This window comes from Lemur catta, chromosome 23 (genome assembly GCF_020740605.2).
Source record: "Lemur catta isolate mLemCat1 chromosome 23, mLemCat1.pri, whole genome shotgun sequence".
NCBI lineage: Eukaryota > Metazoa > Chordata > Mammalia > Primates > Lemuridae > Lemur > Lemur catta.
The window spans coordinates 26,602,435-26,674,523 of NC_059150.1; the positions used below are offsets into that span (position 1 = coordinate 26,602,435).

Consider the following 72,089-nt stretch of genomic DNA (forward strand, 5'->3'; position numbering starts at 1 on the left):
CATCTTGCTACTATCCCTGGCACCAATCAAAAAGTAGGGCACGTTTCTGCCACCCTCCACCCTCCAGGACTGGGCTGGGCAGGAAGGGGAAGCGGCCCCCGCTCAGTAACTCACTCTCATTTTCTCAGGAAAGAAGGTTCTTGCTGCTTATCAGACTTTTTTCCTTTCCTCTCTGATACTGAGAACAGAGGTGGAAAAATGTCTACTGGTTCTCAAAATCTATATTCTATATCCTAGTTGAAGCATTTGAACTTCAAAAGCCAATAATTATGTTTCGTTGCTGCTCATTTTGCTCTCTGTATGTTGTGTGTCATCCTTCCCTGAAGCCGGGACTGTTGCAGGCTGGGCTGCCCAGATGTTTGGGATACAGGGGAATGGCAGGGTGTAGAAGGGTAAAGAAATTTCCAAAGAAATGAGATGATTTGCCAATTTGACCTAGAAAGAAAAGACAAGTTTTAGAAGCCAACGAGAGTTGGCTTTAAACATGAGTAAAGATATTAGCTTGAACCACTAAAATTATCAATATGCTACAATTTTTTACCCTATAAAAAGATAATTACATATGGTCCAACCTAATATAAGTATATACATGCTATGAGTAGGTTCATCTTGCTTATTCTCTTTAACGAAAATCAAGGACCATTCTGAATCTATATTTCTTTGTCAAAGAGGTATATAATTTCCTTCATAATGCCATCCTAAGAGATTAGGGTTGTAAACTCTCCATTACCAATGAATTTTTGTATTTCATTAGAATGTAAATGCCATTTGGACAGGTTGTGAGTGCCTAGGAGGTGGTACAGTGTACTTTGGGGTGTAGGAGCATGCACTCAGAGACAGGTGGCCTGTATTCTAATGCGCAATGCACAATCCACTATGGACTAGCTGTGTGACCTTTCTCTGCCTCTGTTTTTCTTACCTATAAAGCAGGGATAACAGATTAGATAAAGATTATAGGTTTGTCATGAGGATTAAGTGATTTAATATTTGCAAGGCTCACAGTTCAGTACTTGGTATTCTATGCCAAGTGAATATTTATTTTTATTATTAGATATTATGGGTTGAATTGTGTCCCCTCCAAATTCATACGATGAAGGCAAATCTATAGAGACAGAAAATAGATTATGGGTTGCCTGGGGCTGAGGTGGGCGGTGACTGGAAATGGGTACAGGGGATCTTTTGAGAGTGATGGGTATGTTCCAGAATTGGATTGTAGTGATGGTTGCAAGATTTACTGAAATCATCAAATTTTACGATCAAAATTAGTTGAATGAATTTTATGGTATGCAAATAACTACTCAAGAAAGCTGCTAAAATAATAACTTATTGATCATTTTTACTAAAAAAAACTATCTATATTATTTGTATTTTCATAGCCAACAACATGGAGCTATAAACGTGAGGAATGGGGAAACTTAACATTGTGAAAAGACCTATTGCCACAGTGCAGCTTATTAACATCCTTAACATCCCATTTTCTTTCTATTAGCAAAGGTACCTCTGTCCTCACCATGGAAACATTTCTAGTGTTTGATTATGTGTGTTACTTTATTACATTTTATAATCTTCACCTAAGGAAGATCCCACAATGGGAATGATTGCCCAATATGCAGACAGCACTCACTGTATTTTACGTTCAGGATATTGCTATTTAAGAAAGCATCATTTACTGTGACAAATCGTAAATGGGAAATGAAGCAAAGTTTAACTGGAAAAACATTTTTCTGTGCCAGAGTTGTATATGCATTGCAAGAAGGAAAAACAAACTTCCCTTTAGAGTGGTTTCAATTATTCACAGTCTCTGACGTGATTTTAATATAATTCAACACAAATGCTGCCTGATTCTTCTTTGCCAATTTTGATGAGTATTACAACAATCCACTCTGCTGTTCAGGGGACAATCCCTTTCCAAATCTCTTGGATTTCTTACTCAAGGCATTCTGACTTCCCATGAAAACTGAGTCACAGAACTGGAATTTACATGAACTGAGGTGGTTTCCTATTAATCTCCGAAAGCCTCTTTGGATCCTTTCTTGGAACAAACGTTGAAGGGCCAGATAAACACAGTCTCAATCCCCAGGCTCATGGGCTGCTGGCCACCTGTATTTAAAGTCTTTACTACTACTCTAGCACAACACAAAGTCCTATATCACCTTCACAGTATTATCTTGCATAATTATTTCTTAATTGCTTTCTCTAGTTTACTGTTCTCTGACCTATTACTCACTCAGTGCTTATTTTTACCAACAAGTCTTGGCTGTTCTTAAGGGCAGAGACCATGTCTTTACCGACCTTCAAATGTCCAGCACATAAAACTGTTAAATCCTCCCATTTTTCAAGGGCCTTCCCAGTGCTTCCCCTTCCATAATATATTTCTGACTTCATCAACCAGATACAATTTCTTATTCCTTTTTTATCCTTTATAGGTTGTACCACTTTTATTACATTTATTGTGTTCTCTTTTGTTATACAGCAATTTGATTACCCTTCTTACTCACCATTACACTGTAAGCTTGTGAAAATAACAGGTGTGTTATACTACCTTGTGTTCTCCATTCTTCCCCAGCCCCAAGCCCACTCAAAATCATTCTCAGAATTAGAAGGTGCTCAGCAATGCCAATTAAATCAGATAGCAATGGTTATGCCATCCTTTACTTACAGTTACAATATCCAAGTACAATATCAATTCAAATGGTAGAAACAATGAACAAACAGGCTTTACCTGCTTTATTTGTTTAAGGAACAAGAAATATTTGTAGTCAATGAAAAGAACTTCTCCGTGAACATTTTGAAAGGGCTACATCCCTTTGCCAATATCCCTTATGCCAATATTTCTACAAACTTCCCCATCTCTCATGTTTTATAAATTCCCATCAGCATCTGGGGTTATTTTTACATAACTCTACTTTCTGATACATTAAGCAGCATGGCATAGAAAATAATAAATGTACTTTAAGGTCACATGGCCCCCATTCCAAATTAGACAGCTCAGCTGAAATTTAGTCAGCATGCTGCTTACCCCGTCTGAAGTCTAGATTTCTTGTGTCTATTATAAAGACCAAAACAAAGAACCTCTTATGATTATTATGAAGATTAAATGTGTTTAAGGCACTCTTTGCAATACTTGGCATACTAAAGGTACTCAAAAATTATATTAAAGGTATTGATTCAATTACACAAATATTTACAGAGTGCCCACGCAGGCCATGCACTAATTTGTTCTGAGGACCCAGTGATAAATAAGACAGACACAGGCCCCACTTCTCAAAGAGGGAAGGAGACAGACAATTCTACATGCAAATGTAGTACCCTGTGATAAGCACAGTAATGCAGAAGTACATACAGAGTGCATTCAGGGCACAAGTGAGGGGTACCTATGAAATCAGAAGACTTTTTTGCTCTCCCAATAACTTCAAATCACAGCCTAAATTCTAAAACTTAGTACCTGCAGAGCACGGTCATTATAACGATAAAATCTATTTGATGGTCTGGTGCTAAGGGCACAGTGCAAGGCAGCAGGTGCCGTATAACCGCATTACAGACTTATGCCTTCTAGGCCAGGCCACATTCTAGAATTCAGCACAGCCTCATGGAGAAACGGGAACCAAATCTACACACAAATATCCCTCCATTGGATATATAGAAGAGCCTCAAGATGGAAACATAATCAATACACATGTCACGTATTTTCATATTTTCTCATTTTGGGTAATAACTTAAAACTTAATAGTTTTAAGGCAAGAGTCAGGGCCTGATGAGTAGCTTCTGCAAAACAGATGCCCTTGTTATGCTTCTAAAGCCTGGGTTTTTTCTTAATTGTCTAAAATAGCATGCTAATTTTAAAAGGCAATAATAAAAGACATACAGGGTTGTGAATGGAAAAGTTTCAAAGCTCACGAGGCCAATTTCTCATTATAAGTGGCCCCTGGGGAGAGATGAGAAACTGGCACTCCACTCGCCAAACAGGAACCCGCGTGCTACTTTACATGCTGCTTTCCTTACGGCAACCTTAGCGGAACTGGAACTTTGTAAGGTAAATGGAGCCTAATGGCTTCACTGCTTAACATGAATGACAGCAGTGACGGGAGGGCCTCGAGTTTATTTCAGGGGCCACGCCCTGTGTCTCTGAATAGGGTTGGCAAAGAGCTGCGGGAGAAAAGGCAGAAAGTCCACAACACCTTCCCCAGACTGGCATCTACCCACACTCCCTTTCATGACACTCTGCTCTTCTCTGCACCCAGCAGGGGGGGTGAATAGGCATGTTCTGACCTTTGTTTCCCGTTAGCCTAAAGTCTAAACATCTCGGGCAAGTGCAACCTAGGAAAACCTTTTATTTTCCTTAGGTGTCCTTGCATTTCCAGTGAGCTCTACTTAAGGTGATTTCAAATATTGTCCCTTCTTATAATCAAAATAATTGGTTTGAGTATGGTCTTCTGGGTGGTTGGCAAATATACATGTCACCATTATATTTCTATAAAAGTGGCACCCTTCCGCTCTTATTCAATCCCATTCTTCTCACTTGGCTTCTTTGTAAGAGTATGCTCTCCAACTGAGAGATTTGATCATGAGGAGTAAATTAAGTTTCTATGTGGTCAACTGGAAAAAAATGAAATGAAATATCATTAATTAATACAAAGAAAATATATCCTTTTAGTTCACTCTTTCCTCCGCTTATTCACAACTAATAACATCATATATATAATTATAAATTTTTTCTGAGGTATCAACATAGGGCAAGCTATGACCCAGCTAAGAAGATAACAAAGACTAAATGCTATAAGATTAATAGCCTTGTAATGAGTGTTCTAGTTCTTGCTCAGTGAGAATAAAATGGAAGAGCTCCCACTCACTCGCTGGAGTCTGCTCAGAGATGAACAGTTGCCAAAAACTGCTGGGTGGTTGAAGAAGTGCCAAAGTCTATCTAATTAAGAGCCATGTGATACTGAGTCTCAATTTCCTCTTCTGAAAAATGAAGATAATAGGATCTGCCTCTCAAGGTTGTTGAAATGCTTAGATGAAGTTCCTAGGTCTCTGTGCCCATTGCATGCTCTATGTAAATGATAATTATTATTTTATTATTACTATAATAATAAATACTCCATAATAACCTTGGGGACATCTGTAACCACAAAGACAAACAGAACTCCTCAAATACACCCATAATGAGCCTGTCTAGAAGACGTGCGTGACATAAGGGCGAAGCCGTAACCCGACAGCTGGCAGACCTGGGCGGGCGATACGGGTCTGCGCACTCGGCGGGGAGACCTGGCTGTTCACTCTCCTTCTCTTTCAGTTTTGTCGTTTGAAAATGTAAGGAGTCAACCAAAATTATTGGTAATGCCCTGAGAGCTCACAGACTGTCATTTTTATGAATCCTCTGGATTAAGTAGGACCCATCTGCAATGTCGGAGAGACCTAATGTCTTGTGTCTGATCCTGCACTTGACTGTGAGGAAGTGTAACCAGGCAGTACCCTGCTGCTTCCGCGGCAAGGAGGGGAGCCATTGCACACGCAGCCCCGGGGAACTGCAAACCGGCACCCGAACTCCCGAACTCCCGAACTCCTGAACCTCCTCAGCCCGGTCTCCCCAGGCCGCTCCACGACACCCCAGCTACATGTATTTCTTGTCAAAGGAACGGGCCGCTGTCCTGACCGACAAAGAGCCTCTCTCTTAGGAACCCAAAGCACCTGACAGGTAGCATCACATTAAAACTGTTAGTTGTTAGTGGGCATCTTGTATGAAAACTCATTTTTTTTGAGACAGAGTCTCGCTCTGTTGCCCGGGCTAGAGTGAGTGCCCTGGCGTCAGCCTCGCTCACAGCAACCTCCAACTCCTGGGCTCAAGCGATCCTCCTGCCCCAGCCTCCCGAGTAGCTGGAACTACAGGCATGTGTCACCATGCCCGGCAATTTTTTCCATATATTTTTAGTTGTCCAGATAATTTCTTTCTATATTGAGTAGAGATGGGGTCCGAGCTCCTGAGCTGAAACGATCCTCCCGCCTCGGCCTCCCGAGTGCCAGGATTGCAGGCGGGAGCCACCGCGCCCGGCCCTGAAAACTCATTTTGATAAGCATCTGAAACACTGAAAATCAAGCGACTTTCTCCTCAGCGCCCGTGAGTCAACTACGGACTGTAAATTCCGCTCACCGGTCCCGCCCCCGTCTGGCGGCAGCCGCTGGGCGACGCGAGGTCGGGGCGGCCGCGCAAACGGACGCGCTGTGCCCGGTCCTCCCCCGCCGCAGGCCAGCCCTGGTCCGCGCATGCGGGCGGGCACTGCAGGTTAGTGCCCGTCCTCTAAACCCTGCAGTAGAGGATAGAATTTTCCACATCCCAAAATTAACATGTACACAAAATTTGCCTTCCGCTGTCTATCTCTTAGCTTTTTGTGTCTCCTTCTGACAAGACCACCTGGATAATTTGTGAATCTCAGTGCAAAATGAGAATAAAGAGTCCTTTGTTGAAAAATTGAGACTTTTAAGATAGTGACACGGAGCACTAAAGCCGACCTCTGGGCCCGGTGAGACTGCGGGACGCGACACAGCACACGACGCCAGCTCAGGGGTGCTGGAAGGTTAGGGGACGCTCCTAGCTCGCTGCGCCCGCCGCATGCTCTACGTAAATGATAATTATCATTTTTATTATTACTCTGAATAATAAAAGTGTCCCTTATTCCTCAGTTCTAAGCGCCTCTAAAGGTATATGGCCTGGTGTGTTCACCGAAGGGTTTCTCCCTCCCCGCAGCCTGCAGCGACGTTGCTGCCGAGCCTGTCGCCGCAGGTCCCTTTCGTGGGCTGGCGACACTGCCCGGGCTCTGTCTCGGCCCCGGAGACCAAGCTGTCGCCCAGTTAGTTCCCTAGACTGATCGTGCCATTTGTCACCTGGGAGCTCTTCTGATCCTCAAGTTCCCGTTTCTAGTATGGCCTCCAAAATCTCGGCTGCGTTTTTATTGCCTAATCCACCGCTAACTGGCCAGGGGAGATGCTCTGTGTGTGAACAATGTGATCTAGTGTCTGTCACAACCTCGCACGGGGTCCACCTGCGAACAGAGCAGGGCCTGGGGTCGAGTCTCCTCGGGAGAGTGACCCTTTCTCTTCTCCAGGATGACAGGGAAAACGTTTAATTTCTCATTCTAGAGAGCCGGTAAAACATCTGCGGGCTAAGAGCAGCCCTGCCACTTAGCAGCGGCTACAGCCTGAACCAATGAACTGGAGCCTAAAAATAAAGCCACGCAGTCCCTTCGGAATACGCTTGACTTAGAACAGACTTAAGTGGAATATTCCTTAATTACCACTGTTTTCGTAATACTTTTCTGACCCCCTTTCTCAGGCATGTTTAATTCTCCAGGCTATTTCTAGGCGTTGCACTTAAGCAATTTAAATGTTTTCAATCTACAGATAGTATCATTCATCCTACCAAACACCCCTGGGCCTTGGCAAAAAGTAAAAATAGAATAATAGGTATATTATTGTTTATATTATTAAATATAACTAGTGCTTTGAGCTTCTAGAGTTTTTTAGAAAAGTTTAGATGCTTTTCACTTGTCATCAAATTCAAACGAATTTTGCTTTACATCATATTATTGAAATACTAGGCATAAAGTAAATTTCAGAAATTTAAGCTAGAAGAATTAACTAAGGGAATCTTCATGGAATTCTTTTGTAAAATAAATCATTATTTTCAATAATAATCACCCCTCAATCTGTATTTTTCTGTCAGATATTTTATTATATTCTGATAGTAGGCAGCATATATTGTGTTTCTTTAAAGAATGATGCCCAAATTGCATCATTTGAGGCAGATAGATTCAGAAGCATAACATTCCATTCGTGCAACTGAATAAAAACCATGTTAATAACACTCCAGGGGAGAGACTATAGTCTCAACATGGAACTAATTAGTTACAATAAATATACCAAGAATGGAGGGGAATTCGTTTAACCACAGCATCTGTGCCATGTGGCTTTCTGATACAGAAAGAAGGGATGGAGGTAGATATATAAACATACATGCCTAAAAACTCTAGACCATTACCTAAATGGAGATGAGAATGTAAGATATAGATGATTCTTCCATTTTTAACCAGAAGTAAACCAGAGAGGGAATCAGAGCCCTTCTATTTATAGTAAAAAGTACACAGAACTTGGCAGTTAGAAGGTCTGGGCTTTAGCCTCAGCTATATCACAGCCCCTATGTGATTCAGTGCAATGCACAAGGGATCAGTTTCTTTTTTCAATTAAATGAAAGCTTCGAACTAGATTATCTAAATTTCCTTTAAATTCTAAATTTCTGTGATAGAACAACTACTTTAAACTGGAGTTGCAGAAGCAGCCTCTCCTATAAGCTCTTCCACTCCCTACCTAGGCAGCCAACATTTAAATATAAAAATACCTCTCTTTTTGTAAAAGTTGCCTTCACAAAGCTATTTGGTAAAGGTTATAAGGAAAGTAAACAATTGATATAAATTTCCCGTTTCTATTTACCTTCCTACTCACACGGAAAAGCAATAAGATGGTATAAATGCTCACTGACCCTAGGGAAAAAAAACAACCAAAATGCCATTTCTCCTAAATTACTGTATTTGGAATTTTTCAATAGCGTTAAAACAAGTTTCAGTGTTTTATTAGATACTATTTTCTATAATGCTTGAAAATGTGTTTGGGAAAGATGGATGCTTGTTTTTAATTTTCTGAAATTTGTGTTCCTTTGCTCAGCTTCATCTATAAAAATCACTCGTATAATCTCTATTAGCCTGATACTGTACATTCAAACTAACTTACATGGTTCTAGGCTTCCAGGATTGTATTTCTTATAACAGTCATTACTCTTCATTTTCCTTTGGATATAATTTTCTTTGGACAAAATTACCTTTTCTTCATGTAATAATGTTTCAAGTATACATTTTCTATATCTGAAAAAAAGCACTTATTTGCTGCATGAGTTCTTAGTTTAGAGTTCTTAAAGCAACTTCCCAAATATTCAAACTTGAGGGGGAAAAAAACTGCAATTTTTTATGGGGGAAAAGTATATCGAAGTAGGTTTCTGAAGCTTCTGGGATTGCAATTTTTTCTAATTCTTTGCTTTTCCTAAAACATTAAACTTGTTTTATCCAACTTTATTTGTACTATCATGTCCTTAAAACCTTTCAAGGTTTTAAGATACAGTTTCATAATGCTATTTTTGGATCCTAAAGACAAACGTTTGCTTTGTGTTCCATTCTAGTTCCTTATTTGCCAGAGTCACAAAGACTCCACTATTCAAATTTCCAGGTTTCATAAAAACATGTATTTGTATAAATTATACTTACAAAGCTTGGCATTTCTACATATATCTATTAATCATTACACTAATTATAGGTTACAAGAAGGTTACAGCAGAGAGGCAGGACTGCCGCTTAAGAAGCTGTGAGACGTGGAAAAACTTACCTGATCCAATCCCTCCCAAAAACTCCACTCCACAGTTTTTATCTAAGTGAAAATTAGTTAAAACAAACTCTAAAGGATAGTTTTTGTTTTGGATGAACTTGTTAAGAATATACTCATTCATTCTTGAAGTGTTTATTGAACAGCTGCTGCTCTGGTCTCAATGCCAAGTGCACAGACGCAGGGGAAGTATAAAGGAGAAGAGTCGGGGGTTCCTTTAGCAAAGGAGGGAGAAAGCCAGCAGGATAATCCTGAGCTCTGAATTTTCTTAGGTCCCACCTTTCAGGTGATGGAGGTACCTTTTTCTTTTCAAATTACCCCAGCTTCTGGTCACTACCGAGCCACCTACTTCCTGAGTCACTGGATACCACGCAAGCTTCGGTGGGATGGGGTATTTATCATCATTCACCATTGTCCTAGGGACAGATTTGTTTCAAGATTAGGTTGATAAGTTTATAAATGGTGATCTGCAGAAAAACCATTTTAATTTCTGTGATGGGGAGAAAACAGGCGATGTGGCACAAGTATGTTTGTTCCGTTCTTCTATGGCAGAAAATGTATATACTTTACACATGGCAGAAAGGGACAGGCTTATATTACAAATAAAGACAGAGAGTTGATTAGGTGATTAGAAACAGACTAGGCAAAGCTTCCCAAATGCACACAGGTGGGCCCCTGTGTGTTCAAGGCATTCCTCATTTAAAGAAGCAAACAATGATGCTTTCATCTGTGATAACGAGGAAATGCTAAAATTCCAGTTTCCTTGATATTTCATTGCATTCAATTTTGTCTAAAAATGAATATATTACTTTATTTCACAAAAAGGAAAATATGGAGCATAGTATGTTTCAGGATGTAGTATGTTTCAGGACATCTTTCAGGACATATCTTCTCTCTACCAGACACTTAGAAATGCTAGCAAAAAATATAACAAATATCCCCCATTTAAATATATAGCCAAGCTTGCAAAAAGTAAGGGAAATCAAAGGGAAAAAACAGAGGAAATCCTAAACCAGAATCATAAACTAGCATTTAAAGTATAGCTGAGTTCAGCATTTGCTAATCTCAGTTAGCTAGAGATCTGGCTTTTAAGAGTCCTTTGAAAGCCAGAAAATGAAATCGAAGGCTGTCCGACATTGAGCCAGGGACTCGCAGACTGCTGCACCTTCTGTGAAAGAGCAGACAGAAAAGACTAGTCACCTGCAAAGAATGATGACAAGGAAACCAGGTCTGTCATACCAGGCCTGTAATTTAAATTTGCCCTACCTGTGTGGTCCAGGAAGCCGAAGTCAAGAAAATAACACAGCAGTCCTGGGTTGGCAATACCTGGGCTGCCTGACAGAGCCAAGGCAAATCTTCAAAGGGAGGCACCCTCAGCCCAGTCCTTGGAGAATTCCACAGACTAAACAACACGAATATACAAAAATGCAAATAGACACATCTCAGTCCACTTTAAACAACCGTAGACAGCCTTATTCATTTCCAGGAAAAGAATATCACTTTTTTAGCTATGTTAACATTGCCTTAATTACATTGGAGGAAACAAGATTCTAACTGATGCCCTGGAAGCTGGTCAGGAAGGACATGATGATCCACTAAGTGTTCAGGGGAAAACAGAAACCAAGAAGGGTTCACACAAACCGGAAGCCAAAGTTAGGTTGTTTCTGGTTGGCAGGAAGTCAGAGGGGACAAGAGCAGGACAGGCCAAGTGTCCGGGATGCAGAGTTTTGGGCCACACTCTCAGCGATGGACACTGAGTCTGCGAAGACAGAGGACGCGATGCAGAGTGGAGATGTGGGAAGGAAACAGGCAGAGGGGACACACGGGGAAGGCTCGGAGGGCCAGGGGCAGCGTCCAAGGAAGGCAGGAGCAGACTCGTCTTCCTCCAAACACTGGCCCACGCTTCGCCCTGCTGGATACATTTCCCTGAAGAATCCACCAGTGTCTAAGAGTTCATCTTGCTTCTAGAATACATTGAAAAGTGCCACCCTGTGAACAAATGGCAGAAACTATATAAATAGGACGCTCTGTGAGTAGTAGGCTTGTGGCTTATTTCTTAAACCACCACCACCGGCATTAACCAAGTAGCTGTATTTCCCCCTTTTTTGCAGAATATATAAATGGCAAATCCTAAAATTTATAATTTCTAATATTTCATCACTCTGTTGTGAAGTTCATTCTGGATTTTAAACATACAAGAATACTAAATATTCTTGAACTGTACACATTTGAACTTGTGTTACTTTGGACTTAATTTGGCTACAATAGGAATAGATTAAAAGTGCTTTAGAGTAAGCAGATTGCAGCTGTCGGAAAGACTCAGCCTTTCAAAGGAAAGGGCATTCCCACGCTGCACCCATGAAAGTGCTGTGACCCCGTTACCCGCCCTGACAGCTCTGAATCACTGTGATCCACCTCAGCTCCACGGACTGCATTGCTCTCACTCCATCAGTTGAACTTGCCCCACCCTTCTTCAGGGAACTAAACATGCTTGGAAATCTGCCGCAAGCATCTACACCTTGTTCTGGAATTCCTCCAGGACCACCTTCTGCCTCCTCATTCTCTGACTGTCCATCCTGCAACTTCTCTACTTCTCAGTCTCTGTTGATGCCCAGTTTTCACTGTGTAGGAAGATGCTTGTGTCTGACCTCGTTAAGCAGGGTTTGAAAGTGGCACTCCTACAGAGTAAGAGGGTAAAAGTGCCTTACAGGGTAGTCCTTCCAGAATCTTCTGGCCAGCTCCCTGTATCCAAACCATGAGAAAAAGGAAACATTCTTGAATCCCAGAAAATGAATTATTCAGGGAAAAAGAGATTTGCCTATGACACTGAATTTCCTGGAGAGATCTGGCATTGCAAATGTCCTGAGGCAGGGAAGGAAACTGGAACCACTAGCAGCCAGTGAAAGCCGGTGCTATCAGCAAACCTGGATCCTTCTGAACCAATGAAACCCCTGCACCTCCTGCATCATTGCTACATCTACTCGGCTTCTGACATTCTGAAGTTTGTTTGCCTATTCTAGTCCCAAACTTACCCTTCAGGTTTGATAAATTCAATTTCTTTGGGTTTGAACCTCAAAAGCATTAAATGAAGGTAAAGATACTCTTCTACCTTATTGGACTCCTCAATATTTCAAGAAGCAATCCATCAGCTGCATTCTGATCTTCTGTTTTGCTATTTTATTACAGCAGTTCTCAACTCCCACCTCTCTGTCCCTCTCTCTCACACACACACACAGTTGGATTAGATCCAGGACAAGGACACTAATAATCTCATCTTATTCTGCATCCATTAGACCTCATTTTAAGCATTGCATTCAATCTAAATTTTAACAGGTATATTAACAAACTGGAAAATGATGGAGAGTTCAAAACTGCCCTAGAGGACCAGTTGAAGAACCTAGAAACGTTTGACTATAAAAGAGTCCTTTTTAGATCCTTCAATTGTGATACGTCACTAGTAATTTAACTCTTCCAAACAGATCAATGTTAATAGTTCTCAACAATTTGATGACATGTGTGCAGTGGTGGCCTACTTATTTGTACTCAATTCTCTGTCTTTTTTAAAAGGGATTTTGCTTTAGGCTATACATTTTTTAAAACCAGAAAAATGAATTATTTTGGAGAAAGGGTTTGACTATTACATTGAAGATTTCATGGAGCTACTGCTTCCAATTATCTGATTGCTTCAGATGGTCTGCTAACGTTAGATAAAACCTCCTTATCAGCAATGCACTGGAATCCCACAGCACTACTTTCCATATTCAACAAAACCTCTCTTTGCATAGATACTTGTGTGTAAAAACAGAACATTCGTACTGAGGCCAGAGTGCCATAGAAGGTAATTATAGAGACAGCAAAATCATTTTATGCTGGGAAAAATAAAATGCTGGGTGTCTCATGAAATTTCAGAACCTGATTTCAAAAGGATCATAATAAAGAGGAGATAAAATTTAGCATGGTGGACTGCTCTCCAGGATATATTTGTAAGTATGAGATTCTATAAAATAGTTGATAAAAACAAGAATGTTGGCTTGATATAAATGACTAGTGGATGCTGATTTCAACAGCAGGACTGCTGGGAGTGTTGGTAGGGTTTCTTCTAAGGAAAAGACAAACAAACACAGATTCTTATGCCCAGCTTTCTGTACTTAAAACAAAAATTTACAGTCACCCCCGATATAAACAAATCTTCTAAATTGGGCGATAGAAGATAATAGTTTTAAAATGTATTCTTTCATTTTATGTGTTGTGTGTGTGTACATGTATCCATATGTTTAGATAAGGATATATTATAAAATCAGACATCTTGGAATTCTTTGCTTCAAAAATTATGCATTACCAAGTTATTTGTCCCATCAGTTTATTAGTTGTACTGACTCCAGATTTGATTGTTACAAGGTTTACCTGAAACATAGTTAATCCTGATTTGATGGAATTTCTTTATTTCTTCACGTTATGCCTAAGCACAGCTACACGCAAATTACTTGCTTTTTTAATGAGCAAGAATTTTGTGTGTTATGGCAAATAAAATCTCACTAAAATGTAATTTGCTTCAGATTTTTCTAAATTTTATGTAGCATGCTACATTATAAAATAAAGAAATATACTTAAATACAGATATTATATATGAACAGAAAGAATTACTGATTTTCTCTTAGGACAATAAAAATATTTAAATATGTGAAAATATTTGCTTTAAAAAGTTCATTATTTTCACATCACTTTAAGATTTCATTTAAATACTACAGCAAACTTGACTCTATTTCTGGCATAATATATATCAAATTCAATTCATCACTAATGCATTTATAAACACTCTAAGAACTAAATTCTATCAATGAGATGTATCCTTTCTCTTAAATAATTATCAGGAGAAAACACTGGAAACAAAATCATTATGGACACCTAAACTTGTTCTAAATAACCTTAGATTGTAAAAGTACACATCAGTTTCACCAAGAACTTATTGAAAAATAAAAAAGATAAGCAAATTGATATGTAATATTAAGATAAATATAAAATATTTAAAGAAAAATCAGTGGAAAAATACCAACAAAACAGTATAGGAATTTTTATAATAATTCATTAAATTAACAAAATTCTAGATAAAGAGTTAACAGATCAAAAATAGGGATAACCATAATCCAGCATTTATGAAGTGGAAAAGTTATTTACTTAAAACTTAAGGCAGATTATTTATAGAAATCCTTGCCAAATATGCATTCTCCAGGAAGCACACAATAATCTTTTTGTTTTTGTTTTGCTTTGTTATTATTTTATTTTTAGGTCAGTGGAATGTTTTCACATATCATACCACCAACATGAAAAAAAATGATTATTGTTGATTTGAAGCTTGGTGAGTTTATCTACAATTTAAATCAGTTCTATATTATATCAATTTAGGTCATTCTTTCTTTCATGGAAACTCTTTTTTTTGCCAAAATAGATTTGTAGTTCTATGCAATATTTGATGTTGATTTTTATTTTTACCAGTAATTGACTCCTTGCACTCTACTTTGAAGGGTATAATTTAACTAAAAATATTCTTAGATTTAACTAATAAACAAAATAAATTTGTTTATCAATAGGAAATTTTAATCAAATTCTTATCCTAAAGAACTATACTTTTTAAAAAAGAAAATAGAATTTACCCTTTTGGGAATTACCAAAAATATTTCTCAGATGTTCTCAATTATAAATGTGAGAGGGTTTCATATGTCACTCTATATTTTGATGTATTTAACTGTTAATTGAGATGTATTATTTAATGATAAATATTGTTGAATGCAGGATTGCAGATACTTCTTTTTGAACTAGTAGTAATTTTTCAAATTCTTTGTCCTCAGACTGTGGATTATATTTTCTCATTTTGTCAGATGAAATTTCAAAGGCTGTCTTTTCTCTTCTCATTTTAGGGGTATGAGAATTTTCTACTCCTTCATTTACTTTCCATCTTCCAAAATAACCTTGAAATATTTCGTCATTTTCCTTTTCCTTGTTTAATCCCCTTTTTCCTTCATGTTTAACACATTAACTGCCATGTGAGTTGTATTTAACTCACACTAGTTTTGAGCCCAGGGCCTCGTGAAGCAAAACCTTACAGTTGGTTCTTGAAAATCTTTACTTGTTGATGTTCTTATTGTTACAATTAATGTTGACAATTTAATTCTAAAAACGTTCATTGTGCTGCATTTAACTCATGCACAGAAAACAAAAAATAACAAGTTAGAAAGGATCATTTTGTTTTAATAAAACGCCATGGCCTCAGGGAAAAAATTTTTTTTTCTAGTGTGGTAGTCAATGTGTTAAGCCTTTCATTTTCCTTTACTATAATTTTACCAGTGTTTGGTTCAAAAAGGTAATAAATTCGGGTGGTCAATCTGACCTTTTTACCCAAGGCTGGGTTAAATATTTGTGAATTCACCTCTTTGTTTCAATGCGGACGGCATTATGAGGGCACAGGGAATGTTCTGTGATATTCCAGCAAAGTAGTGGCTCATGGCGATTGTGAATCAATGGAAGCACAGAAGTGCAGACGTGTGGGTGGATGCTGGATCCCAGAAATCTCAGAATACAGGCGGCAGGGCACCGGGTGCCGGGCGGGGGCTCAGGAGAAGAGCTCCAGTCACTGGGACAGTGTCCGACATCCAGTCCCATTTCAGAAGGGACTGGAAAACGAGGGAACTTCATAAAACTCAATTCTTTGGTGGTCTATTTATTCTACGCATAATGCATCTTGTGCATAATTCTGTCACTAAATATTTTCTGCAATTTAATTATTGATACTTTTATGACATACTCTATTTGTATTCCATAATTTAATAAATCTGTGAACATTTGACTTAGAATACTAAACAACATATAAACAACTTGCTCACACACGATTATCAAATATTTGAACAAACACTTCAGGGAACTTATAGTCTAGTAGAAGTAAATAAGTGAGAAATATAAATAATATTATTTATATGTATTTTTTATAGATATATTTATGTTTTTCTCCTTTTTCAATGTCCCCTGACCGAGTGGCTTAGACCAGAGAACCTCCTCTGAGTCAGTGGCACAGCTGAGCGCAGGGCTGCTGCCGGTCTACGTGGGCCTTTGCTGGAGTTAGGAAAAGGCAGCCTTCGCTTCACGTGGGATAAAGCCCCACTCGGGGTTCCGAAGCTCAGCCAGGGGGGGCTGGGTGGATGTCAGCCTCCTCTCTTCCTGTGGACCAGGCATCTCCTTAGAGGGGCAACCTGCGTGGTTGCACCTAAGGGGACGCTCTGGCCCGGCTGTCCTCCAGTCCCTTCTCCCCCCATCTCGCAAGCACACCTGAGCTCTTTCCGGCCAGACATCCCTCCTGAGGGCCCCAACTACTCAGTATGGTGCACAAACCCAGATACCTCTGAATCCCTGATACAGACCCACTAGTTCTAAAGCTGGGACCCAGCCATTAATATGGTGTGTGAATGATAGAAATATAGGAACAACAAACATGAAGAGAAGAAGGATTTGAGGAGACTCGTTGACATGCTGAAGAATGGATAAGGTTAACGGGGAAACCTTGTGAGCTCTGAGCTGAAATGTGAAAAGAGGAAGGAATGTGGTCTGACAGAATGTGCGCTTCCTGTACACAAAAAACAGTTTAGGAAACATTTTCTGAGTGACAGGGCCAGATGCTGAAGAAAGATCAGACAAACTGGAACAGAAAGCTTTTGCATACATGCAGCTTTTTCTCATTTTGACAGTTCCATTTTAGAAAAAAGGAAATTGAGAATCTGAGGCTTAGTTAACATCCTGATATCACACAGCTAATAAGAGCCTGATCTCAAGTACGTGTCTGTCTGGCTTCAGGACCAGCAATTATTTGAGTGTACGCCCCCCGTCTCAGGGGCTGTCCAAAGCCCCTAAACTCCAGAGCATCTGGAAATTACTTCACCTTCACTGTGCTTCTGATGTCAGCGAGTGTTGCATACTAAGACTGTTCTGCTTTTGCCAAACAATTCCATTAAAGCTATAAAAGAAAATATGATAACCTGTAAACAGACGTACAGTTGGGTTACAGAAATGACCACCAAAAAATGGTATGAAAATGTGCACACATAGCTCCAGCAGATCAAGAGGGAAGACAGGAAGTGTTAATGGTGGGTGGCAGGGGAGAGGCCAAGTCCCAGTAGAAGGCAGGGATGGCAAATTATACTGACAGAGAAGACATATGAAGGAAGTGAGTTCTTCACCATCCTCCTACTTAGATAAGCAGCGTCCCTGGGTAACTACATTTCATAGGTGATCACAGAGATGAGGAATCTTAAAACTTGAGCTACACTAATGTAGTTCAGGGTCCAGTTATACACAGGACCGGTTATGGACGGCCAGTTAATGTCACAGTTTTCTTAGTCTCAATTATTTCAGTGTTAATCATATTCAGTCAGATTTATCTATCCTGAAGAAGGTTTTTATTTTCATCACACTGCTATTTAAAGACCTCAATGAATTTACTATTACCAAACAAAATAAAGTCCAACATCTTTAGTCTTGCAGTTAAGGTCAACTGGAATCTAACTGCACACACAAACATATCCCCATAGTAAACTTTCCCTTTTGCTTAAACCACTTTGAGTCTATATTTGCAATCAAAAGAGTCCTAATTAATGAATTAACCTATTCCCCTTCCATCTCACTCCTTTCTATAGTTGCATTTAACCTCCTTGCTGCCTGGTGCTCCTCACTGACAGTGGAGACCACACGGAAAACAAAGTCCATGAGACCATGCCCCCCACACGTTCCTGTCTTCAAATCTGTGAATGTACTTGACTCTGCACCTCTGCTTTCCTACCCTTCCAGTTACAAGGGAGCAGTAACTTCTTATAGTGCCGCTTCTCCGATGGACGTCCCAGCCCCCGCATTCTGAATTCTAGCCCCTCCTTTCTCAGGAACATGAAATTCTAATGATTTTCCCTCTTTCTCCTGTGTCTTCAACCACTGTCCACAGCCAACTTCAGGGTGCGTCACTGACACTGTAGACTCTGGAGTGATGCCCCCAGAGACACCCAGGCAGCCCAGAATGGGCACGTGACAACAGTCCTGCCTCTGTGCCTATCATCTTTCTGTCAACAGCTTTCAAAAAAGGCAAGGAAGAAAGAAAGAGTGTGAGGAAGGAAGGACGAACAAATTACACGTGGCTCTGTGCCAGTAGCCCTCCGTGTGTCCTGGGCTTCATTTCCTCTTGCTTTCCTCCCTCTTGTGTCTGTCCTCCCTGCTCCACTGAAACCAGCCTTGCCAAGGTCATTAATGACCTTGTTAACAAGTCTGACGGCATTTTTCAGTCCTTTGCTCTGTTAATCTCTTCCCACGTTTTTACACTCGATTGGCCACTCTTTCCTTTTTGATAAACTCATCCCTGAGGGCACAGTGGCTCACACCACTAATCCCAGTGACCAGGAGGCTGAGGCAGGAGGATTACTTGAGGCCAGGAGTTCAAGACCAGCCTGGGCAACACAGCGTTACCCACATCTCTAAAAACATGAAAAAAAAAAAAAAACCTCATTCCTCGGTTTCTGTGATATCATATTATTCTGATTTTCTTCCTGCACACTCGTTTTTTAGAGTCTTTCTCTTAAATGTTTCTGTTCTTCAGTCACTCATCTGGGGCTCTCTGTTCTCAGTTCAAGCTCTCTCCCTGCATCTCATCATTTTTATTTATTTAGTTTTTTGCCCAACTTTATCTTGAAATCAAATCTCTCACCTAAATTCGTTCTCCTTCTTCCTCTCACTTTCCATATCTGGCGCACCAACACGCTCAGATAGTTCTTCCTCCAGAGCGTCTGAGACCCTCTCCCCCTCCTGCTCCACCCCTCCTGCTCCACTGCTTCCCCACGTCACGCCTCACCCCTCCCCTGCTGCTTCCCAGCGGGCCTCCCTGTGCCACTCCTGCCACGCCATGACCCCTTCTGCTCACAAAACCAGCTTGAAATGTCAACAGGTCTATTCCGAATTTTAAAACCTTTCATGATTTTCCAACTCCTGCCATGAAATCTACACCCAATGGCCTCCCATGCTCGGCCTCTGCCAGGCCTTGAAACGTCTTCTCCACCACCTCCTCCCTGCAGTTAACATTTCTGAACATGATCATTGGCCCAGTCTTAACTCTCTAGCCTTTTTTCTCAGCTCTCTCTCTCGCTCTCTCTGCCACACTCTAGATTCATGTGGTCACTAAATTCCTTTTATTTTCTCAACTAACCTTTGCTCAAGCTGGTCCCTTCATGCAGCACATTCCTGCACACGCTGCTGCCCCCAGCTGAGACGTTACTTGACTGCTGCCTTCACTAACCACCCCGAGTCCGGCTAGGTCTCCTGTGTGTGCTCGTGGCCCTTGTACTTCCTGTATCAAGGTCCCCATCAAATGTATTTTCACTGCATTCAGCGAGGGCAGGAGGAGGAGAGGCGAGATGCATGGAGGTCACAAGCAGCCAGAACCGGGCACAGCAAGTGCTCAACAGATACTTTGAATGAATCAATAAAGACTGATACGAAAACTCAGCATTTATCCGAAATAATTCACTGTATGTAAGTGTGTATTTATGTTTAGTAAACTATTTCCAGCTTTCATCATAAAGTGTGGACTTAATTATCATAAAAATTTGTGAGTTGTTTTCTCAAAGTCCTGAGCTAAAAACTCTTTCTGACATGTACTGTGACGTAAAGGTGTCTGGGCTGAGGGAACTTTATCTAAGTATTAAACTCAAAGTTACAATGACCAGAATGGGTAAAACCAGGTAAGCAGCACCCCTCTTAGAATTCACTCTTAAGGAGATTTATTTTTATTTGGATATTTACACTTTGGCTAATTAGAAAGAAGCAAATTCTTATTCACTATTTTGAGAGAGCTTTCTAAAAATAAGAATTGTCCCAAAAAGGAAGCCTTGGGAGTTGGTGGGTTCTAAAGGAAAAGATCTTTTTCAGAGATTGGTATTTTTGAAACCTCATAATTTGAGGACTAGATAGACCAGAGGTGTTCTGAAGTCACTCAGCGATCCAAGCACCCACGTTCCTGTAAAATTGTAAGAGAGATGAGTCATTGCACTCCCCGCCCTCCCTCCCCACCAGGGATTGCACTTTCTTAACTTCAAGAACCCATCCTTATTTTTTCATAATTTATAATTCTGTATGTTCTTTAAAAATTGAGTCTAACATATAATTTATTTTAAATGACTAAATTATACAGATAGATTCTGCGTGTCTTTAGAAAAATGAGCAGGCGAACTTGTTGGATTTGTAAGATTTGCAGAGATGAATCTAAGAGGCTCCCTTCAAAGTAAGTAAAGTTTAAATTCTATTGCCATTTTAAAGCCTATTCAACGTCCGCCCGGCTAGCTTAGTCGGTAGAGCACGAGACTCTTAAAAGTATATTCATCACGTGCTGAATAAGTGCACATTTATTCAACTGCTGTCCTACTGTATTTTGCTCAGAAAGTAAAATTTGCATTGACACATGAGTGATTCCACCGGACGGGCAGTCACGTATGACACTAAAATTCCGTTTTCATTATTCATGGTTTACACTTGAGAATTCAACAAGTTAAATGTTTTTAAAGAATCTATTATGAAGATTCTTCATTCTTCTTACAAGTTTTATATTGTTTAGGTTAAAATGAGATCTTTGATCCAGAATATTTTCACAGTTCAAACCCTCCACGTACAAAATACCAGAAAGCTTCACCCCCAGATGAGGAGGTGAGAGGAGGAGCAATCGATGCCCATGGAGACTCCAAGTCTCTTCCCTTACACGCTTTGCCATAGCTAAAAATGTACCCATTTGGACGGGAAGAGTGGCTGAATTGAAATGGAAGGTATAATGCCTGGGAAGGGGAACAAGCCGTTCTACTGGACTGGCTCGCCTCAGAGAATTGCCAGGCTGAGGAGCCCCATTAGGACTCCTCATTCATGGTCAGGAACCGTGGACGCCTAACCTAGTCCACACCGAGACCTCGGTTCTGGCCACATCTTGCCCTGTGTGCTCCTCTCCTGACATACCGAAATGTCCAGAAATGCTTCCAAGCCACCGTGTGACGGGGAGGAGGCTCGGTGGCAGGTGAAGGAGACAGTATGACCTAAAGCTCAGCATTTCCGATGACTGGCTGAGGCTGCTGAACTGCCCAGGTGCAGCCAGGGAAAAAGATGTAACCGGCTGATGATTTCCACAGAGCATCCTGCCAGAGCTGCATTTCTTGCTAACTGCCTTATAGACCCAGCAGGAGGGAAGGAGGAGGCCAAAAAAAGAAAGAGAGAATTCACATTCATGGACGGCTCCCAGATAATAGTTATTTGATAGGTGCTTTGCATTCATGATCTAATTTAATTTTCATTATAGCTTTGTGAAGTAGACATTACTATTCTCATTTTATATATGATAAAACTGAGGTTTTGAGAATTTACATAAGACCAAAACTATTAAGCATTGCACTGGGATTAGAACCTAGGGCTATCAGATTCCAAACACTCTTCATGCCTTTGTCTTCATGACATCCCACAATGCTCTCCTATCTATTTGGTATCCACTGCCTCTCTGCCCAGAGAAAAGGAGGGGACACAAAACTGGAGAACTGGTATCAGGAAATCTGGTGGGTAAAGGGACAAATGTGTTTTGAGTAATTCTAGTAAAGGCACCTGGATAACCATGGGCCAGCATGAAATTGTAAGATACTCAGAAAAAAATTATAAGCAAAAGTTTTATTTCACAACTTTACCCCCCTCAACCATAATTGCTCCAATCACAGTTTATCACCATAAATCTCATGAATCTTAGAGGCAAAGGAATTCTCTTACCAACAATTGCCAACACTTAATTTTAAGCTAATGCAACCCCTTGATGGCATCTGCATTCATGTTGTGGGTTTTCTTTCCTACACAATGGGAGTGAGTGGAACAGACAGGCACGCAGTGAACCCTGCTGAGCACTTTTCATTTCACTGGATTGAAAAGGTTATTTTAGGTAACTCTTTCTAAAGTTCTAATAAGAGAAAAGAACACTGAGTCAGACACCATTTCATGGAAATGTTTTTTGAAAGCAATCTTAACACAGTACACTGCTAAGCCTCAGTACTGATGCAAACAGTCTGTCCAAAACTGGGAGGATCCATCTGAATTTTTAGAAAACAAAAGATATTTGACCTTTTTAGGATTTGCAATACTTTTCCATGTTCTAAGCTATTTTTTAACCTCTTTAACTAATCTTCCTCCACTGTGTTAAGAGCCTGCTAATCCCGACGGCTGTCCCTGCAGCACAGATACGGCCCACGAGTGCCTGCTCCTGTCTGTGCCCATCTTTGACTGTTTCTAGCTGTTTCAAGGTGAAAAATTAAGCATTTACCATAAACGGAATGGCAGCAAACACACTGACTATTTTTAAAAAGGAAAAGTAAAATTATTTGTATGTGAGAATACACAGTCTTTTGCCAATTCACCTCATGAAGTGCACCAAAATGGACAGAAACGAAGCCTCAAAGCCAGTATCTTTCACAGATCTTTTCTAAGTGGTAAATGGCTTTGGTTATACCGTTTAGGTCAAATGCGACTTGACATATTGTACCTTAATAAAAATTAAAACCCTCAAAATGAAAAAAATATATAGCAAATAAGAGATAGAGAAAGTAATAGATACAGGGTTATCAACTTTACTGTGCGAGTGCATGCAAACAGGTTTTGAGGATAAACTCTGCGAGTCCAATAGAGAAACACTGCCGGTGGCGGCAGCTCACAGCACACAACCTTTTTAAAAGCAATTTGTCGTTGTACCGAGGACCTTAGCAATGTGCACTTCTGTGCCCACTCTGGTTCTATTCTGCTCATCTCCTTGAACCTCCTCACACTGTGGGCACGGCGCGCTTTACACACAGTGCTGCTGCCTTTGGTTTTCAGTGGTGAAACATGAGACAAAATCAAAATGCTTTTTGAGAACAATTATATAAACTATGGACTGCCCCCGTGTAGAATATTCTACAGTCACTACAAATGATCTATCAATGATTATAAATGTATAATTATAAATTATAACACTGTAAATGATTAAGACAATTGTGATGACATATAAAATGCTTACTAAGTATATGTACACACACGTAAAGTGTACACACATAAAGTGTGCACACACACAGTGTATGATTACTTTGTGGTTAACAAACACACAAATATACACATAAAAAGACTAAAAAAGCTACATCAAAATACTAATAGTGGTAATTTGTGAATAGGGAGATTATAAGACTATGGTTCTTTATCTTCATAAAATTTACTTTATCATATTTTCAAGTATGTACTATCTTCAGGATTTGTATAATTTAAAAAACTTATGTAGTGAAAATGAAATGTAAAAGATCAAAGAAAGATACACTTTCTCCACAACCACACACAAATGGAAATTAATTATATTTTGGTGTCATTTTCAAGATAATATAGTTCCAGGTAGTTCAGCAAAACTTCGAGAATACTTTAGCCCAATGAGCACTTTTTGTGTTTCTTTTCAAAGCCTCACTTTGGAGGAAGTGTTGCAGTGGGCCCAGTCTTTTGACAATCTGATGGCTACAAAATGTGAGTATTGTGTGTATATGTCGTCTTTGGATAACTAGCCGGTTTGGGTCTTAGGAGAAGGGCGGGGCTGGTGGCACTAGATGAATGCAAGCTCTCCTCTCATGGCAACTGCCACAGCTAAATAAAGGAAACCTGAAAATAGCTTGTCATGTCAACTGCTATTATTTTCTCTGGTGTTAATTAAACCACGATTAGTCACTGCGAATATTTATTCTTCACAAGTATATGTGTAAGATCCCTTGGAAAATATGCTTACGTAGTAACACAAACTGAAATATACTGCCTTTCCATAGCCTTCAAAGGTTAATATTAAATTTAAAAAAAACCTTGCTGTTCTCAGTGCTTTCAAAAGTAAGAATAAATGTGAGTCTTGATGGCCTAAGATTCCTCCTCAAAGTTTGTATCTCACTTTATCAGTCTGATTTAAGCGGGACTATCTATGAGTCCACGTCGAGTCGTATATGAGCATCAACATTCAGATGGTACAAATGAAAGATAACAGCAATGAACGTGGGAGAGAGAAAGCCCAAGGCTCAAGGCAGGAAATCTGAAGGAGGCTGTGCGTTCGAGAGAGCAGTCCATTGTGTTTGGTGTAGGAAAAACTGGCGGGTTGTAGAAAATGATAAAACCAGGAGACAGGCACAGAACATAAGGTAGTGGGCACTCACAGAAAGTTCTGCTGAATTTGGTAATTTTTAATGGAGTTGATTCCCCTCCAATGTTTGTTAATCTTTGCCTGTAGACCCATCTTTTGTATTGAAGATCTGTTTTAGCCTCTCTGGGGATGTTTAATCTGTTCAGAGATATGGGCTGTACAGAAGGGTCAGCTGTTCTACTTAGATGCTTTACGTGGCGGGGTGGACCAGAGCTCACCCGGACAGGTGCCTCCTGCTCCTCCTGGGCATCGCCGTGTTCCTGGGCATGACCTGCCCTTTCTGACTCCAGAGGCCCCAGTGGAATGGACTCGGTTGTCACCACCTGGCCCAGAGTGTGGTGGTGGGTGGTATGAACCCTGCTGAAACACTTTAACCAACCACCCTGGGACTTACTTCCTGGCCCCTCCCTAGGGCTGGGGTTCTCCTCTCCAGGCCTGGTCTCCACCTGAGCTCCTGCCTTTCGTAGCAGGCCTTTCCAATGACCACTGAGGCCAGAGTTTCTTTATCTGATGCAATCACCACTGCTTTTCACTTTTTAGGTATTCCTCATAGTTTGTGGTCCAATAGGCCAGCATGACTGTGAATTTTTTTAAATATATCCTTTGGGTAAATTTGAGGACATTGAAATGGGAAGAAGAAACAAAAGCATATAATCAGTCAGCTATATTGGTTAATCCTCTGCTAATAGCTTGGATGTTCATCACAACTCTGTAATCCATGTTTTACAACATTGCCAGATTAATCTCTTTCTTAAAGTTTCAAATGCTTCATCTGTAAAATGGGAATCATGTCACCTATCTTTTCAGCTTTATTGTGCAGGTTAGATATATAACAACAAGCTCGACACCAATACAGATTAGGCACACAATTATAGGTAGATCTTTTTATTACCAACAAAGTGCATGTGTCTGAATATCATTCATTTTTTTCTGCTGCCTAGAAAAAGTCCAAAATCTTGGTATTCAGGGCTCTCTCTATAACCTAACACATTTTCTAAAATTTATCTCTGGCTATGCCCCTTCATGTAACATGCCCTCTGCCAGTGTGACTATCACTCCAGTGTCTACGTGTACATTGATGACTCTTCTGCTCCAAGTTTTGCTCAAAGTCCTTTACATCTCCTCTACCTACTCTGTCCATCCTTAAAGTCAAATTCAAGTTTCACCTTTTCAATGAAATCTCTTGGAAATATTTTTCCTCTCTCTTCCATTTTGTTAGTAAAATTATTCTGCTTTTAATTGTAGGCAGTTTGTGTATTGGGTTTTTTCCATAGTGGCTTTCTTACTAGATTGCAAATTCCTCAAGAGTATGGATTGTTTCTCATTCACCTTTCATCCTGCTGAGAGACTAAAAACATGCTTTGTACTAATGGGCATGCAATAAGTGAATAAATACAAGACAAATATTAGTAAGAAAAGATCAAAACACCAAGCTATATTATGTAAGTTTCTGTGTCAATCCTGGAGGCTTCATAAACAAAAATGAATAGAGTTAAGTATTTGGCAAGGATTCCAAGTGGGCACCTGCCTAGCTACAGTTAGCATTTTAGAGATCTAGTGTCATGAGAATAAGCAAAGGTTGCAGAAAAGATGAGGACAGGAAGACATCGTACTATACTACACTACACTACACCCAAAAATACCGTCAAAGTCTCAGGCATTACCAAGATGAAAATTAGGAACAAAATCCTGTGGGTATTTCTGATGGCCAAACCTTAATAGAGATACAGTAGAACTAGAAAAGGTACAGAAAAGTGCATTTATAATGACATGGGGACCTATAATCACCTTAAATCCAAGGGCCCTTCAAACTGAAAAGGTCAAGACCAAAAAATAATCAAAATCTATAATGCCAGAAAAAATTGAGCCAGAAGGCTCATACTTACATTACTGACTAAATCACAAAAGATGAGGAGAGGGGTTGCCCACTGATATTTGAGTAAATTATGTTTCATATAAATAAAAAGTAGTTTAGTAAAACTGCAATTAACTCCCTTGCGTGATTCACTCAGTCCTGCCGTGTGTCAGGCAGACCCTGCAGGCACCAGGGACATGGGGTGAGAGATGCTCAGGGACCCTGTGCTCGGGGCCTGCGCTCCCTCTAGAGGGGGCAGACAGACACACAAGTCAAAATATTAACGAGTAAATAATTCCAGAAAGTGGTCAATGCTTTGAAGCAAATAAAATCAGGTGATGGGACAAAAAAAGTCAAGTACAAGAGTGCAATTCAATCTTATAATTAGAGAACTGTCAGAAGGGGTAAATTTGAGCAAAGAGCTAAATGATGAGAAGAAGCCAGAAGCAATCGTGCTGGGGTCCCTGGGCAGAGTGGCCCAAGCAGAAGAAAGCCATGTTTAAAGGGCCCAGGGATATGAGTGAGGTCAGTGTATTCAAATAAGTGAAAGACGTTCAACATGGAAAAACTGTAGGGCCTTAGAAGCCACATGAACAACCTTCAATTGCAGAATAATAACAAGATTCAATGCACACTTAAAAGCTCTTCCTGGTTCTCTTCTGAGGCATTGAAGCAGGCGGACTAGTTAGAAGGCTGTTGCAATAAACCAGGTAAAACCAGAACTCTATGGGGAAGACAAGGCTGGGAGTGATTAGCATACGGATGCTAACAAAATCCACGGGGCTATGAGATCCCTTAGAACGTTCAGATGGAGGAAGGCAGAGATCCAGAGATGCAGCTGAGGTGCGTGCTATTTCCAAATCCAGGGAATAGGAGGGTCAGCGAAGTGCATGGAAAAGGAGCATCATGTGAGTTAAGGATGAACAGACAGCGTGTTATCACGGCGGCCAAAGAACAGAGTGTTTCGGGGCGGGAGCCGGGGACTGTGTCAGACTGCAGAGACGCCGGGTGAGCCGAGGAAAGGACAGCGACCGCTGGAACGGCAACGCGGGAGTCAGTGGGGCCGCAAGAGAAGCAGTTGCACGTCCTCAGCAGCAGAGGAAGTGAGAGTAACACAGAGAATAATTTAAATAAGCTTTGCTGTGAAGGTCGGCAGAGACTGGAAGCGGGCGTGAGGTGGACGCTGGGAGTCAACAGCTGCGACTGGTCTTATCTGTGAAACACAGAAACGTATCTGTACGATGACGGCGACTGTTAGCAAGGAAGACACAGATGTCACAGAAGAGACCGAGACAAGCGTAAGAGCAACGGGAAGATGCCAAGTGATGGGGAAGGCAGAAGTAGGAGGGAGTCAGAAAAAAATGTTGGACCAGCCCAAAAAGGAACAGGGGCACTTCCCTTCGGGAGGGGAGCGAGAAAGGAGAGGTACCGCCGGCGCCAGGCTGGTTGATTCGGTGCGGGGGGGACGGAAGGCTCCACCTGGCTCGGTTTGTGTTCTCAGCGGGGTCTGAGGCAAGGTCACGGGCAGATCGCTGAGGAGAGGTGTGGTGGCAGCTGAAAAGCGAGAAGATAGGACATTCAGAGGTTTAGAGAGCCGTAACACTGCGGAAGGATCGCTGGGTGACCGGGCAATGTCAAGGGCTCGTGGAAAATATGCGCTGGTGAGTTCAAGGGCGAACGCGCAGTTGCGAACGGGCCGCTCCCGCGTAGACGCGGAGCACACATGTCACTCAGCCGCTCAGGACGGGCAGGAGCTCTGACCGCACGGAGCGCTTCAGTCCTCTGATTTCCATCGAAAGCATCTCTGCATGGACTGTCTGCTTTCCTGCTGGTCTACACCGCCCCAGTCCCACGCAGACATCCTTGCACACGCCGGCTGAACCGAGCAGAACTGCCACATGCCCACGGCCACGGAGGCCGCCCCGTGTTGACGAACCCTCTGTGCCGGCTGTCGCCTCTTCACCCGCATCACGGCACGGGCAGACACTGGGAGTTAGTGGCGGGGATCAGTGCCCCTGGTGCACAGCCGGATCCGAGGCACAGCCGTTCCCTCAGCTTGTGAGAGTCTTGGCTGCTCACGTGACCGGCAGCCTCCTGCACTGGCATCGACTCTAATCCCGTCTCTCCTAACTGCTGCCGTTGCCATGGTCCCCCTCATCAACCCCTGTGTCACCTACACTGCCTGGCCTCTGCCCTTTCCATTTACCACTTCTTGTCTTCTTTAACTTCGTCACCTTGCAGGCGGAAAATAACCATGGCCTTGTATAGACATCACTGTTCAGTAAGAACATTTTTTTTGTCTTATTCTCAGAAAATCAAAAAGCAATCGCATATCAAGTATAATCCTGTGGGCTTTAGTGCTTCTTGGATGCTGAACAATTAGGGTCTTCTTTTTCACTTTTCAAGACCTACAGAGTCACTTTAAAATATGGAAGTATGAGGGATCCAAAAGCCCAGATTGACAAACCTGTGTTTATTTAGTGTCTGCTACATGTCAGTGCATAGGAACTGAATATATGAAGATGAATAAACTGCAGTCCTATTCCTCAAAGTGTTCTTAGGTGAGTGGGTGGATAATGGAAGTAAACCAATAAATATAATAGACTGTGATATATGGAGGGAGAGAACTGTAAGTTAAAGTAGGTGTCAACTTATCTAACTTGGGGAGGGAAATTTTCCCAGAAATTAAGATACATAAACTGAGTCTCAGATCAGGGTTTAAAACCTGCCACACAAAAGGAACTGTATTTACAGTAGCATGAAGGTGACACACTGCTTGGACAGGAATAGCAAGGCTTGAGCAAAGACAGCTTCCAGGAGCCACGAGAGAAGAGGCTGGAGAGGTAGAGGGTGCTTGATCCTAAGGGCCCTTCAGCCGCTGCCAGGAGGTCTGGCCTTTATCACCAGGGCAATGGGAAAACTTTGAAAGGGTATAAATAGAGGATTGTGGCTAGATTTTTGTTTTACAGATTTTTCTTTAATAAAAGTGCAGAGAAGATTAAAGGCAGGATCAGAGAGATGAACTGAAGCCTTTTCAAATGAGATGGTTTACAAATACACTTCAAAAATCATAAACAAAAATACATAGAAGGAGAACAGAAGATAATACTTATAAATATTAACAGAGATAGTGTTTTAATATATAAAGAGATTGGAAAAAATTCAAGAAAACACTAATAATGCAAAAGAAAAATGGACAAAAGATTTGCGATTCACAAGAAAAAAAGAGAAATGGTCAGTAAGAAAAATGTTTAAGCATTAATATTTTAATAGAAATTTAAACAATTACAAGTCACTGGTTTCACTCCATCAGACTGGAAACATTGGAGTGAATAAACACTGACAATGCTGTTGGGAATGAAGAATAATGAAATTTTTCAAAAGGCAATTTTAAAATACATATTAAGAGTCTCTAAAAATATTACATCTTCAATATAGGAATTCCACTGTTCAAAATTAATTATTTTTCCCTAAGAAAATAGAGATGGAAAGATTTATAAACCAAAATGTTCAATGTAGGATGATTTGTAACCAAAGAAAGGGAAACAAATGTTCAATACTAGCAGGACAGCCAAAGATTAGGTTTTTAAGTATGAAATGTCCGATTTCCTTTAGTACTAAATTTGACAGTTAATATCTCTGACATTTCATTTCTCATTTTATTTTATTGTGAAGGTACATCCTCAATCCTTCAAATACACAGTTAGGCTGTGATTATCTTTCAAAAAAAAATTTTAGAGCAATTTTTGCAAAATCACTTAAAAATCAAAAATTCGAGTTGTTTTTGAATATGAGTTCTGTCATGGAAGAAATGCAGCACAGACAGCTTGAAATACCAACAAAGTGTTTGGGAAGGATGTGGCCATTGAATGCACAGTACATCCATGGTTCAGAGAAGTTCCATTCTGGTGATTTAATGAGCCACATGGATGACCTGAGACCAAGGTGGATAATGACGAGCTGAAAGCTGTGGAGGAAGCAAATCCATCTCAACCTACACCTGAATTAGCAGTAAGGTGTGACGTTACTATGCCAACGATACTGGACCATTTGAAACAGATCAGCAAGGTAAAAAAGCTGGATAGATGGGTTCTGCATTAATTACATGAGCATCAGAAGAGAACTCATCTCAAAGCTTGCCTTTCTTTGCTGTCACTACACAAAGGCAAACCATTTCTACACATGTAACCATATTGTTACATGTGATGTAAAATGGATTCTTTTTGACAATCACAAGCATTCTCCAAAATAGTTGGATAAAGATGAAGTGCCAAAACACAGTCCAAAACCAAATAGTCATCAAAAAAAGCTAATGGTGGCTGGGCGCAGTAGCTCACACCTGTAATCCTAGCACTCTGGGAGGCCGAGGCAGGTGGATCCTTTGAGCTCAGGAGTTCAAGACCAGCCTGAGCAAGAGTGAGACCTTGTCTCTATTAAAAAATAGAAAGAAATTAGCTGGACAATTAAGAATATAGAAAAAATTAGCCAGGCATGTGGTGCATGCCTGTAGTCCCAGCTACTCGGAGGCTGAGGCAGGAGGATTGCTTGAGCCCAGGAGTTGGAAGCTGCTGTGAGCTAGGCTGATGCCACGGCACTCTAGCCCAGGCAAGAGAGTGAGACTCTGTCTCAAAAAAAAAAAAGGCTAATGGTGTCTGTTTGGGGTTCCGACGCTGGTTTTATCCACTGCAGCTTCATGAAACCTCGTCAATGGATTACAGTGGATGTCTACTGCAACCAGTTGAACAAAATGAAGAGGATGCTTGTGATTGAGCAGCTGAGATTGGTCAATAGAAACAGGCCAACTCTCTCATAAGGCAGTGCCTGACCACATGTCACCCAAACAGTGCTGTTCAAACTACAGAAGCTGGACTTAGAAACTGTCATCCATTGTATTCATCTGACCTTGCACCAACTGGCTACCACTTCTTGCAAGGAAAAATATTCACTTCTCAACAAGCTGTGGAAAACTCCTTTCACAATTTCATTGCCACTCGCTCTCCAGCATTCTTGGCTGCTGCATAAACAGACTCCCATTAAGATGGCAAAGCTGTCAATAGCTTAGGTGCATACTTTGGTTAATTGTACTGTTTCTTGTTTGAGATATAATAAAACAGTGGTCCCCAACCTTTTTGGCACCAGGGACCAGTTTCATGGAAGACAATTTTTCCACACATAGAGGGGCAGGGGCAGTGGAGCTCTGCAGCCTGGTCCCCACTGGTCCACAGCCGGGGCTTGGGGACCACAGTAATAAAGTACCCTTTTGATTGAAATCAGACATTTCATATTTAATGACCTAATATATTATGGCTTAGCCTTCAGTGAAATATTATACGGCCATTGAAAGTAACAAGAGGAAAGTGTTTACATGATATTAAGTATGGAAGAGTGATAGTGATAGTGAATAGTGCTTTCATATTATAATGCCAGTAAGAAAAATTTGAATGTGTATCTGTGTTTGTGTAGATATATTAATGCTAGCTAGACATGCAATTATACATGAACAAAGGTTTGAAAGAATAAAACAAAATATACCAAATTGTTAACAGTGGTTGTTACTTTGTTCTGTATTAAAAACAACCCTCGAGATCATTCTTCTCAGTGAACTATCGCAAGAATGGAAAACAAACACCATATGTTCTCAATACTAAATTGGAACAAACTGATCAATGCTTATGGGCACATATAGAAGTAAAACTCAAGGAAAATCAAGTAGGTGGGGGGGAAGGCATGGGTAAATTCACACTAACTGGGTGAAGGATGCACTTATAACTTAGACTCAAACTGTACAAAAGCAAATAATGTAACCAAAACGTGTGTACCCCCGTAAAACTCTGAAATAAAAAAAAACAATAGCACTTTAAGCTATGTTTATAATAATACAGCAAAGAGAAGGTAGGAGAAAAATCAGAAATGATTAATATCATAGACGCCAAACCAGAAAATTTTTAATAAAACAGAAGATTTACTATAAAAGTTGGCACAGATTCTGTTAGAATCATGGAATGTATCATCCCCAGTGGTACAGATTGAAAAATAAAATGGATTTAAAAGTGGTAATGGATGCTGTGACACAGGTTGCCTTTAGGATTTCCTGCGTGCTGTGAGCCTGGCTGCCTTACAGGAAAGCTAACTCTGGACTAGGCTGGCCGCTGCTCTGACTCAGCCAAGAGAAGCCCACGTTTTCCTTCTGCATCAAGAACACTGGCATGTGTCACTTGTGTGTCATAGAAATACTAATTTTAGTGACTGATTTTAAGAGAACAGGCTAGAAAGTCCCAAAGGTACCACTCTGTCTTCGAGGAAAAGGCATACACTATATATGACACAAGCCTATTTCTTCCATCCTCCCAACTTAAAGGAGCAATTCTGTTGCTCATCCTTACTCACTGTGCTCGAACAGAGTCATGGTCTCTGGGGCGTAATGCTCAGGGATGGGTATCACTTAAAACTGCAGAACGGTCTTCTTTGGGCTACCTTACCTGATTTGGAAAAGCCTCATAATTCACTTGTTGTATGAGCCTATAGAAATTCTAAACTGAGCAATTCAGTTTTGACTTTAATAATTACTAAGATTCCTGGAATACTTTCACACATAAGTGTTTTCAGCTGCTTGCTTGGGTAACTGGAAGCACATTCAGACAAAAATTAGCCTAAGGTAGACAGATTCTATAAAAATACCAGTCACATGAGTCTACTCATTCTACACACCAGAATCAGAAATATCAGACAGGTTCAAGTAGTCCAGGTTAGCTTCTGCTAAGTTATGATACTGTAACAGATGACATTAAAATCCCAGTGGTTTGTAGTAAGAAAGGTTCGTTTCTTGTTCATGATACACGACAATTAGGGTCAGCTCCAGCTCTGTTCCATGTCTTCATTCTGGCCTTCCAGCTAAAGGAATAGCTCTTTTCTAGAAAACACTCTTCTCGTGGTGGGGTGGGGAGGGGGTCAATGGCGGAACCACATGATGGTTCTTAAACCTTGTGCTTAGACTGTCCACGTCACTTGGCATGTATTGCATTGGCTAGCACAAGTCCAACTGCCAATGCTGATATAAATGAGACATGAAAATATAATCATCCTACACAAAGGTCAGGGAATAACTGAGGAAGAATGCTACAATCTACCACATGGTATCTGAAGGATACTATATTTTATATGCATATATAGAATATTATAACTTAGAATCTATTCCGAGAGAGAGCACAGTGCGTGAATAGCTTCATTAGCAAAGGACTTGAGTATGTCAAGAACTTTGGAACCATTTGGACAGCCCAAAAAGAAGCATAAATACTTCTTCCACTATATCAGGAGGGAAGTTAGAGAAGCCAGGTAGGCATATAGGTGGGTTCTAGCATGAGAATCTGTAAACATTTTACCATACAACTAAGCTAAAGATAAATATAAACACAAATTTAGAATACCAGCTTGACATCTAACATTGGTTTCCAGATCATCTCCCTACCCCTACCCACCCGTCCTCTCAACCCATCCAAGTAGCCCGTGGGGCTGACTCTCACTCCATGATCCATAGATTTTTATCTGGTATCTCATTCTTTTTCCTGTTCCATTGCTCATTTCTTTATTTCACGGTCCTTCTAGTCTGTTTCCGGTGAGGTACTCAGTCCAAATTCTTCTAAATACAAACTATATAAGTTGCTCATTTTTTAAAATAGACCTCTCTTTCTTTCAGTACACACTGAAAAACATTGGCTTCCAACTTTACTTCTTAAACCACAAATGACTTTTTGTTTTGTTTTCTGGTTTGCCCACCATTTAGCTATTTAATAGAAGTACCAATGGCTGCATCTGTGTTCTCTGCTCCCAGCTTTCTGTGCCCATAATGAGACAAGGCACATTTTAAAGTCACTGTCATGTGAAAGCAAACTTCTTATTTGAAATCTAAACAAGAATATTGAAAGCATATTCCCCCACTGGATAAGAATATCTACTCTATGTCATTTCCTGTATTACATTTCTACACATACTCTACCTGAAACTCATCTGTCCTCTCAACTCAGGTGATATTCCTGTTGAACCATCTCCCACCCATACTTGCTCGCATGGTAATAGTAATCCATGCTCTAACCTTGTGTATTCCTAGGATGCCATACTTATGGCAGATTGCCAGCTTTCCCCAATCCTAATGCCTCCTTAGAAAACATCTACCTCTATTTGAGTTCTTTTTCCTGAATACAAAATACTTTGTTATCTTTATTCCTGTATCACTGCTGACAAACCCAGTAGAAGCCAAAAAATCAAAGAGCCTGGATTTCTAGTACTGGAAAACTCGACATAATCTCTTGTGTCAAGATCCAGGAAAATATGGCCAGGCGCGGTGGCTCACGCCTGTAATCCTAGCACTCTGGGAGGCCGAGGTGGGTGGATCGCTCGAGGTCAGGAGTTCGAGACTAGCCTGAACAAGAGCAAGACCCCGTCTCTACTAAAAAATAGAAACAAATTATCTGGCCAACTAAAATATATATAGAAAAAATTAGCCGGGCATGGTGGCACATGCCTGTAGTCCCAGCTACTCAGGAGGCTGAGGCAGTAGGATCCCTTAAGCCCAGGAGTTTGAGGTTGCTGTGAGCTAGGCTGATGCCACGGCACTCACTCTAGCCAGGGCAACAAAGTGTCACTCTGTCTCAAAAAAAAAAAAAAAATCCAGGAAAATATAATTTTACTCATAATTTCCATTTCATCTGATTACCATTATTTCTCATAACAGTTAATGATACTGACCAAGATATTGTTAATCAAAATCCTATGCTTGATGATGTATATGTTTATGGCATTGATTTTGGTGATGGTTTCATAGATGAAATCTTATCTCCAAACTCATCAAGTTGTATACATTAAATTATGTACAACTTTTTGTAAAAAATAAAATTTAAAAATCCTATGCTAACAGTCAGTCTCTCAGCAGTCTTATGTTTAGTGAGCCTACACACACATTTCTGTTAACATCAATCTTAAGTTATATTGTCATTTTACCATTTAGCAATTCAATTCCTCAGATAGGTCAAGAGACTTTCTAGACAGCAGAAAAAGATTAATATCTTGAACCTTGAGAATACTTGATACTCCCAAAGATTCTGATGAAAGTGCTAAGTTTGTGAGAGCTTACCTAATACCCTCCTTCAAACACTAGCACCTACAAATGGTGCCTCAGTTGGAAAAGTGCCTCCCACATGCATCCTCTCCAAATGGCAATTTAACACCAGCACAGAGCATGAGCGTCTCTGGCAGCAAGTGTCATTTGATAGTTATGATGTCCTCTACCAGATTCTGAGATACTTTCCAACATCCCATCTGATTTCCATTCCTTGCCTGGTCCCTTATTTCTGGTTTGAACCATAAACCATGAATATCAAGTTGAATTTTTCATCTATCTGTGTTTTGCTCTGACTGGATCCTGAGAAACACTTTAGGCTATACAACCTGATCAGAGAATCACTCCCATGTAGCTTAGATATTTTTCTTCCAACCTTGACCTGCATGTTTAAATTCTAAACCCTGCTCTTACCTTCCAGTTTGGTGTAAGGTCTTAGATTTTTTTCATGCCAGATTCATAATAGAGCTCTGTCCACCTGCCCAGCTTACGTCCCTTTTCCGGGTCTTTGTGATGTCTCTTGTCCTGTTTGTCCCAGACCCATTCACACTGGCGGGCATTTTACTCTGAGTGACTCAGAATAAAGGGACGACCTCACCAATGATTGATATTGTCAAAACATGCTTCAAATGTATAGACCCAAGTGTGTGAAAGACATAGATATTGATATACATATAGATATCAAATATTTGCTTGTTAAATAATTTGAGAATTTTGTTTTAAACTGCATTAAATGTTGTTCAGATTGTTTGATAATTTTGACCCATGAAAATAAACTGATTTCTCCACTACTTTTAGATGGTCCAGTAGTCTATGCAGCATATTTAAAAATGGAGCACAGTGATGAGAATATTAAATTCTGGATGGCATGTGAAACCTATAAGAAAATTGCCTCACGGTGGAGCAGAATTTCTAGGGCAAAGAAGCTTTATAAGATTTACATCCAGCCACAGTCCCCTAGAGAGGTAACTACCAGACAGCAGTGGGAAATGGGACTCAGGGCAGCCCTGGGAAGGCGCTAATATCTGTCAAGCATCGTAAGTGCCGGACACTTTCCATCAGTATCTGCTAACATGGTATGAATTCAGTACTGCTAACGTTATTTTATAGATAAGAGACCTGAGAGTCTGAGAACTTGCCCAGTGTCACACAGCTACTAAGTGGTAAAGTCAGGATTTGAAGTTAGGCCTGTCTGGCTCTAAAGTTTCTCCCTAAATTAAATTATCTTAATTCCCAGAAAAGTCAAAAAGAAAAAGGGAGTCCTTGGAAGAACTGGCCTTACCAGTAGAAACCACAAATGCCATAAATAGGCACATGGAAGTCCCCGGTGGTGTTGGACAAAGTCCGTGCCACTGCACCAGCAGGGAGCTCACCTTGGTTTCAAACCAGCAGACCCACCAGACATCCTCATTGATGTTACTGCCAGTCGTTCACAACTGCCTGAAGAAAATAAAGTCATGAGTGAAACAGATACACTGAGTCTCCTCCTAGTGGAGAGAGACAGAGAAGTGAAAGTTCGCTTTAAGGGGATAAAGATGGAGGACAGTGTATGAGATGTCTATCACTCAGGACAGTCTTACTCTGTTGACTTATTCCCCAGAACTCTTGCCTGGAAAATACTTGGTTTATTGAAATAACCACTTCTCCCCTCTATTTCTCTACTTCTCCTCACTTTTTTCCCATTTCAGGGCATACTCAGTTAAATCAATATTTGTGACTACTAAGGCAGACGCATTTTAAAATCACCAACTTCCCTTTTCCTTAAAAAGAGATCTCCATCTCATAAACTTCCTGGTTTGCAGACTGCTGCTAACAAACCACTTGCACTCTCCTAAGTGAGCAATTGTTTCTGAGACTTCCCCGGTCTTGGGCCTCATGTTTTTCCCCCCACTCCAGGATGTGGAGGTAGATAGTTACTTTTAAAAAAGCAAAAAGTTTATCTCTTATAAGTCTTTTTAGATACCTATGATACTGCAAACAAATTACCCTATTCCACTGAAAAGGAGAGAGGAGAATAAAGTAAACCTTTTCATTACAGGTGTCTATCTTCAATCATGCTTACTGATGCTTTACATGTAATTTCACTTTTCAGATTAACATTGACAGTTCGACAAGAGAAACTATCATCAGGAACATTCAAGAACCCACTCAAACATGTTTTGAAGAGGCTCAAAAAATAGTGTACATGCACATGGAAAGGGATTCCTATCCCCGATTTCTAAAGTCAGAAATGTACCAGAAACTTTTGAAAACTATTCAGTCCAGCAACAGTTCCTGACTACCACTCAAAAGTTTAAATTGAAAATGATATATTGAAAGTACTGGGTTTGATCTTTTAATTTAGAAAAACATAAAATCAGAAACAAGGTAGGAATGAAACCGAAATAAAACTCTAAATTGATTTCCAGATTCCAACTAGAAACAGATCTCAAAAAGAATAGACTCTAGAATTCTTATGAATAAAACCATTTGCAGTATACCTACGTAGTTTTGTTAATATATAAGGAAAAGGTAGGTCTTTCTTTGTGACACAAACATTATAAAGTTTTTATTGTGGTAGTCAACTAACAGATGTTTTCTTATTAATACAATTTTACAGTCATAATGTACAGATTAGTTCTTTAAAAATTGTAGCTATATAAATTGTGTCTGTAGCATGAATATATTCTATGGATAGAGTACTCTTAATAATTCGAATTATTTCTCTAGATAGTACTAAAAATAAGTAAAAAATAATTTGAGTTGATAGACAAATGTGGTACTCATAGTACAATCAATTGTATTATGTCATGAGCAATATCAAAAAATATGTTCTTGAGAGATATTTTATCTGTAAAATTTTCCTACTATTATGTTCATAACTGAACCATATCACTTTTTCTTCTACGTGTGAAAAGTTTCTGATGATTCTAAGCTATTGAAAATATATGGGCCGGGCACGGCGGCTCATGCCTGTAATTCTAGCACTCTGGGAGGCCGAGGCGGGTGGATTGCTCGAGGTCAGGAGTTCGAGACCAGCCTCAGCAAGAGCGAGACCCCGTCTCTACTAAAAATAGAAAGAAATTATCTGGCCAACTAAAATATATATATATATACATATATAGAAAAAATTAGCCGGGCATGGTGGCGCATGCCTGTAGTCCCAGCTACTCGGGAGGCTGAGGTAGGAGGATCACTTAAGCCCAGGAGTTTGAGGTTGCTGTGAGCTAGGCTGACGCCATGGCACTCACTGTAGCCCAGGCAACACAGCGAGACTCTGTCTCAAAAAAAAAAAAAAAATGAATTTCTTCATTTATTCTTGTACTTACATAGCTATAAGGGTATAAAATTTGATACCTATATTTGGAGATTTTTTTCCTTACAATGTGAATTCATCATGGTCTTGATAATTAATAAATTCAAATATAAACTAAAAATTTATGAATATATGGTTTTTTGAAAGACACAATAAACATATTTTTCCAGTGCAAATTTCTAAATGACTAAAGTTGGTATATTATAACTGAGAATATACAATATTTTTACTTTTCATAGTTTTCATGGAAAATGTAGGAAATTTAACACATTCATTTGATGTTACCTCACTGACACAAGATGAAGATCTTTTATATAGTTACTTATTTGTTTTTTTAGAGACGGGGTTTCACCAATACCTTGCTTCCTTTCCAACTTCGAAATTCTAATTACCGTTAGTATTTTAGTACTTTTAAATTGCCAAGTTCTTCAATATCTGAAGGGTTTGGAGTGACATTCTCTTGCTTGCCCTCTGATTTTATATATTTAACAGTATGATATATCATGAATGCTGGACTTTGCCACAGAAGCACTCTTCCAAGATCCCAGTGCTCAGGTGTTTATAAATCATGAACAATCTCTGACCCCCTACTGGCTCCCATAACCAGGTCTCCCCATACCATTCACTGCTGAAACCTATGTTCCAGCTCCAAGAAAAGCCTGCACAGACTGTAGAAAACACTATGGAGATTTCACAAAAAATTAAAACTAGAACCACCACATGATCCAGCAATCCCACGTCTGGATATTTACCCAAAGGGATTGAAAACAGACTCTGAGTACTTGCTTCGGCAGCACATATACTAAAATTGGAACGATACAGAGAAGATTAGCATGGCCCCTGCGCAAGGATGACACGCAAATTCACGAAAACAGGCTCTGAAAGAGATGTCTACACTCCTGTCTTCACTACAGCATTACAGTTAGGTTGTTTCCTTATCTTCCATAACCTCCATATCGTAATAGCCAAGGTATGGAAACAACCTCTATGTCCTTCAACAGGTAATTGGGTAAAGAAAATATTACACATACAATGGAATATTATTCAGCCTTAAAGAAGAAAATGTTGCCATTTGTGCCAACATGGGTGGAGATGGAAGACGCTATGCTGAGCGAAAGAAGCTAAACACAGACAGAGAAACGCTGCACGATCTCACGTGTCTGTGGAATCTCAAACAGCCAAGCTGATGGAAGCTGAGAGAGTGGGACGGAAGCTGCCAGGGGCTGGAGGGAGGGAGAAATGGGGGGATACTGGTCAAAGGGTACAAAGTTTCAGTGACTCAGTGTGAACAGGTTCTGGAGATCAAATGCACAATGCGATGACAGCAGTTATATCCTTGTATACTTGAAATTTGCTAAGAGGATAGATCTTAAATCTCAACACACACACACAAATGGCAGCTATGTAGAATGATAGATGTGTTAATTAACTGCATTGTGGTGATCATTTCACAATGTATACCTATATCAAAAGTTGTATATCTTAAATATATACAATTTTATATGTCAATGATAGCTCAGTAAAGCTGTTTTTAAAAAGTCCTCACAGATTATCTTTTCTGTCATTATAAGACATAGAAATTTCAGGAGAATAAAATATTAATATTCTTCACACTAATATTCTTTAAATTTGGGTGATAATATGTACAAAGTAATAGAAATTGCATGATTTACACTGGATGAGGGCAAGTGGAGTATCATTAAGGTCTTTGGATCAATGGGTAATATTGTTCATTTTTGTGGAGATCAGAAGGTAACAGAAGAATATAAATTTCTTGAGGCTAGAGCTGTATCTTCTACGTTATATCCTCACTGCTAGGCAGAAGACATGAAACATATTACACTTGAACCAATAGAGAATGAGTAAATAAATTAACCCATTAGTCAATCACCGATGAGAAATGAATAAATCTGGTGTCAGATCTCCATTACACTATAACTTAGCACTGTCAACCTTTAAAAAGCAATTCCTAGTTTGCACAGAAAATATAAGATTTCAGAACTGACACAAACTAGAGTATGATGGCCTGAATCTGAACAGTTGAGCAAACCCTCTACCCATTGCATAAAAAGACTAGACAAACAAAAATGCAGTTCTACTAAATACTGATGATACAAGAGAGAATGTGACAATTCAAGCCAACTAGGGACAGCAAAATTTATAAGTGTATGCATGTGGTTGGCTGGTTTAAGGAAGAGCAGACTATAAAGCAATATTCAGTCATCTCATCAATAAAACAGTGATAATTCTAGTTGTTTTCATTATTAACACATACATCAAATTTTCTCTTGACTTTTTTAATAATTTGTGATTCCCCTTCTGACCAAAAACGTCTTTGGTCCCCTTTCTGAAACTCAGGAAGACGAGTTGAATGACTGTGTGACTAAATGTGTCTCCCAAATTTTCTTTCAATATAAATTCTAAAGACTGAGTTTGTAAATATTTAATTAACTTCTATTTAACATTTCCAAATGCAGAAAAATTGCTTTTGGCTTCCCTGTCACAGCAGCTACCTTAGCATTTGTCAGAACATCCCAGAAGAAAGAACTCATGTCTGTTTCACTTGCTTTGTTAGGCACATAGCACAGGATAAATGTTCTATACAAATGGATAAATATTCTATGCTTTTGATGAAAAATAGAGTATCTAAAATATTTTATATTATTTTTCCAAAGAATTAAATATAGGAAAATTTTGTTCCAGATATCTGGTATTACTATGAAAAATGTCTCTTGGGCCTCAGATTTGACTGAAATGGCATCACTAATTTGAAATGCCTGTAAATCTATGTTACCTCATATGAAAATTAATATTAACTAGAATTCTTATTAAGACTCAAAAGGATTATTATAACACAGAATAAATATTTAGGGGGTCCACTGCTGAGAAAGAGAAGTAGCAGTGCAAAAGAATATTTTCCTTTAAAAAGTATCTGCTTGATTAAAAAGGACTGCAATTAATTAAGGAAGGTGTTACCACAATAGTCCAATGTTATCTAAGCTACTGGATCTATTTATTTTCTCTTAAAAATACCAGTTTAAGAATACAGCTTGAAGTCTCAGATATCTGAACTTGATGATGGTTCCCAGCCACGATAAGCTAGAAAAAAAATGTTTCCATATGTTTCAAATTCTCCTGGTCTCACTCTGTCAGTGAATGAGTGTATTTATAGGCTCGTAGGAAATGCTACACATACGTGGCCATAAGACACATACTCTGAGCAGCTTCAGAACAGCTTGGGCCCTTCTCATTCTAACTATGCCAAGTCAGCCCAGTGCCGACGTAACTAATAAACGGAAATCAGAATAATTAGCGGCCTTTACTAGTTATTTCTGCCCTTGAATGGGTGGGTATTTGTACTCCAGAGTGGGTCTATGGAGTTTTCAGTTTTGCTTATGCTCTGATTTTACCCCCTAAAGAGCATCTCTCCGCCCAGCGCTCTCAGCACCTCCACGTCGTGTTGCGCCAACAGTGCACCACGTGGTGTCAAGAAGCAAAAAGCTTCGGACCGCGGCACCCGGACATTGGATTAAAGCCCGTTGGTTCGTTCCCCGGATGTTCTCGTACCCTTAGCAGCGCCGGCTCCGGCTGCCCCGTGCATAAAATGCAGGGATCACGTGACTGAGCCACGTGCCGTGCGTGTTTTAGTGCATCCCATTAGTGACACGCTCCTCACTTTCTTCCTGTAACTCGCTTGGACTCAGTTGGATGTGTAATTTCTACACAAGTTGAAGTTTTCAAGAGGAGGTAGATAATGAACTACTATTTTGCACTTAACACTAGTGGAGGGAGTTCTTTTGAAGTATTTCACTTAGGAACAGAGAATTTAAACAAATTCTATCTGTGCTTATTCTTAAGTGTTATCATTCCAAGAATTCTATGTGAAAAATATGTGTTTCATTTTGGTGAAAGTTAAGACAGTTTCAGATCATTTTAACTTAATAATCTAAATACTGTTCATCTTTTCTCATTCTTAAAATTAATAAAACTATCAAAAGTTGATAGTTATTAATTAATGACCACACGGACATATTCATATTAACACATTTGTGACATATTTGTTTTATCCTTTGTACTTTGAGGCTTATAAGTTAAAAACATATTCTTAGACATCTGAGATTAGAATGAATATATTTATAATATTTTTCTATTTTTAGATATACATTTTCAAACTCTGGAGATGTGTGAGATAAGCCTTCATTGTCTGTGTAAAATAAAGTCTTGTCTTTGCCAAAGGAGGATAGTGATAGAGATTTGTTCAAATCAGAATCCAAGCATCTTGGCAGCGAGGAGCACTTCCCTGTTTATAATCTATCAGTCACACCATAGTTTCATCAACTGCAAAGGACTTTTACCAATTTTGGAAGAATGACTACAGAGAAGTGATATATAAAGCTTTCTTCGAAGACATAAATGGTTGCAATTTGAAGAAAATGGTCAGACCCCACTGCCCAAAAGTATCTTCCCTTCATCTAGGACCTGAAATTTTCACAACTGGTCCCAGGTGAAAAATGACGTCTAAATTCACCTTGTAAATGAGAAGTGAAACACCAGTGCTAACATTTTCGCTGTTGCCTAGCAGAAAGCAAAACCTGAAAAAATGGAATGCAAGAATACAGGATAGCACAGGAAAATGTCCAGGCTGAGAGAACAAAGATTTTAGGGAAGCTCGAGGTCACCAGGTACCATACAGGAATTTGGGGAGCTAATGGGAAGGGATTGCTTATACAAATCTCTCTATGTTGTTTATAGAAAACCAAAGGGTAAAACCTTAGTGTAAAAATCAGGAATTCTAAGTTGACAATTATTTATTTTGGCAGAAAAAAATAAATAACATTCTTATGAAAATAAAAGAGCAAGTATTAAATCCCTCAATAAATAGTATTCATAGAAGCACTCCTTTAATAAAAATCTACCCCACTCGTACTGAGTATAGACATTTTACATACAAACATTCAGCAGATGAGGTTTCTGCTCTCAAGGGCATGTGAGCTGATAATTAAAATACAAAATAATAATGGCCAAGGTATACGTGTGTAAAGACTGCTGTGGAATCCCAGCAGAAGTATCTATGCCTACCCGGTGGAATTTGGAGAGAGGGGAAGAGGTGAAATGTAAGGCAAGTCTTGGAGAATAACTGAGAGATCACTCAGAGGAAAGGAGAAGGCAGTGTGGATTGCAGCAAGGGCTGGAGAAGGGAGAATCCTGTAACAATCAGGAAGATTTCAAACAGGGTGGAATCTCTGTAATCAGACACATCTAAGTTCAAATCCTGACTCCAACACTTAGCAGCTGTGAGAACTTAAGAAAACTGTTTGATCTCACCGAACCTTGTTTTTTTTTTCATCTGTGTAATAACAATAGTGTTAATAACATCTACCTCATAGGCTTCTGTATGTGCAAAGTACATACAAAGTCCTGGTACTGTGTCCAATCAAATGTAACCATATTACTAGTTACCATAAAAGCCCGAATGTGAGGCAGTGATAGTGTGATCTGGGCAGAGGAGAAGTAGAGGGACGTTCTGAGGGAGAAGTTGTGAACTGATCAGACATGGGCAATGAGGGAGAGAGCAAGGCTGATCCAAAGTTTCTAATTTAAGCAGCAGGGTGAGTACAGATGCCATAAGCTGAGAAAAATAACCGAGTGGGAGGAGCAGGATTCAGAGGGTGTGTGGGGTGTGAGGCGCCAACACACCACAGTGCGACTCCAGAGGGAGGCAGAAGCCAGAAATTTAGAACTAGGGACTGTAGCTGTGACCAAGGCACTGACCAGGTAAGATCTTACAGGGAAACTGTGCTGGACAGAGAGGAGAAACCCAAAGGACCCAACCAAGTCTTAGGAAACAAAATAACATATTAATGATTCTTAAATTCTCATTGTGAGCTCATCATGATATTTATGTTATGATCATGATCATTTATTGTGTCTTACTACATAGAGGGTATTGTGCTACATGTTTGGTATATTATCATTCATTCAACACATAATAATTGAGCATCTACTGTACGTCAACAGGGATTATCAGAGATGGGGACTCGCCAACAAACCAAGCAGAAAATATGTCTGCCTTCATGAAGCTTATGTTGCCTTTAAGTAATTAAAAAGTAATCAAATAAAGAAAATCACATCAGATTATGATAAGTGCTAAAGAAAAGAAAAACAAAATAAAATGGTAGAGAGCGGCAGATGCAATTGAGGACATGCTGGAAAAAGAAGGCAAGGGATCTTCTCTGTGCGGCTCACGTCCTCCTCCCCTTCTGGCAGCACTGATTGAGGATGAGGAATTCCAGGCTTTGAGAAGTTAAATAACGTGTGTGTGTGTGTGTGTGTGTGTGTGTGTGTGTGTGTGTGTGTGTGTTAAGAATACTTAACATGAGTGCTACCCTCTTAGGTTTTTAAGTGTAAAATATGGTATTGTTAACTGTATAATGTTATACAGCAGATCTCTAGCACTTGTTCATCTTGCATAATTAAAACGTTATACCTGTTAACTAGCAATGCCCCATTCATTGCCATTCTCCCCAGTCCTTGCAAACTACCATGCTATTCTCTGCTTCTATGCATTTGGCTATTTTAGATATCTCATATAAGTAGAATCATGCAATATTTGTCCTTCTGTGACTGGCTTATTTCACTTAGCATAATGTCCTCAAGATTCATTATTATTGTCACATATTGCAGGACTTTCTTCTTTTTTTAAGGCTGAATAATATCTTATTGTACATATATACTACATTTTCTTTATCCATTCATTGATTGATAGACATTTAAGTTGTTCTCACATCTTGGCTATTGTGACTAGTACTGCAATGAATACGGGAGTGCTAATACCACTTTGAGATCCTGATTTCAATTCTTTTCAATAAATACCCAGAAGTGGGATGGATGGATCATATGATAGTTCTGTTTTTTTAATTTTTAAGGAACCTCCATACTGTTTTCCATAGCAGCTGCACCATTTTGCATTTCTACCAACAATACAAATGTACAAGTTTTCCAATTTCTTCATATCCTTGCCGACACTTGCTTTATCTACGTACACACTAGCCATCCTAACAAGTATGAAGTGAATTCTCATTGTGGTTTTCATTTGCATTTCCCTGATGATAGTAACACTGAACACATGTTCTTTTAATCTACCCGTTGCTCATTTTTATGTCTTCTTTGGAGTATGGTACTGGTATAATGACAGACATATAGACCAACAAAACATAATAGAGAGTCCAGAAATAAATCTACACATATGTAGTCCACTGATCTTTAACAAAGGTGCCAAGAATACACAATAGGGAAAGGATGGTCTCGTCAAGAAATGATGTTCAGAAAACTGAATATCTACATGCAAATGAATGAAATTAGACCCTAATCTTATGCCATACAGAAAAATAAACTTGAAATGGATTGAAGATTTAAACATAAAATTTAAAACAGTAGAACCCCAAGAAAAAAACATAGGAGAAAAGCTTCATGACATTGGTCCCAACGATGATTTCATGGATATGACACTAAAAGCACAGACAACAAAAGCCAAAGCAGACAAGTGGTGCCACATCAAACTAAAAACTCTGCAGAGCAAAGAAAATAATCAACAGAGTGAAAAGTAACCTATAGAATGGGATAAAATATTTACAGACCAGATATCTCATAAGGGGTTAATTTCCAAAATGTAAGTAACTCCTACAACTCAACAGCAAAAAAATAACAACCCAATTGAAAACTGGACTTGAATAAATAGTGTTTCAGTGTCTCCCAGCTAGAACCAAGATTTTTCTAATTCTAATCATCATTAAGTACTGCCTCTCACAAACAAGCTAAATGGAAAATAAATGTACAATGATCTAATGTATTGATATATAAATATGTATTAAGATTGAGAATGCCATTATCTATACAGACTGACTTAATATGGATGTTTGCTATTATAACTGTCTCTAGTTACTGGCTGCTAATAAACTCAGACAAATTGGTTTAAAACATCATTGACCTTGACTTCACCACAATGCAATATATCAATGTATCAAAATTGTACTAGTACCCCATGAATATATACAAATGAAAAATAAATGGGAAAAAGGTTTTTTTAGTTTTAAATTCTATAAAAAAGACACATGCACCCAAATGTTTATAGCAGCACAATTCACAATTGCAAAGATGTGGAAACAACCCAAATGCTCATCAATACATGAGTGGATTAGTAAACTGTGGTATATGTATACCATGAAGTATTACTCAGCTATAAGAAATAACAGTGATATAGAATCACTTTTGTTCTCCTGGAGAGAGTTGGAACCCATTCTACTAAGTGAAGTATCCCAAGAATGGAAAAATAAGCACCATGTGTACTCACCAGCAAATTGGTTTCCCTGATCATCACCTAAGTGCACATTTGGGAATAACACCAATTGGGTGTCGGACAGATGTGGGGAGTTGGGGGAGGGGATGGGTGTATACCTACATGATGAGTGCGATGCACACTGTCTGGGGAATGGACACGCTTGAAGCTCTGACTCGGGGGGGATGCGGGTGCATGGGCAATATACATAACCTGAACTTTTGTACCCCCATAATAAGCTGAAATAAAAAAATAACAAAAATAAAAACATCATTGTTGCTTAGGTTTCCACTAGAAAGAATAAGTACCAGCAACCGATGTAATGATGCCCAAGCTCCAGTACTAAGATGAAATATTTTCTCTTTAGCTAGCAAATATGTTGCTTAAGCTAGGAATTGAAGAACACACATTGGGTACTCAGTACATATTGATATTTATTGAAAAGAGGGGAGAGGAAGGTAGAGAAGCCAAACGACCAGGCTGTCAGGAGGTTGGAGGCCATGGTCCTCACCATGCCACATCCCAGCACATCACTGTTGTCTTAGATGAAAGTGAGCAGAGGAGATCCAAAGCCAGGGTCAGGGCCATGGCCAATCAGTACCAACGTCAGTATGAGGAGGAACAGCTATGGGCAAAGAGCAAGAAATATCATTAGAAGTATCACAAGAATGGAAAAACAAGCACCACATATACTCACCATCAAATTGGTACTAACTGATCAACTCTTATGTGCACATATAGTAGTAATATTCATCGGGCATGGGGTGGTAGGAGGGGGCGGAGGGGATGGGCATATACACACCAAATGGGCGCAGTGCGCACTGTCTGGGGCATGCACACACTTGAAGCTCTGACTCAGGTGGGGCAAAGGCAATATACGTAACCTAAACATTTGTACCCCCATAATACACTGAAATTAAAAAAAAAAAAAGAAAGAAAAGAAACACCAAAAGCAAGAAAATACTGAAAGGCTCTGGAACGTATGGTCAAAGAATTTAGAGAAAATAAAGCAGGAAATCATGAGAGCACTGTAATTTTATCAAGCAGCGTCTTCCTCATCTGAAGTGGTTTTATCTGCCAGCAGCACATGCAGCAGCATTTGCCAGTATCTGAAGACAACACCCCCAGCATCCGGCACCTGCCACTGTTGCCTTGGCCTGCAATCTTGCTTAAAACTGAAGAACTGGCCACTTAGGGCTTCAATAATTTATCTAAGTACAAACAAGTATGTTTACAAAAAAGGACTTGACCAGCGGCATCTTCAGAATGCCTTCAATGAAGTCTTCATAGCTCATGAGGAATATCGATATACGTTGTTTTACTTGAGACTCAGAACAATCCTACTAGAAATGCATTTTTGTCCCTGATGTACAGAGGAGGCAAGTAACAAGACCCAACAAGCAGGAAACTTTTCAATACAAGAAAGGAATATGCAAGATCTATACACATGCTTAGTTTAAAATTTATACTCTAAAAGAAATGGTGCACAAAAAGAGATGGGAAAATCTACTGTATAATTTAGCTTCTTGACAAGATTACAGCTCATCTTGCTACTTCTAATTAATAATACGTTTTGCTATATTATTAGACATTTGGAAGTGTTTCTCTGGCAGCACTTGTAACTGAGTTCTTTCTCACAGTTCTTTCTCTCTGCTAGTGAGAAGAATAATAAAAGACAGCTAAGGTAAATATAGTCTGTTATATGCTGTGATGCTGCCTAATGGCACCCAGCTCCTTGGTGACTCATACGTAAGTTACATCCCAAGCAATGAAATCTAAAATTGGAGTGTGCGTGCTAGCACAGTTTTTATGTCTCAGTTTGGCAGTTTCTATCTAGAGTTGCTACAAATGAATTTTATTATTAGCTCTAAGATTTGGTGAAAAGTGTCATAAATGCTTATTTTTTGAGAAGAGAGAGAGAAAAAGATTCTGAGGTTCCATTTCCAAGAAAAAACTTGGAAGCTACTAGGTTCCAGGCATGTAGATAGTCATTTTGCTTTTCTTATCTCCTTTAAGCCTCAGAATAAATGTATAAAGAAGTTATTAACTAAATTTTAACCTTGAAAAACCTGAGGTTCAGAGAGATTAAAAACTTGTCCAAACTCACTCAAGTAACTAAGAAACCAAACCAAGACTAAAACTAAGTCTGGCTCCAAAATCCTTTATCCTTTGCCATAAATGAAGTGAGATTTTGCTTTAAGTGCTCCTTTTTTATTTTTTAGTCACATGCACAGAGGTCAACCTCTGACATTGAGGGGACACTTGTATGATTAATGATTAATTTTCTTGATAAATCTCAAAACAGCTATTGTGACCATTCAAATGATATCATGACGATGGCTGTAGTCATCATTCTAAAGATGTACAAGTTAGCAAATTCTTTCTATGCAATATGCAAAGTACTGATATGTGCATTCTAAGAAAAAAAATCATAAAGGCTTAATTTTAAAAGAGATACTGTCACCACCCAAAGGCAGGGAAGCCATTCAGATAACACTGAAATGAATAACCATTCAGATAACTGGAAGACATTCAGAAATCATCAGGACCTATCTTGTCTGCTAGACTTGTCTAGAGTATTCTCTTGCTAGCTGAAGCATCATCAAGCATCTGTGTTCCCCCAGCCCAGCTCTCTCACCTGAGCTCCACACCTTATCTGTGCGATACCACCACCTGTCAGACCGCCATTTACGCCGCACCCTGTTGCCAGTTCCTGTGCTAACATAGACATGTAATATGTCACCCTCACTCATCCTCAGCAACTCTGTGCAATGCATGGTCCGAATCTCATTCTTCAGAAACGTGACTTCCCGGATGTAACCATTACTTCCCTGAAGTCACAACCCTAACAAAGGATGGAGCCAGGCAGCAGTTCAAGTCCAGGTCTCTGATTTCAAAGTTAGTTTTTGTTCCTCCAGCCCTCACTGCTCTTCAGCAACCCCCAGTTCCCACTCGCAGTCCTAGAGCTCTCTTAACGTTTTCATGTCTAAAGCTCAATACATCATTTCCCCTCTCTTCCCATCTCTGCTGTATTTCCTGCCTGTGTTCCTTATCGGAACGCATGGCATCACTTCCCAACAGTGATATAATTGTGCTCACGTACCTGTCTCTTCCATTAAACTCTCAGTTACCTGTGTATGCTCAGAACCCATCAGAGAGTCTGAAAAATAGTTTAAAACACACTTAATGTATAAAACTTTGCTAAATTAATGATGCTGCCCAGTCATCTTCGTCAGAACTCTGGAAATCACTTGAAATTCCTTCCTTTTCTTGGACTTTTATGACCAGTTAGTACCGAGCCATTCTGCCTTAAACCTGTCTTGGAGCGATCTTCATTGTTGCCTAGATTACCGCAGTTTTCTTCTGAAAGACGGAAACACCTTGTCTCCAAAGTGGCTTACCTCCACGACACAGCCCACCAAATGTGACACAGCTCAGAGGCCTTCAGTAACTCATCGTTGCCTCTAGCATGATATATAAGGCTCTTCAAAGACCTCAAGCTTGCTTACAGCCTGATCTCATCACGTGATCCTCTCTCCTGTGTTCCTCTCTCTCTCTCTCTCTCTTTAACACACACATACACACACACACACACACACACACAAATTTATAAGCCCCTTAAATTTATATGCCTTCTTTCCACTGTGGGGTTTACTGCACATGAAATGATCTTTTTAAATTTATTTACCTCATAAATTCCTAATTAAAAGGCCAATTAAAAGTTACTCATTTGTCATCTCTTTAAATTGATAGTCTTCGAATTTTTGTTCACCTACATAGAATTTCTAACCGCTTATACACATATACCTGATTTCATATGTTTAAAATATGGAAACTCATGGCTCACATTAAATATCACCTAGCATTTTATCTTACCTGCTATTATTTTTGTAATCAGATGATGCGACCCTCATAACTAGGTAGCATTTGTAACAAAAATATAAAAGTATGAGATATTAACCAAGAGTTTTTTCTTGCGTTTCTATTTTGTCAGCCACAAACAGTAGCTCAAGGAAGCACTTAAAAATAGCACAGAAAACAAATGAACAAAGTCTTGGCTTTTGAGTTTCAAAATAAAGTGTTGAAATTTACAGCAGTTATAAAGGTCGTCAAAGCTTTTCATTTGCAAGAGGAGAGTTTTCCCTACTTTAAAATGGCTGTCTTGAAAACATAAGCATAAAGTTTGTGCCTTAGAAAAATAGATAAATAAAAAAGATCTCTAATAATAAGGAAGTATATTACTACAAGCACTCTTTTTTTTTTTTTTTTTTTTTTTTGAGACAGAGTCTCACTCTGTTGCCTGGGCTAGAGTGAGTGCCATGGCGTCAGCCTAGCTCACAGCAACCTCAGACTCCTGGGCTCAAGCGATCCTCCTGCCTCAGCCTCCCGAGTAGCTGGGGCTACAGGCATGTGCCACTGCATCTGGCTAATTTTCCTATTTTTGGTAGAGACAGGGTATTGCTTTGCTCAGGCTGGTCTTGAACTCCTGACCTCAAGCCATCTGCCGGCCTCAGCCTCCCACAGCGCTAGGATTACAGGTGTGAACCACCTCGCCTACCCAGAAATGAACTTTTTGTCTTCTCCAAAACCTATTCTTTCCCAGTTTTCCTCATCTCAGAAAACATTATTCTACCCACGATTTAGGTCCCGAAACTTGGAATCTTTCTGAACTCTGCTTTTTCTCTTCCAGCCCATACAACTAATGAGTCCACTGTGTCATCTCTTCCTTTGAAATAGATCCTGCATCCTGTTACTACTCATCATCCTCACAGCTTTGACCCTCCCCAAGCCACTGTCATGTTGTGCCTGTACCGTCGCAGCAGGCACCTGGCCGGCCGTCCACTTCCCACCTCCCCCCCGCCCCCACTTCCACCACTGTCCCCAACACGATGTGCGTGCGCGCGCGCGCACACACACACACACACACACACACACACACACGTCAGAGTGTTCACTGAAAAATGTGTCAGACTGTATCACTCTTCAGAATTCTCCAGCGATTTCCATCTCACTCAAAGAGAAAATCTCACATCCTTACCATGGTCTACCTGGCACCACCAGCTGTCTAATCTTACCTCCTCTCTCTCTGCGTCCCAACACCAGCCACAACCCAGCCCCCTTCCCTCTGCCGCAGACGCTGGGACCTCCCTGCTCTCCTAGAGGTCACCGTTCCCCTCGCCCTCTACCCCAGGCATTTGCTCTGGCGAATCCCCGTGCCTGGCGTGCTCTCAGCCCAGTCCTTGGCTCAAGTGTCTTAGGGAGACATTCTCTAGTCACCCTGTGTAAAGCAACATTGCTGCTGCCACCTCTTTCTACCCCCCACACCTTATTATTCTTCATAACCCTTGTCACCCCCAATGCATTATCCTTGTTTGTTTATTTTCTGTAAACTTCTATTAGATACAAAACAAAGACTCCAAGAACAAGGACTTTGTGGAGAAGTATGCAAAATGACCAACTAAATATACATTAAAAGATATTCTTAGCTCTCCAATCTTAGGACAACTCTGTGAAACAGCATAGATTTGGGTTAGCCAGATTTGGACTTTTACCTGTATTCTGTCATTTTCTTAAAAAATAAATTTTACTATGTATATTTGAGGTTTATAACATGATGTAATGGAATGCTATCAGACAGCAATAGAGCTACTGTAGTGAAGCAAATTAACATACCCACCATCTCACATAGTTACTTCTTTTATGATTAGAACAGCTAAAAATCTACTTATTTAACAAAAGTCCCTAATACAGTTTTATTGACTATACTCCTTGTATTATTCTGATGATCTCTAGGCTTATTCATCCTACATATCTGCCACTTTGTATCATTTGAATTAGGCTCTCCGTTTCCTCTCCGCTTCCCCCTGCCTCTGCTACCCACTGTTTCATTCTCTAGCTCTGTATATATCTGACCTTACTTTTTGTAGATTCCACATATGCTAAGTGAATAAGCTAGACACAGAAAAAAAAATTGCATGAACTCACTTACAGGTAGGATCTGCCACTTTTTTAACTTTCCCAAGCTTAGCAAAACTAATGTCTGCGAGCCTCCGTGTTTCCTCATCACTTGAAGAAGAAAGGCGTGTGGAGGACACAGTGAAGCGGGGCTGCTGCGGAGGAAGAGCCAGGGAAGAGTCTCATGAGTGGATAAAAGTTCCTTCGCACAGTCGCTGCGAGGGTTATATTATTCCTAATGACGTATGTAAAGTATCTAACAAACTGACCAGACGATTATGGTATTTAATAAATGTTCACAGACACACGTTTTTGTTTCTATTGCTTCCATCCTATTTTCTGTAAGTGCAGAACCGCAGCTGCCTAGAGAGTGTGACCACTCAGTACTGAAATCTGAGAGGTAGGAAACACAGCAATCGCTGGTCTGAAAACTGAAACAAGTGCAAACCTATTAGTTTGCATTTTTTATTTTTTTTTTATTTTTTTTTTTTTTGACATATGGTGTTCTTTATTTATTTTTTTTTTTATTTTTTTTTTTATTTCAGCTCATCATGGGGGTACATAAGTTCAGGTCATATACATTGTCCCTGTCCCGCCCATCCCCCCGAGTCAGAGTCCCAAGCGCGTCCGCTCCCACTCTCCAGACAGTGCGCCTGGCACTCGCCATGTATTCATACCTCGATCCCCTCCCCCCCCCACCTCCCCGGGTCTGCACCCTCAAGCATGACCATTCCCCAGAGGGTGCGCAATGCACTCGTCATGTAGGCAAACACCCATCCCCTCCCCCCACCCCCCCATCCCAGTCTGATATCCAATTGGTATCCTTCCCTGATGTACATTTAGGTGATGATCAGGGAAACCAGTTTTCTGGTGAGTACATGTGATGCTTGTTTTTCCATTCTTTGGATACTTCACTTAGTATAATGGGTTCCAGCTCTCTCCAGGAGAACCAAAGAGATGTCGTATCATCGTTATTTCTTATAGCTGAGTAGTACTCCATGGTATACATATACCACAGTTTACTAATCCATTCGTGGATTGATGGGCACTTGGGTTGTTTCCACATCTTTGCGATTGTGAATTGTGCTGCTATAAACATTCGGGTACAGGTGTCTTTGTTAAAGAATGACTTTTGTTCTTCTGGGTATATGCCCAATAATGGAATTGCTGGATCAAATGGTAGGTCTACTTGAATCTGTTTAAGGTATCTCCATATTGCTTTCCATAGGGGTTGCACTAGTTTGCATTCCCACCAGCAGTGTATGAGTGTTCCTGTCTCTCTGCATCCACGCCAACACGTGTTGTTTTGGGATTTTTTGATAAAGGCCATTCTCACCGGAGTTAAGTGGTATCTCATTGTGGTTTTGATTTGCATTTCCCTGATGATTAGGGATGTTGAGCATTTTTTGATACGTTTTTTGGCCATTCTTATGTCTTCTTTTGAAAAATTTCTATTCATGTCCTTTGCCCATTTTTTGATAGGATTGTTTGATTTTTTCTTGCTGATTTTCCTGAGTTCTAAATAGATTCTTGTTATCAGTCTTTTATCTGATGTGTAGTATGCGAAAATTTTTTCCCATTCTGTAGGCTGTCTGTTTATTTTCATGACTGTTTCTTTGGCTGTGCAGAAGCTTTTTAATTTAATCAGGTCCCATTCATTTATTTTTGTTGTTGCTGCAATTGCCTTAGGGGTTTTCTTCATAAATTCTTTGCCTAGACCAACGTCTGTGAGAGTCTTTCCTACATTTTCTTCTAGAATTCTAATCGTTTCCCATTTAAGGTTTAAATCTGTTATCCACCGTGATTTGATTTTTGTGAGAGGTGAAATCTGTGGGTCCTGTTTCAGTCTTCTACATGTGGCTATCCAGTTTTCCCAGCACCATTTATTGAATAGGGACTCTTGTCCCCAGAGTATGTTTTTGTCTATTTTGTCAAAGATTAGATGATTATATGAGGATGGTTTTATATTTGGGTTTTCTGTTCTGTTCCACTGGTCTGTGTCCCTGCCCTTGTGCCAATACCAAGCAGTTTTAAGCACCACAGCTTTGTAGTATAGTTTGAAGTCTGGCAAATCAATACCTCCCATTTTGTTTTTATTGCTTAAGATTGCTTTTGCTATACGGGGTCTTCTCTGTTTCCATACAAAGTGTATAATTATTTTTTCTAAATCTGTGAAAAATGATGTTGGTAATTTAATAGGAATTGCATTGAATCTATAGATTACTTTGGGTAGTATAGACATTTTAACGATGTTTATTCTTCCAATCCATGAGCATGGTATGGATTTCCACTTATTTACATGTTCTGCAATTTCCTTCCTTAGCGTTTCATAGTTCTCTTTATAGAGGTCCTTTACCTCTTTAGTTGAATATATTCCTAGGTATTTTATTTTCTTTGTTGCTATTTTGAAAGGTATTGAGTCCTTAATTTGGTTCTCCGATTGAATGGTATTGGCATATATGAATGCCTCTGATTTGTGTGTATTGACTTTGTAACCTGAGACATTACTGAATTCGTTAATTAATTCCAGGAGTCTCTTGGTTGAGTCCTTGGGGTTTTCCAGATACAACATCATGTCATCAGCGAAGAGTGAGAGTTTGATCTCTTCTGTCCCTATTTGGACACCTTTGATTCTGCTCTCTTGTCTGATAGCTCTCGCAAGGACTTCCAATACAATGTTGAAAAGTAATGGGGACAGTGGGCAGCCTTGTCTGGTTCCAGTTCTGAGTGGGAATGCTTTCAATTTTTCCCCATTCAGTATGATGTTGGCTGTGGGTTTGTCATATATGGCTTGTATTATTTTTAGGTAGGTCCCATTTATGCCTATGTTGTTAAGTGTTTTTATCATAAAAAGGTGTTGAATTTTGTCAAATGCTTTTTCTGCATCTATTGAGAGGATCATATGGTCTTTATTTTTGCTTCTATTTATGTGGTTAATTACATTTATAGATTTTCGTATGTTGAACCACCCCTGTATCTCTGGGATGAAGCCTACTTGGTCGTGATGAATTATTTTTTTAATCAGCACTTGGATACGATTTGCTAGGATTTTATTGAGAATTTTTGCATCTACGTTCATGAGAGAAATTGGTCTGTAGTTTTCTTTTTTTGTTGCATCCTTTCCTGGTTTTGGTATCAATGTTATATTGGCTTGGTAGAATGTGTTGGGGAGAATTCCATCCTTCTCAATATTGAAGAATAGTTTATGTAGGATGGGCACCAGTTCATCTTTGTATGTATGGTAAAATTCAGGTGTGAACCCATCTGGACCAGGGCTTTTCTTTTTGGGAAGGTTTTTTATTGCTGTTTCAATTTCAGTTCTTGATATTGGTCTATTCAGGAATTCTATTTCTTCCTGATTGAGCTTGGGAAGGCTGTGTGTTTCTAAAAATTTGTCCATTTCCTCCTCATTTTCCAATTTGTGTGCATAAAGATTTTTGTAATATTCATAGATAATGTCATGTATCTCTGTGGCTTCGGTTGTGATTTCTCCTTTCATGTTCCTGATGGAAGTTATTAAAGATTTTTCTTTTCTGCTCTTGGTTAGTCTGGCCAGTGGTGTGTCTATTTTATTTATCTTTTCAAAGAACCAACTTTTTGTTTTATTAATTTCCCTTATAGTATTTTTGTTGTCTTTTTCATTTAATTCTGATTTGATCTTAACAATTTCTCGCCTTCTGCTGGGTTTGGGGTCAGTCTGTTCTTCTTTCTCCAGCTCTTTGAGTCTATTCATTAAGTTGTCTATTTGTAAGTTGTCTGTTTTTTTGAAATAGGCATTTATGGAAATGAATTTTCCTCTCAGGACTGCTTTAGCTGCATCCCATAGATTTTGATAAGTTGTGTCACCTTTGTCGTTTAATTCAAAGAATGTTTTGATTTCTGACTTAATTTCTTCCTTTACAAAATTGTTATTCAGAAGAAGGTTGTTTAGCTTCCATGACCTTGAGTAGGAATGAGAGTTCCTGTTAGGGTTCATTATTACTTTTATTCCATTGTGATCTGAGAAGATGCAGGGTATGATTTCTATTTTTTTAATTTTTTTAAGACTTGCTTTATGGCCTAGGATATGGTCAATCTTAGAGAATGTTCCGTGAGCCGATGAGAAGAATGTATATTCAGTGGATTTAGGGTAGAATGTCCTGTAGATGTCAGTCAGGCCCATTTGTTCTAGCCTTCTGTTTAAGTCTACTATGTCTTTGCTTATTTTCTGCTTGGAGGATCTGTCCTGTGCTGTCAGTGGGGTGTTAAAGTCTCCAACTATTAAAGTGTTGTTGTCTATCATTTGGTTTAGATCGAGTAGGATTTGCTTTATGAATCTGGGTGCACCTAGATTGGGTGTATATATATTAAGTACGGTTATGTCTTCTTGTTGAATTGTGCCTTTCACCAGTATGTAGTAACCGTCTTTGTCTTTTATTACTTTTGTTGGTTTAAAGACTAAGTTATTGGAAATTAAAACTGCCACACCAGCTTTCTTTTGGCTACCATTTGCTTGAAATATCAAGTTCCATCCTTTTATTTTCAGTCTAAATGCATCTTTGCCGGTTAAGTGTGTTTCCTGAAGGCAGCAGATACTTGGTTTGTGTTTTTTTATCCATTGGCCCAGTCTATGTCTCTTGAGTGGGGAATTCAGGCCATTGACATTTAGTGAGAGAACTGATAATTGGGACAGATTTCTGTTTATCTTATTGGGTAGAACTTCTTTTCTATGTTTTCTCTCTTGAGCCATTGTGGTGGCTAGAATTTGATCTTTAGTTCTTGGGTGGTTTTACATTCGTGGGCCTTTGTTGTGATGATCCGTGTGTAACTCTCTTTTGAGTACTTCTTGGAGGGGTGGTCTTGTCTTGGTGAATTCCCTCAGTCCTTGTTTATCTGAGAATGTCTTAATTTCTCCTTCATATAGAAAGCTTAGCTTAGCTGGGTACAAGATTCTAGGCTGGGCATTATTCTGTTTCAGAAGAGTGAGAATGGGGCCCCAACTTCTTCTTGCTTGTAAAGTTTCATTTGAGAAATCTGGCGTAATTCTAATGGGTCTCCCTTTGTATGTTACTTGTTTCTTTCTCCTTACAGCTCGAAGAAGGGTCTCTTTAGTGGATATTTTGGTCAGTCTGACGACTACGTGGCGTGGTGTTTTCCTATTTGCTATGAATCTACCAGGGGTTCTTTGAGCTTCTTGAACCTGTATATCTAAAGTTTTAGCAAGGCCTGGGAAATTTTCTTCTATTATGTCTTCAAATAGTTTATCCAGCCCTTGCTTATTATCTTCTTCACCTTCAGGGATGCCTATAACTCTCACGTTAGGTTTCTTCACATAATCCCACATTTCTTGAAGACTCTGATCTTTTTTCTTATTTCTTTGCTCTATCTCTGTGACTATCTTATTTAATTGGAAAGAGTTATCTTCGATTTCTGAGATTCTGTCTTCTATTTGATCTACCCTGTTCTTGAGACTTTCCACTGTGTTTTGTAGCTCCCTGAATAAATCCCTCGTTTCTAGGAGTTCACTTTGGTTTTTTTTCAATACGTCTATTTCTTTAGTGAATTTTTCTTCCAAATCCTGGAATTTTTTTGCGGTTTCTTTGCGGTGGATATCAATTTTTTCTTGTATATCATTCAGCTTATTTATAACCCAAGACTGAAATTCTTCTGGTAACATGTTGGTATTCTGAAACTGGCTTGTGCCAATTGGAGGAGAGTTGGTATTTCTCTTTGGGGGCGAGGTTTCCGTTTGGTTTTTTGTGCTCCCCATATTTTTCCGCTGAGCCCTTCCCATCTGGCTCTATCGTTAGATCTTTTCTCACAGCTTTAGTCTAGTTAACAGCACGTCTTGTACTCTGTTCTTAGGCTGTGGAACAGTCTAGGAATGTTGCTTCCTTTATCTATAGGGGGAGACTGTTGTGTGCTGTTTAGAGTTTCTTTTTTCTATCTCAGTTGGGGGACTGCTTCTGATGGGTCCACCCCCAGAGGGTTGGCTTGACCTAAGACCAGTTTGGCAAGTTAAATCACTGTGTTGTGGACTTTCAGTTAATAGGCAGGATTCACACGATTTGCAAGCAGAAAGCCTCTTCTCCCTCTCTTTTTCTTTCCCTTCCTTCTTCTTTTTCTTTTTTTTCCTCTCCCTCTTTCCTCTTTCTTCCCTTCCTCTCTCTTCCTCTTCCTTCTTCTTCCCCCCCTGACTTTTGGTTCTTCCTCTAGATGTGTGGTTTCTGTCTCTTTCTGCAGGAAAGACACTGGCTAGGCAGAGGAGGCAGTGCCCTCACTCCCTCAGTGCCCCAGCTGCTGCAGCTCCCACGGGCAAGGGTCTACACTGTCCCAGTGTTCCCAAGGTCCAGGCTCCACACTCTTGCGTCTGGGGAAGCACTCAGTGTTCACACCTGGGAAGGGGACCTGGAGAGGGTCTATGGATCAGGGGATGGAGCCTCCTGGGGAGCCGCCTGGCACCCTATGGCTCTGCAGCAGTTAGACCTTGGCCCTCACAATTGCTGCTGCCCACCCGCAGTTCACTGGTACTGGGGGGCAATATTCAGGGACCAATAGGAATCAGACCTGGGGGTCTGGAGCACTCAGGAGTATACAGTAGCTCCTGGGCTGGAGGGCCACCGGGAAGGAAAAAAGAAAAAAAAGAAAAAGAAGAAAAAAAAAAAAAAAAGAGAGAGAGAGAAACAATATGAATAACAAGGAGAATAAAGAGAAAACAAGAAAGAAAAGAGAAAGAAAGAAAGAAAGAAAGAGAGAAATAAAAAAAAAAAGAAAGAAAGAAAAAATCTCGCTTTAATATTTCACACTCGCGGCCCCTCGCCTCGGCGCAGGCCCGCGTCTGTCCCTTTAAGAGATAGGGCGCCGGAGACCCGCCAGAGGCTTAGCTGTGGGAACCAAGATGGCGACCGCGCATCCGCCGGTTGCAGGGGCCCGGGGAGAGCGTTCAGAGCTCGGCAGGCGCCAGGGCCCACAGCAGCTCCCCAGCCGGAGAGCTGCCGTAGGGGCAAAAAAAAAAAGCAAAAAAGTCCCGCTTTAATATTTCACGCTCGCGGCCCCTGGCCTCGGCGCAGGCCCGCGTCTGTCCCTTTAAGAGATAGGGCGCCGGAGAGCTGCCAGAGTCCAAGCTCTCGCCCGCCTATGTCACCTGTCCTCGGAGCTCCAGGTCTCCCGCGGTGATTCTGCACCGATTTCAGTCAGATCCTTGACCGAGTGGATGTGGGGGTCAGTGGGGAGATCAAGCCGCTTTGCTGTGGGGCTGCACCCGCCCCACTCGCCGGTGAGGCAGGCACGGCCGTCCCGCACTCCGCTGTCTGTTTTCCGTCCCGCACTCTCCAAATTATCTCGGTCTGATTTCCCACTCGCCTCTGTTTTTTCCTGTTCCCTGTGTCCGACGGTGATTCTCCGTGGGTTCACCTCACCCTTCCTGTGGAGGAGCAATCCTCCAGTGTTGTGGCAGGTGGAGATCCACGCCTTCCTCCCCGGGAGCACAAATCCAGGAGGTCACCTCCACTCCGCCATCTTCTCTCCCCTCCTGCATTTTTTAAATTAATAGCTTCAGATGTTCATCTACACCTGGAGTTATGTAGAAAAAGCAAATGACCCCCTAAAAACTCAGATTACTGTGTTCTTCATTATATTATGGACGAAGACTTCTCTCTCATATCACACCCACCCCATGTCAAGGCATTTGAAGGACCAATTTTCAGGATAAGTTTATTTCAGTAAACACATTTATGTTGATAGTATCTACTTTAGTACTTAATATTTCCTGGAAACGCTAGTTATTTAGAAAGAAATGAGTACATACTGTATCAATAAGCCCAGGCTAGTGTCTTTTGCCATCTAACGTTTTAAGAATCTTTGAACATTTTCTGATTACAATTCAAATTAAATGCACACAGTCATGTAGCAAATATTATCAACTCTTTCTGCCAGCTGAGAAGATGAATAATATAATTAATGAGACATGTTAATTATTTGCTGTCTAGCAGCTGTGATGGATTAATTTTGACTGGTACATCTTGCTAATGTTACCGAGTACAGTAAATATTGGAGCTTGTTATTTTTTCCAGGGCAAGGAAGCCCTGGTCTCTAATGACTTGCCTCATTTGTATCTTTCTCTACAATCTGCCAAAGTGTTGGTAGATGCATATTAATATCTTTACCAAGTGAATTTCCATGTGAATATCACAGTGGGAGACCCACCGTCAATTCAGGTGAGTCTTCTAGGTTCTCATAGTCCTCTGTGTCTGTCTGTCTGTCTCTTTCTCTCTCTCTCACTCATATGTCAGTTTCATATAGACCCAAACCTATGGAAGTACTAAAGAATTCCAGCTGCCATGGCTACATTGTTTTCTTTCTACTTGAGAACATATTTTCGTAACATGGGTAACTTACAAAAGTAAGCTACCCAACCAACCAACTAGTGTGAGTGAGCCCATGAGTGGTTGTACCAGATCCACTGTTAGATTTGAAATCTTTGAACTGAATGTGAGGAGTTTTAAATTATGGCCATCTAGAAGAAATTATCACAGAGTAGCATTTCTCAAACTTTTTTCATTATTATTCCCCTAAGGAGCCTATAGACATTTTCCCCCTAGTTTTCCCTTCCTCATGAAATTTTAATACTACAGATACGCTGGTTATGTACTGTGGCCCTTTATAGGGTTACAAGTCATTGTAATACCTAAGATTTTTTGCACCCCCAAGAAGCAATTTTTACCCCTTGGGGGCAATATCATTCTTTTTGAGGATGCATTCACTAGAGTCTTCATTCTACTTCCTCTTCATCATTGTCTAGATCACATATTCTCATTCGGCTACATAAACCCATCTGTATCTCACGTTTTCCACATGAGCTGGTGAAACAGGGACCCCCCCCCCCCCCCGCCCAAGTCTAAGTCCACCCCTAAAGGAGGTAGTCAGGATAATACACGTGGTATAAATACAGATTATCCCTTTTCTCCGCCCCTCCAACCCTTCAAATTAATGTGTGATGAATCAGGCTCAAATAACATCAAGGCAATCTTGAGGGAAGAAAGAAATCTCAAAAGAGCCATGTATAAATTGTGTTTTGCAGAAAAATTGAGTGAATTTGAACCTACAGTCTACATACTTTAATGAAGTTCCTTTCTTCCCTGAGCTTTAGTGTCCACATCTCTTACATGGAAATATCAATAGCTATCTCTTACCTGTTCATTCAACAAATAGGTATTAGCTCAGTTGAAAGCCCCCATGAAGACCACCACAAACATCTATTGATCAAGAAAAGAGGAGTGTTTTATACTTACTGCAACAAGCAAAAATACCACCTTTCCAATGTCTTAGAATCTCCAACAGGAGAAAATTAGGGAAGAGTATTTACGGGGATATAAGACCCATTCTGAATGATTTTAATGTAGCTCTTGAAAAGCAGATGACCAGTTGGGATTGAGTAGAGTTAATGACATAATAATTTTGGATTGATGGACACAGTGAAGTGAGGTAATAAAGTCAGTGTTGATAAGCAAGCTGTTTTGCAAAGCAGTCCTGATGAACAAGCTAAAAGTTTGCTTTTTAAAAGAAGCTGTTTTAGTTGGGTTTTGGTCTTAACCTCTCAGTGTCATTTAATAGAGAGACTGAATTTATTTCGATTCTCAGTTCTTGCAATATGTCAGACATTAATTTAGGCACTAAAGATAAAGACAAGTTCCTTGCCTTCAAGAACCTTCTACTTGAGCAGGAAAATAAGCTTTGAATAAGATATTATGTGGATCATCTACGCAAATAATTATTTTGGGGGACTTTTTGATAAAGGCCATTCTCACTGGAGATAAGTGATATCTCATTATTGTGGTTTTGATTTGCATTTCCCTGATGATTAGAGATGTTGAGCATTTTTTCATATGTTTGTTGGCAATTAGTTTATCTTCTTTGAAAAGTTTCTGTTCAGTTACTTTGCCCTCTTTTTGATAGGGTTGTTTGATTTTTTCTTGCTGAGTTTCCTGAGTTCTATATAGAATGTTTATAGCAGCACAAATCACAATTGCAAAGATGTGGAAACAACCCAAGTGCCCATCAATACATGAGTGGATTAATAAAATGTGGTACATGTATACCATGGAGTTCTACTCAGTCACAAAAAACAATGGTTATCTAGCACCTCTTGTATTATCCTGGATAGATCTGGAACCCATTCTACTAAGTGAAGTATCCCAAGAATGGAAAAACAAGCACCACATGTACTCACCATCAAATTGGTATTAACTGATCAACACTTATGTGCACATATAGTAGTAACACTCATCAAGTGTTGGGCAGGTGGGAGAGGGGAGGAGGAGATGGATATATTCCCACCTAATGGGTGCAGTGCACACTGTCTGGGGGATGGACACGCTTGAAGCTCTGACTCGGGTCGGGCAAAGGCAATATATACAATCTAAACATTTATACCCCTGTAATATGCTGAAATAAAAAAATAAATAAATAAAATATTATGTGGATCAGATCTTTTGAAGAAGTGTAAGTTGCTACAGAAATGTATAGCAGTAGGGGGTCATTCATTAGACCAATATAAGAAAATGTCTTTTTATAAAATGTCTAGCAGAGTCTCTAAGACACAGCAGGAAGGATTCTTGAGAATATTCATGATTGCCAGTGTTGGGAGCTTCAGGGAAAAAGGAAGGGTGGGGTAGTTTACCCCATTTTTGTCACTATGACTCTGGAGGGATTTATAGATTGTGCCTCAGACAACTTTTAAGTCCCAGCAAGGAACTGCAGCAGTCGTTCACTCAGGAAGACCCTGCCTCACCCTCTGAGTTTATGAAGGTAAATGTTAACTCAAGGAATAGAAACTACCAAGATTATAATCTAAAAATTATTAGTTCTAGTTAACCCAAATTGTCTGACATTACAATCATCAGAAATCTATGCCCTGGTTTTTGTAAATATTGCATTTTAGTAGGTCTGAATATCAGAGATGCATGGTTAACACATTCACTGCCATGTGAGTTGTATTTAACTCACGCTAGTTTTGAGCCAGTGGCCTCATGAAGCACATATAACTCACATGTCTCTTTACCTTGGGAGCTGCATGAACTATTTTTCAAGTTGCGTATAACTCATGCACAGAAAACAATAAAAAATAGCAAAATATTTATTAATTTAGAAAGTGTCATTTTGTTTTCAAAGTTTTTATTCTATTTTCATAATAAAACACTGTGGTCCCAAGGAAAAAAATAAATATTTCCTAGTGTGGCAGTCCATGTGTTACAAATCATGGCTAAGTGGTTTTTCTTGATATAAGTCTTTGGATTCCAGAGGGCCTGACTCCTACCCTGTCCATGCAGGAAAGCAAAACTCATCAGCAGTTGCCATCTAGAATTATTGAAGTACTAAAAGTTAAATAAATCTAGTCAGAAAAACTAAACAGATCCAGGAAAATAAGACAGTTCAACTTAATAGAATTATGGCTATGGCTCTGTCTACTCTGGCTCAGCTTTGGCAGATCTCTGGACAGATCATCCATGAGCCAACAACTCCCACTAAATTCTGCCCTCTACTACCTCAAATCTGGCAGGTCCACACTCACCCTGCTCCTTCTCCGACTAAAATTGGCTCCACCTTCAATGTATCCATTTTGTAAACAACCATCAATCACACACTAGCCTTCCTAGGTAGAACTACACTACTCTGTTTCAAATGCTCAGGCCCATCACTTACTATTAATAACATTATAACCTGAAGGCAGGCAGTTAAATTCTTGGTGCTTGACATTTCCCACCAACATAATAGAGCTAATAATGGTATCTAAATTGTATAGTTGCTCTGAGGTTTAAGTGAGATAGTGCAAAAAATATTTAAGCATAGTAACAAAACCAGAGAACTGTAAATTTTAGTTATCATTATCATTCCTTCAACCCGCCTCTCCAATTTATCTCTTCTCAGTTGCTACTGACTCCAACAGAATCTTGATTTCATCACTTCACACCTTATTATTTTAACAGCTTTCCTACCACTTAGTTTTCTTACCAATTAGTTTTTCCCTCTTCTTCATCTTAGACATTAGTAATTAAGTAAGTATTCCCTGACCTCAACTTCCCATCACATCAACTTCCTAGCTGGTATACATTCTTCTACCTTGCTTTCAAGGTTTTCCATAACCTGAATCCACTAAACCAACCTGAGCTCGGATCAATGAAATAAAAAGTTGGTTCTTTGAAAAGATAAACAAAATTGATAGACCACTATCCAGATTAACCAGAAATAAAAGAAAAATGAGTCAAATAATTTCAATCAGAAATGAAAAAATAGACATTACAACTGATACCTCAGAAATGCAAAATATCATCCATGAATACTATAAAAATCTCTACATAAAAAAAAAAATACTAGAAAACCTGGAGGAAATGGATAAGTTCTTGGAAACATATAACCTCCCAAGTCTGAATCAGGAAGAAATGTAAACCTTACAGACCAATAATGAGCAGTGAGATAGAAGCAGTAATAAAAAAAAGTCTCCCAACAATAACAACGACAACAAGAAAGCCCTAAACCCTATAAATTCACAGCCAAATTCTATCAGACCTACAAAGAAGAACTGGTACCAATCTAACAAAAATTATTGCATAACACTGAGAAGGAGGGATTCCTCCCTAATTCATTCTATGAAGCCAGTATCACCCTGATACCAAAGCCAGGAAAGGACACAACAAAAAAGGAAAACTACAGACCAACCAACATCCTTTATGAACACAGATGCAAAAATTCTTAAGAAAATACTAGCAAACTGAATTCAATAGCACATCAAAAAACAAACAAACAAAAAAAATCCACCATGATCAAGTTTTATTCCAGGGATGCAAGGATGGTTTAATATACACAAATCAATAAGCATGATTCACCACATAAATAGAAACAAAAACAAAGACCACATGATTATTTCAATAGATGCAGAAAAAAGCATTCAATAAAATCCAGAACCCTTTCATGATAAAAATCCTCAACAAATAAGGCATAGAAAGAACATACCTTAAAAAAATAAATGCCATATATGACGAACCCACAATCAACATTTTGCTGAATAGGGAAAAGTTGAACATTTCCCCTAAAAACTGGTACAAGACAAGGGTGCCCACTGTTACCACTTCTATTCAATATAGTATGGGAAGTTCTAGCCAGAACAATCAGGCAGGAGAAGGAAATAGTTGCATCCAAATCAGGAAAGCGGAGGTCATATTATTCCTATGTGCTGGTGATATGATCTTGTATCTAGAAAACCCTCAAGACTCCACCAAAAGAGTCCTGGAATTGATAAATAAATTCAGCAAAGTCTAAGGTTACAAAATCAATGTACACAAATCATTAGCATTTCTATATACTAATAACACTCAAACAGAGAATCAAATCAAGGGCTCAATACCATTCACAATAGCTACAAAGAAAACAAAATACCTAGGAATACACTTAACAAAAGATGTTAAAGATCTCTACAAGGAGAACTACAAAGCACTGATGAAAGAAATCACAGATGACACAAACAAATGGAAAAACATTCCCTACTCATGGATTGGTAGAATCAACATAGTTAAAATGTCCATACTGCCCAAAGTGTCTCACGGATTCAATGCAATCCCCATCAAAATACCAGCATCATATTTCACAGACGTAGAAAAAAATAATCCTAAGCTTCATTTGGAACTAAAAAAGAGCTTAAATAGCAAAGCAGTCTTAAACAAAAAGAACAAATCTGGAGGTATCACATTACCTGACTTCAAATTATACTACATGTATATAGTAACCAAAACAGCATGGTACTGATATAAAAGTAGAGACATAGACCAACGGAACAGAATGAGAACCCGGAAGTAAAACCATCTACCTACAACCAATTGATCTTCAACAAAGCAGACAACAACATACACTGGGGAAATGTAGCCCTATTCAATAAATGGTGCTGGGAAAATTGGATAGCCACATGCAGAATAATGAAACAGGACCCCTATTTTTCACCATATACAAAAATTAATTCAAGATGGACTAAAGATGTAAATATAACGCATGAAACCATAAAAATTCTAGAAGAAAACATAGAAAAAACTTTTAGATATTGGTCTAGGCAAAGAATTTATGACTAAGACCCCAAAGGCAAATATAGCAACAACAAAAATAAATTAATGGGATTTAATTAAATTAAAAAGCTTCTGCATGGCAAAGTAAATAATCAACAGCATGAATAGACAAGCTACAGAATGGGAGAAAATATTCACAAACTGTACATCCAACAAAGGACTGATATCCAGAATCTAGAAAGAACTCAAACAAATCAGCAAGAAAAAAACAAACAACCCCATCAAAAAGTGGGCAAAACACCATCAAGCATACTAATGTTGCCCTTATCCACTTATGCACAAAGGATATGTTCCAAGATCCCCAATAGATGCCTAAAATCATGGAGAGTACTGTATTCTACATATACTATGCTGTGTTTTTCCCTATAGTGGAGAACTTTCACCTTTTCACTTAAAAGAGGCACTTTATGGTTTCTGTTTGGCCTATTTGAATATGGCCACCATCACTATTCTTGTGCTTTGGGGCCATTATTAAGTAAAATAAAGGTTACATGAACACACGCACACACAAAAAAAGTGGGCAAAAGACATGAATAGAAGTTTTTCAAAAGAAGGTAGACAAATGGCCAAAAAACTATGAAAAAATGCTCAGCATCACTAATCATCAGGGAAATGCAAATTAAAACTAAAATGAGATACCACCTTACCCTTATCAGAATGACCATTATTAAAAAGTCAAAAAACAATAGATGCTGGTGTGGATGCAGAGAGAAAGGAATACTTACACACTGTGGGTGGGATTGCAAATTAGTACAACCTCTATGAAAAACAGTATGGAGAATCCTCAAAGAACTAAATATAGACTTACCATTCGACCCAGCAATACCACCAGTGGGTATCTACCCAAAGGAAAAGAAGTCATTTTATCGAAAAGACAACTGTACTTGAAGGTTTATTGCAGCAGAATTCACAATTACAAAGATGTGGAATCAACTGAAGTGCCCTGCGATTTCATAACTGGATAAGGAAAATGTGTACACCCCTCCACACACACAAACCATGGAGTACTACTCAGTCATAAAAAGGAATGAAATAATGTCATTTGCAGCAACTTGGATGGAACTGGAGACTATTATCCTAAGTGAAGTATCTCAGGAATGGAAAACCAGACACCATATATTCTCATTAATAAGTAGGAGCTTATGGGTACAAATGGCACAAAGCAATGTAAAGGACATAAGAAATCAAGAAAGAAGGCAGGAGGGTGAGTGTGATAAAAACTTACCTATTTGGTACCATGAACACTATTCTGGTGATGGGCACACCAAAAGCCCTGACTCAAGCAGTATATAAGGTATCCACGAAAAAAAAAATGCTTGTATACACGCTTAATATTTTGAAATTAAAAAATATTTTTTTAAATTCTCACAACCACCATTGGAGACAGTGTTATATCCAGTTTATTGATAGGAAAATTAAATCTCAGAGAATTTGAGAATATTATCTAACCTCTTAAAAGGAAAATGCAGAATTCAGCTCAGGCATATCTGACTCCAGGTCTATAGTTTTTCAGCTACTCATGCTGCTTATCGTTTTTCTCTCTCTTACAATAGCAAAAGACTCCTGACTGCAGTGGTCATTCAAGTCCACTTAGTTCAGTTATCCATATTTAATAATCCCCAAAGTCTTCCCTTTTTTCAGCATTTTATGAGATAACAAAACTTTCATTGGGAATGCAAAGAATAAATAATCCCACGTATAAATAAGGCACATGGGGATATGTGTAGAGATATTACTATATATTTGAATGAATTAAACAAATGGATAGTATATATCATACACATAATGCTTATGATAATCATTCAATAGATAACACTGATGACCTGAATAAACTTTCATGCCCTTCTCATGGTGGAACTGGTTAAACACTTTAGTAAATATGGCTAAAAGAATAGTCTCCATTCTCATCTGAATTTCTCATTTTTAGCATCTTATTTTTTCTTAATATATATTTCACTGTCTTGGTGCCATCCTAATTGGTTATAAACATTAGTTTCTTTGTATGAAGATCTTATTTTCAGAATCTAGTTTTTCACATGCTTAAAGTTTGAGATCTATCATTACATTGTAATAGTTACTCAAACGACTACTCAGTATTTGCCAATCACTATGTTAAATACATTGCATTAGTTATTTTATAGAACCTTGCAAAGTAAATATTTTTACTTTTTGTAGTTGAAGAAACTGAGGCTTACAGGGCTTATATGAATTATAAATTCACACAGTTGGGAAATGGTGGACTGTATTTCAGGTGCAGAACTGACTAATTCTAATCTGGATGCTCAACCACCATGCAGTACAGCTGAGGAGGGAATGTTTTTCTAATAACAAGCTTTGTAAAATGTCAGCTGCATATTTTACCTGCTAACCAACACTTATTCTCTTCCTCTGTTTATGTGGTATTCTGAGCTCTGGGTGAGGCAACTGGTCTCAGTGCCAAAGGAAAGAGTGTTTTATTCAGTTATTTATGGAGGAAATAGAGCTAATGCTGTTTTATATGGAGAAAAGTATAACTTCCAAATTAATCATTAACCTGACAATGGATCATCCATTGGGCAAACATTTTCTATACCACAGCATTAAATAGTTTCCAGTTACAGTGCTCAGAGGAATGTTCTGAGTTAATTTTATCTAAATGGAGGATATATTTTTATTAATTTATAAATTTTGTCAATTTACACATTTTATGCAATTTATATATTTAACAAGTTCTACAACTTACATAGTTAACATCACCTAAGCGCATGATGTAAAATAATGTTAGCTATATAAAATAATAAAGTTACCTGGAGCTTAATTTCACCTTAAGTCTAACTTGTCCTAGACTGAAGGATATTAAAGAACCTTAAAAATGCTTCAATGGTGATTTGAACTTCTAATGGGAAATGCCATAATTCACATACTGAAAAATATTCTTCATGTACAAAGATGATATCTGTGACTTCTTTTCAATATGCTATATTGTGTTTTCTGAGAAAGAGGAAGAGGAAGGATTTTGCTAATCTGTCCCTACGTCTTACCATGGTTCCTGTCAAAAGCAGTGATATGCACCTGTAAAAATGTAATTATGGAATATTATGAAGGTAACTGGCCTACCTGAGCTCAGACTTACAAATTCAACTTTCTTAGCTCCTTCTAAAATCAGCTATACTATCTGATCTTCAAAGCCAAGAAAGCTTCACTCTACCAGAATATGTCTAGAGGAATCATCATGTAATAATTTTTGGTTTTGTTTTATCCTAGTTAAGTGTAATTTTAAAGTTTAGACTGAGAAATTTATTTTGCAGTAGAAATTTACCCCATAGATATTGAGTCAAGTGGTTTTTTTCCTGAACATTTATAAAGCAATGTGCTAGAAGTCACATATCAGGGATCTACCACAATGCAACTTTTAATAGACACAGGGTGCCTTTTAGCCAAAATCCACATACTTGGCTGGGGATGAATGCATCTTCTATTTACAGTTAAATATTACTACTTCCTCTACCTGAGGAGATTCCTGTTCTGGAAGGCATTTTAGAACACAAAGTACTAATATATTTTCAAAATAGTGTGAATGAGTAACAGTCTTCTAAAATCCCTACCAGGAAGAAGAGAAATGCTAAATATAAATTGAAAAACCCCATCTTATTTAGTAGATTAAATCATACCTGCACAAATACTTGGAGTCATAGCAGCTTTCCACCACAAACCAGTAAACTGTTACATTTTCAAAAATTCTATCCTTCCTGTGCATTACTTTATAGTGTACTTTTATAATCATTGCATCTCTCACAGTGGTTTTCAAGACTCAAACTACTACTATTTACATAACTTGATAAAGACCAGGAAAACTGACCCACTAGCTAAAAAGGATAATCATAAAGTAACAGAAAAAAACAGAAACTCAGGGTATTCTAATGGAAAAGAAAATAAGAAGTGTTCTCATTTAGTTTCAAGGCATTAACTAAATTCAATTGTCACATAGCATAAATTCTAATACTTAGTGTTTTCCTATAACATTGCATTATCTTTCTCATGCATGAATATATGTTATCTTTATAGCCACTCCTTGTAGAGAGTATTACTGTTATAATCTCCATTTTATAAAAAAGTAAACAATTTAATGAGTTGAAGTGTTTCCTTAGAATTAAACTCAGGTTTCAAACTAAATCCTTTGTACTTTCTAAGGCAGACAAGTCCCATCAAAAAAGAGGATAAATCATTACCCAGGAATGAGGCAAAATCAAAGAGGATACAAATCAAATTGCACTTTAGCTAACACAGCTGCTGTTTTGTATTTAATGACTATTCTGTGCTTCTATAAAACAAGATATTTCTATAGTCCTTCATAAGCCAGTATAATAATAATAAGCTTTCCTTGTCTGATTATAATTAACTCTATTTAATAACATATCCACTCCTCATAGATTTATGTCTAAATGATAAACATTTTACCCTCATATCTGGAAGTTTCTAGTTGCAGACTAATACAGGAATATGTTCCAAGACCCCCAGTGGATGCCTGAAATCGCAGATAGTTCCAAACCTGTTGCCATCAATCAGAACATGTTTGTTTCTGTTCATATTTTCCATCCACAAATTTAATGACTTTGCCATCTTATCACTTTTCATGCACTGTGGCTGTAACTTTCACAGTTTGAGGTGTGACAGCAAAACTAGCATGAATTTCTTTTTCCTTCTTCACAATATTATCAGGTGTAGGGACCAGATGTCAGGTTCCCATGTTCCCTGGTTCTTGGTTTCCAGTCCCGATGAATGGTTACCGGTACCATGTTGATGGAGCAAATGAGCAGGCCAAGCA

At 39.3% G+C, this 72,089-nt stretch overlaps 1 protein-coding gene and 1 pseudogene across 1 annotated transcript; both read left to right on the forward strand.

Moving 5' to 3' along the window:
* The first annotated feature begins 14,760 nt into the window (after positions 1–14,760).
* RGS13 (regulator of G protein signaling 13) lies at positions 14,761–37,891 on the forward strand. The gene is made up of 5 exons (XM_045536033.1): positions 14,761–14,776; positions 20,634–20,719; positions 23,930–23,991; positions 36,412–36,578; positions 37,706–37,891. The coding sequence occupies exons 2-5, from the start codon at positions 20,655–20,657 to the stop codon at positions 37,889–37,891; spliced, it is 480 nt and encodes a 159-aa protein (XP_045391989.1). The 5' UTR covers positions 14,761–14,776; positions 20,634–20,654.
* Positions 37,892–39,686: 1,795 nt separating this feature from the next.
* Positions 39,687–39,801, forward strand: LOC123627160 (annotated as a pseudogene).
* Positions 39,802–72,089: the final 32,288 nt, after the last annotated feature.

Coding starts and splice junctions, on each gene's coding strand:
- RGS13 (XM_045536033.1), top strand. CDS start 20,655: ATGAGCAGGCGAACTTGTTGGATTTGTAAGATTTGCAGAGATGAATCT. Junction 23,992..36,411: donor CAATCTGATGGCTACAAAAT/GTGAGTATTGTG, acceptor CACTACTTTTAG/ATGGTCCAGTAGTCTATGCA. Junction 36,579..37,705: donor AGCCACAGTCCCCTAGAGAG/GTAACTACCAGA, acceptor TTCACTTTTCAG/ATTAACATTGACAGTTCGAC.